Genomic DNA, 61,839 nt, shown 5'->3' on the forward strand with positions numbered 1-61,839 from the left:
AACAAAAATAGCTTGCACTCTGAGAATTCAGATACACTATTTGACCGATATGAAGTCTGAGGCAGGGCATAACAGAGAATCAGTTTATTCAAAACATCCTTGTTTCTTTGAAGGACTTCGAACACATTTGAATTCAAACCAAGGGGTGATGGATTATGTGTGAACATTACTCTGAATAGAATGAGAAGTTCTCCAAGCTGCCATGTTGGCAATGAATTTGTAGCAATAAAGATGTATTCTCAAGGTATATCTATCAGCTTAATATTTGTATTTGATTGGATCCAATGTGATGAAAATCTATTGGAAGCTCTCATGAAGGTGCGTATATCGCAATCCTTGTGAAGAAGTAGATGGGCTCACATTCAAATCTTAACAAACATGACAATGTTAGCTTCAACTGTCACAAAGAACTCTGGGACAGGGACACGACTCACGTTATGAGAACTAATCAGGTGCATTACTAATCCTTCCTTGTCTTTTTAAGACCCGATAATCTGTTATTTGTGTCTATATGCATTCATTCATTGTATCATCTGCAATATATGATATCAAATATATTTATGTTGCGATGGTGTCACACAAAGTTTATGAGGGAAAGGAAAAGAGGAAAATGAAAGTGCAGCTTAAAGAGAGAATAAAAGTGGTTTTGTACTGTGTGACACATCAAGCTTTATTTGTAAAGTAAAACAAACTCTCTTTTTCTCTTCCCTCTTTACTGACCCTTCTTGGCCCTCCTTTGGTTAAATCTTTGATTTAGCTAAAGGGAAATGATTAGGGAGCGTCTCTTCAAAATCCCTGACTGGGGCTTACGAAAAGGAGGACCTAAAATTTTGTTAACTAGTGAAGCCTGTGAAGATTAAAGGATACCTCAGCACAAACAACAAGGCAAATTGATGAGTGCTTAACCCAAATTAAACAGAAGGTTTTGCCTTGTATTCGTTTGAAAAGGCAGTTCAACCAACAAAGTTTGTCCCAAACAGGTTGTTTCCTTCCCGAAAGACACTGAGAGAGAGAGAGAGAGAGAGAGAGACACCAAGCACACTATGCTAGTCTGCGTTTGAACCAAAGTCTTACCAAATTATGAGTCTATGGCATAGAACATAATTAGTTAGACTAGCACTATTCTGAAATTAAGTTCCTTTTGAAATCTTTACTAGTTGTGCCGATAGTGGAAAGAATGGTATTCAGAGGCAGTGTGTGAGATCATCTTCTTGTTGATGTATACCTCTCAGATAAATTCATGTTTTATACCAATAGATATTCGAAAAATGTTGTCTCTGGCGGCACATGTAAAGTAAACTATGTCTCCGTTCTTTTTCTGGCTCACGAATTGCGTTGGAGACTAAAGTCAAGTTGTAGATGATTATTGATTTCCTTTTGGATTATACTCGTGTCCTTTATCTTAAATTGAAATCTTCCTTTCTATCTCTTGCCTCTTATCCTTTCTCATTGGCTCTGCTTTTCCTTTAAATAGAGATTTGAAAGCTTGAAATTTACTAGTTGATAATGAAAAAGATCAAGAATTGTTCCGTCAAAAGATGAACTTTTGGCGCTTAAAGGAGAAAAATAGGATCAAACTGCTGCAACTTAAACCTGTTCCTGAGGACAGGAGAACTCAGAAAAAGCAGAAAACATGTAGCTGTATACAGTAGATGCAGATTTGGCTGTCACAAACTATAAGCTAATGTTCGTAAAACTTGAAACATCTTCCTAATGCTTTCATGCCCCGTTTTAGAGATCGAACCATTATAGCTCTTGAAACACGCTCATCTGTCAAATGAAAGTATCTTGCTTAACGGAACGATTAACCCCTTGTTTTATGGTTAACAGACTGGCGGGGAGTGTTCCCGGCCAGTTGAAGGTTTATGATAGGAACAGTAAGCAGCTGAAGTGTGCAAGTAATGGAGAGTTAGAGGGAGATGACGAACGAAATCTCTACGCATGATCAGGTAATTGAACTTGAGCATAGCCCCACCATAATCATTCTGATTGATGATATGATGCTTTTCTTTTCTTCTTGAGACTGAGAGCCCAAAAGGACCCATCTTTTCTTCACCCTTCTGTTTTTATTTATTATTTATTTCTTTATATCTTTTTAATTTTCTTTTTTAGTAAAAACTAAAGCATATAGATGGGGAGTAGAAAGGCACACATGGCGCCAGGTAATTGATTGTGAGGACGCTCTGATGGGAATCATGAAAGAGACTTATGAAAAGAAGATGATGAACATCCATACAATTAAAGACGCACATATATATGTAATTATTTATATATACACATTTATATATTTATATATATATATTGTATATACAAAGAATGTAAGTGACCACTGTCCATCTCACTAATCATCATAACCTATCAATCTCTTTTGGGACTTGGGCCTCACTCTCAAGCTCCCACTCTTATCTCGAAATACCCTTTCCAAACCTCTTTCAAAATAAATAAAAAGTTGCTCATCGCACCTCTGTTGGGAGATGGAAACTATTCACACGTGATGTCTAAATTAGAGATAATTAGTGCCTATTTACCGTGGAACAGTAAGCCGATCGTATTTTGAAGTCGTGTCTAGCTTTTACAGCTTTCTCATCTGTATGTATAACGTGTCATCGATATGTATGGAGTTGCATATGAATATATATACGTCGATTCTTCTTCTGGTTTTTTTTTTTTGAATTACACACTGAATGTTACATGTCCGTGTTGATATTAATGCTAGCTCTTATTAATAAATTTATGTATATCTCACAGGATCTGATACAATCATGGGCTATGATGAAAAATCTGAGGAAGCTAGGACCCTGTTCTAGCTCAATGTGGAGCAAAATTGTCCCACCGATTTAATGGCTTTATTTGAAGTTATTTAATTGATAATTCACCTTTTTTTTCTTTTTTCTTTTTTTCTGTTCAGATAGATCATTTGGGATGCTGTGTAATTGCTACTATACGGGTTCGATAACATCGGATATATCATGTGACAGTGTTGATCAAGTTATATATGTATATATAAGAAGAGCATGAGATGACTTTGTTTAGTCTTTGATACGTTTTTGTTGGCCTCGTTCTTCGACTTCAACTTTGATAGAAGTCTGTCTAGAACTTGGCACGTTAAGCAGATGGTGATCGTGACTTGCTTGCAAATATATAACATGAATCAAGACTCTTGTCTAGATCGTCCTAAAATTTCCCTTACATGCCATCTTATTATTATATAATTATATAATTAATGAAACTTTAGTATATCAAACCACATACTATTCGTTCACATATGATCAAGATAATATTCCAATTTTTATTTGATGTCAATTCCCGGCAACAAAAGAGAAAAAAAAAAAAACGCAAGAAAATGGCAGTGAGAGGAAGATGACCAAAGACCCATGCTCATACTAAATTAAATCATGTCTATAAATTATTTATTTTATAATAAAGGGAGGACAAAGGAACACAAATATGACAAAAGCTAAGGCAAAATGGGATGGTGGCAAAAGAAAAAAATCTCTTTTTTTTTTGGACTAAATGAATAAGTCGAATTTTTTTTTTTGAAACATTTATAAGATGAATAATAATATGAATAAAATTGAAGGGAGTTGAACTTTTGGTGGCGTTTCTGGTCGTCTTGGCTCTCAATTGATGGCTGCTTTTGGGACAGACAACACCGACCTCCTCCCATTTTACAAAGCCTTCTTTTTTCTTTTGAAAAAAAAATTGTTTTCAGTAAGTCCACAATTGCCTACAAATTCCTCACAGCTTTCGTATTCCATTCTTTTTTCCCATGGAAATCTTGATTGACTCTTTATTTATGCAATTGAGAATGTGTTAAAAGTGTTGATTCCGATATTCAGCGGCTAGGATACGTACATAAGAAGTGTGAAATTATATAATCAGGATCGATACTTGGGGTTTAAAATGTTATATACGTGTGAAGGACTTTGACATTATACATAATTGCTGCTCGTAGTTTAAAATGTTATATACATTACGACCCGTGTGAAAACGTTGTCATCACCATTTTTCCGAACAATGGGGAATGACGGGATATGTTTTGCTTATAGTTTGATCCGTTAACTGTGTCATGTTTCCTGTGGCTGTCTTGTTCCTTGGTCGAACATATTATACAAAAACACTTTTGATTTTTTTTTCTTCTGGCGGGAGATTTTGTTATTTAAGAAAGGACCGGTGAGGTGGCCACTTGACGAAGACTTGATGGTGTTCCTAGTGGTATTTATTTGTTTGGACTATATAGAGTACATAATTATCATTTATTATCTGTATTGCTATTGTTGTTGTTATTATCATAAATATTTTTCTACGTGCATCATTCATAATTTAATTAAGATCGGATTTGCAATTTAATGGATTTTCATCTTCATTTTAAGTTGAAAGTGGACCTTTCGAAATGATTTTCAAAGCTAGTAAGTTCAAATTAACAATTTGGGGTTCATTCAAGAAAAAAAATGATATTTCCTAATCCAAATATTCTACTATGCCCTCTGATTATTGCATTGCCCGGTTCGTAAGATGTTGGAAAAGACTGAATCCGTAGCGCTCTTCCTCATATATGAGTATGTTTTATGAGTTAAATATGCATATATTTTTTCGGTTACAGGGGAGGCCTATGTACCTAGTACATTGAAATAGAAATTCTAAATATCTAATAAAGGGGCATAGATAGTCCTACTGGATATCAAACATGGGACTCTTGGTCACCAAGCCAGATGTGCATCACTATGTTATATCATCTTTTGATAAATATGCATATTTAGATGAGCAGACACCGAATTTAAATGAGCAGACACAAAACCCGATCCTATGAATTGTGCATCCAATGAATAAATTTTCGTAAGAAAGGAAAAAAAAAAGTATTTACCTAAAATGACCCATGGTTTGCCCGTTTTGTCAAATCTATTATATATATTTTTTTTGTCAAATCTATCTCATGGTTTATTTTTTGTATCAGATCTATCCCGGCGTTATATTTTCCGTCGACATCTAATGACCGTGCTGATGTGGCGCCTACGTGGCAAGTGTGGCCCACTATCTCTCCACGTGCCACGTCAGTACGGCCGTTAGATGTCGACGGAAAAGATAACGCCGGGATAGATTTGATGCAAAAAGTAAACCATGGGATAGATTTGACAAACAAAAAAAGCATAGGATAAATTTGACAAAACGGATAAATCATGAGTCATTTTAGATAAAAACTCAAAAAAAAAAGAACAGGAAATTTCAAAAGATTGTAACACTGCTTAATTCTATAATTCTCAAATAGTGATGGATAGATTTGAAATTCAATTACTTTCGGGTAGGAAAATTCGTGGCATGGCCAAAAGGTACAAAATTTTGGTGTTAAACTCTTTAGGAAAGAGGGAACCAGCAAATGAGCAAAAAAGACAACGACAAAGATCTTACGATGTATAACAAAAGTGCTCCTTTTTTTTTTTTTTTTCAATTTCTTGCCTTTCACTTCTTTTTCAAAATTTGTTTTCTTTGTAAGTATTCAAACCAAAGTCTTTGATGTTTATTCATAAGAAGTCTTTGATATTTTAATGGCAATTAATAAGAGAAAATTCAAGTTTCCATTGCCTTTGATATGATATGTCTTCTCTCCAATTTTGGCATATTATCAAATTAATGTCCTTAAAGAATTTATAAGCCAAATACGTAACGTGGAAATAAATAGTCACATGATGCCATGATTTGTTAGAATGCGAGAAGAAAAAATCGACGTGAGTTGGTTCAAGCGGTTCGGATGTTGTTCCGCTTAAGCAAGATCTCGAGTTCGACTCTTTGTAAATGCAGAAAATTCACGATGGGAGAGTTTTGCCCCTTGACGGGCCAACATGACTCCACTGGATTAGTCGAGACCCAATTAACTTTTCGGATACCAAAACTCACACCGAAAAAGGTGCAAGAAGAAAAGCTCGGTGGTATTCAAGTTTTATCTCAAATGTCAAGCTCTTGCATGCAGCAAACTTATTTAGACCGATCCGATAGCAAGATTCGAGGAAATCCATCTATTACGATGAGTATTGCACCCAAGGCATACCATGTGTTCCACTTCCACTAATTGCACCTACATAAGAGATGTGTATATGTAAATTACTAATTCACATCGACAACAAAAGATGCGGGGAAGACCTAAGTAATACTCGTTCGTCCCCTAACATAGGCATAGGCTAATCATATGGGAAAATCTCATTGACAAAATGGACCCACATGTTTCATCCAATTGCAGAAGAACGTTTCCAACACGCGCCTTGCATGCGAGTGGGGGCAGGAGTTATCCCCTCAGCAGAAGATAGTGAAGTTGGCGCTGATGTATATAGCATGAGAAATAACTGGACAATGGACATTTACATCAAACTGGGAAGGTTGGGTCATGAAGATCATCATGTCCCCATTAAAAAACAGCCCAAAATTCAAATTTTCATCACAAGACTCGGACCCCATCGCCTGGGCAGTTCCCGCCCGGGCTCTAGTACACGGATGGATGATCATCATCAAGCAAACATCCGAACGTCTCCGATTGTTATTGACAATTTGATCATGAATTCAACAACAGAATAATGAAACAACCCGACTGTTAATTTATGCATAAATACTTAAAAGTAAATCATGAAGTGAATCGTAGTTTTTTTTTTTCGGTTTTAATTTTATGGGCAACAATGGTGGCATTAGTCTCAAGCACCATCCATGAATTTCCATTTATGTGTCCATTAATGGGCACTCTCGTGGGTTTCAGAGCAATTTTTTTTTTCAAACTCCCCTTCATGCCCGCGCCTTAAGGCAAGAAATCCATTGGCCTAAACTCAAAATCATTATGACATCCAAAGAAATTTATTAAATGTATTCAAAAAATTCATACACACACACACACACACACACATATATATATATATAATACGCATTATTAAAAAAGAAAAATACAAAGCATATATTTCATCGTTGTCTGTCTCTGTTTCTCTCTGTCACTCTGCGCTTAAGCTCAGTCGGGCAAGAACAGAGAGTTTGATTCTTTCTACTTGTAGAGAATCATTCATGGTTTAAATATGCAATTGCTCGAATCCCAATGAGTTGAATAGCAAAGAGAAAAGGTATTGTATTTCTCCTCTCTTTCGATATATTTATATTACACACGCTCCTCATTAGAAAAGCAATTTCTTTTTCACCAATCTTCCCTTTCCGTCAAAAAAATAAAAAGGTCCAATTTTTATGGCAAAATTCTGTTTTTTTGATGATGCAGTGAAACGGCGCGACCATTCAAAAGAGTTAGAATCCAAGGCGAATTGGTTATTTCCTCTCCCATTAGGGCCTCCGATCCGTTAAGAGTCTCGAGGTTATATGACACGCCCAACAGTGGCTCTGTGTGTGGAAAGTTAAAGAAAGAGAGGGAAGAGGAAGGATTTTTTTTTTTTCTTGGTGGGGTTGTGACTTGTGGGTGTGTGTCTGCGAGCGAGCATGCGAGTTGGGTTTTGGTTATTATAAAGGGAAGGAGCGTCAGAGAGAGAGTGTGAGACAGAGACAGACAGACAGACAAGAGGGTGTCTGTAAAAAAAAAAAAAGGGAGAATAAGTAGCAGACGACTATAAACAAATATGCAGAGGAAGGCTAATAGCGGCGGCGAGGATTCGAAGAAGAAGGAGAGGCATATCGTCACATGGTCTCAAGAGGTTTGTGTTAACGTCTCGTCTTCTCTCTCATCTTTGATTGATTTTCGTTCGCAGCTGGTGTTCTGTGTTTTTTCGGGTTTGATGTGAAGAAATGGAATGTTGTTGCAGGAAGATGATATACTTAGAGAGCAGATAAGCATTCATGGAACGGACAAGTATGGTTTTCTTCTTATATATTCTGCAGATGAAGCTGTTCTTCTTCCTCTTCTTTAACTTGCTGTCATCATTGTATGTGTTGGAATGGATGATTGATTGAGACTGCGTGGTTGGATTATGATAAATCTTTTGCACGTGCAGTTGGACGATTATTGCATCGAGGTTCAAGGATAAGACGACGAGGCAGTGCAGGAGAAGGTCAGTTCGGTTATTCCGTATCTAGCTAGGGATGCAGTGTCCTTGTTACTTTTGTTCAATTACATTTCCTGAGAAAATGAAGCAAGGTTTTTGTGTAGATGGTATACATACTTGAATTCCGACTTCAAGAAGGGCGGATGGTCCCCGGAGGAAGACTTGCTTTTGTGCGAGGTAAGTCAGACTTGCAGCAGCTGTCCATTTTATTCCGAATTCATGTTTTAGTTATGTGAATGATAAATTTTAATATCAGTTGGTTGGAAATTCCGCAATAAGACTATGACCTGAGATTGTATGCTGAATGTTGTACAATTGCCGGAATTTACTTTCTTAAGCATATATTTGTCGAACTGTTAATAATGTTAAATGCAATGGTAATTTTGACGATGTTTGCAGGCTCAGAGGATATACGGTAACAGATGGACAGAAATTGCAAAAGTCGTTTCAGGCAGGTATAACATATGCACGAACCGTTCTCTTCTTTTTATCCAGCCGAGAAAGGGAAAACTGTTTTCTCATTTCCTGTATTCGGATAGTATTTGATTGATATAATCGGTAACTGCCCTGCATCTGCAGGACCGACAATGCTGTCAAGAATCGTTTTACGACGCTATGCAAGAAGAGAGCAAAGTTAGAAGCCTTAGCTAAAGAAAACAGCTCCTCTTACATTAACCTGAACAACAAAAGGGTGATCACACACGATCCCCTGTACACAACTCCCACAAATGCAAAGAGGATCAGGTATGCAGAAGTTCTAAAGAATCACAGTTACACTTCATCTATTAGACATGTACACCTTTTCTCTTTAATATTTTTTCCTAATTATCGGGGATTCGTATATTTAGGAGGGCCCACATCCTTGATGCACCGGAAAGTTGTAATTTCGTCGAAAGATTGCAGGGGCAGCCAGGAACCACGAGTGATAGGCAACTGAGGACTCCATTTGCTGTATTGGTTCAAAATATTCGCAATAACCTCTCAATAAGCCACCATCATATCAGCCACAAGGGGGACATAGCCGATTCGGGTGAGTAAGATTGTCTAAAAGACAATCTATACTCTTCAGTAAACTATACAGCACAAACAAACAATGGAGAAAACGTATCAAACTGAAAGGTCTGATAAATTCTTTTCTTCTACTCGATTAGCAGCTTTAAGTAACAAGGGAACATTCATGAAGAAAGATGATCCTAAAGTTGCTGCTCTGATGCAACAAGCAGAATTGCTCAGCTCCTTAGCTGTGCAGGTTAATTTAGAGAGCACAGACCAGAGTTTCGAAAATGCTTGGAAGGTGACTTCATTTGCCTGGACTTTAGGGGAAATTCTAACATGGATCATGTCAGAAGATTCTTCCTGATCAAGTCAGACTCAGATTTTCAATTTCTTGACACTAAAATCCGTTGTGGATTCTCAGGTGCTCCAAGATTTCTTGAACCAAAGGAAAGAGGGCAATATCTTGAGTAACAAAATCCCTGAAACAGATTTCCAGCGAGATTTCAAAGAGCTGTTGGAGGACTTGGTAAAGAGTAGCAACGAGGGAAGTCAAGGGTCATGGAGGTACTCTATAGTCTATACATTGTTAGATAGACCAAAGCCTATGTAACTCGCCTTACTCACGAATTGAACATATCTGATATATTCCCCCACTATTTAGACAACCTGATTTACGAGAGGAGTCACCGACCAGTTCCGAGTATAGCACAGGATCAACTATTCTGGCCCATACAGTTAATGACAAAAACCAGCAAACTTTATTACCTGCTGAAGAGGGTATTCCAGAGGGTGAGGAAGGGATCTTCTCAACTGCAATTACAGCTCCAGGTTATGATACTCAACTTTTGTGAACAAAGCAAAGCATATTCCTTTGATTACATTGAGCTAACGCGGCATTATTTCTGACAGGAACAGAGAGTTTCCAACCCTGTGATGCACAAGTAGAAAGAGACGGCATTGTTTCTGCCTCATCTTTTACGGAGTTTGGCTCCCCTCTTCAAGTAACTCCACTCTTCAGATCCTTGGGAGCAGGAATTCCCAGCCCCAAGTTCTCAGAAAGTGTAAGTTATTTCCCTGGATACCAGCTTAATTGCTAAATAAACACATGGATAGTCCTCGTTCATATATATACACGAATCTTGGCAGTATATGCTAACATGCTCACTATAATGATTTTGGGGTGACGAAAAACAGAGTTTAAATACATAGTTTTAATCAGGGATGAATCCTGTTAGCAATAGAGATATCGCCAGGGTTCAATATAGGTGTGTGGCTGTTGATTTGAAGAAATTGGGAAAAGGAGATTATAATTGGAAACTACAGAAATCACAAGGTTATTGAACCTGCATAAAATTAAGCTTGTAACTCATAATAAAAGGATGTTCATAATAATATAGAACATTATCATGGTATTGCCCGAGCATCATAAACACCAGCTTTAGGCAAAATACCAGGATTAGTTTCTGTAATTATGCGATTATTAGTACAGTAGAGGAGTTCAATATAGCATTTTTAGAAACCCAACCACCTAACAAACAAGTAGATAACTCAAAGACTTCAGTTGTATCAAAAAAACATCACTGCTATGCCTTGTAATTAAGCCTCTCTGTCTGACAAATAAAGGCAAAAATGAGGACAGAAAATGGCCAGCACGGAGTATATTTCTTGATCAAAACCAAACATGTTTGACAGTAGTTTTTCCTTTCACAACCTTATAGATAAGAAAGCGAAATGCAAACTATCAGAAACCATGGGAACATGTTCATGGGAAAAACACGATTCATTTGCATTATAAGGTAGAGCTAGCAAAATGCGATTGAGAAATCTCTTCTGTTTTTAGTTTTTTATGCTATATTAATTTTCACTTCTGTGCTCATGCTAAATGGAGTACATTCCTTCTCCTTCCCTGTTTCAGGAACGGAACTTCCTAATGAAGACACTCGGAATGGACTATTCCCCCTCCCCTGCACTTAGCACCAATCCTTCCCATCCCCCACCTCCTTGCAAAAGAGCCCTCCTTCAGAGTCTGTGATCCGAAACTCCTCATCCAATTCCAGAAAAATGGTTTCATACCTTGGGTGATCTTTCCTGCAGTACTAAAAACATACCCTAGTTCTCAGCTTCTTTGGCTTGATCTCGGCTTCTCTTTTATACTATATCACAGCCATTCCCAGCCCATAATTTTTTTCTTGAGGCGGCTTATTGAGTCTGCATTCACTAAATGAACTCCAAAGATCTAGAATGTTATGGGGGCATTCTAGCATCCTCCTAACAATGTTCGGTTGTGCTTTCATCAGGCACTCTCAGGCTATAGACTCAAGTGTGCTTTTTGTCATCACATATTTTTCAAATTTTGTCCTCGTGTCATCATGAGTTTCGAGTAATCTTTACTAGAGTCCAGATTTTGGTTTGATTTAATTCATCATCTGTACAGAACATGCTACATAATCCGCAGCTTTCCAGAGTGTAATTACATATTGGCACCTCGCCTACAGCTACAGCTACAGCTACCCACATTCATCATCAAACACACCACACACAGAGAGAGAGAGAGAGAGAGTAGAGAGATTTTATTTATGGGTTTGTATAGGGTACAGTTTTTTTTTATTTCCTCTTTTTTTTTTTTGCCCCTTTTTCCTTTGGGTTGGTTTTGTCTCTCTGTTGCCCCACATTGCAGATGTAATGCAACATTGCCCATGATTGAATAGAGGAATTGGGATGTGATTTTGGTGTGCATTTGTCATTGTCTCTCTTCCTCACCTACAACATTGCAGGGTGTCCTTGTTCAAGGGCAAAATTCACAATCTAAACATACAGAAGAAGAAGATATCCGGAAAATAAACACAGAATTGCACAGAAGTAGCAGTCAATGTAATGTAGAACTGAAATTTCTGATTACCCTTCAAAGTCTTTCCTCCCAATTCCGGCAAAAATTGGAGAAAGAACCCACCTTTCTTGCAATGGAGACACAGAGAGAAGTGATCGGCAAATGGAAAATGGCCCACTTTGACACTCACCGGAGATAAAAGATTGAACCTTGTTTCTGGGTTTCGCCTCCCTCCGCTGTCCTTCTCTGTTCTAAGTTCCACTCTGAGAGTCTGAGCTGAGGGACAGTTGTGGGGGAAGACAGGATTTGAAGACTATCTGCTGTAATATATACAAAGCGAAGCCCAGCCAACAGTTGAAAGTACCGACATAATCATGACAAAGAGGAAAACAGAACAGAAAGAGGCTGCGATTGGGATGAAGAGGGAAACTCCATACAAAATAAAGCGTAATCAATCATTACCCTGTTCTTTTCCACTTTGCTCAAAAGTGCCCACATAATATGATCGAATTCGAATCCACCGGTCCTTCATCTTGTAGCCATCGGATCAACGGTCAAGGTCGGGTCTCATATTAATCGAACGGCTCCTATGTGCTAAGGACCCGTCCAGTTGTATGGTCCCTAAGCTGTTGGCTATTCATTTTCTTCCTTAGTGCGTTCACTTCATTTTTGATATGGCGAGGTCCCTTCAATTTCAGAAACGTCCCACCTAGGACAACGTCATATGCCATTTCTTGAGGACCCAGTCATCGCCCACCGTGGACCTTCGTGGTTATGATCGAGGGCTCATCTACCATTGGAGAAGTCTCGACCGGGGACACAAAACCTTGATCGAGGAAACTTCGATTTGGAGTAGGTATACCAAGAAGGTTGCTACCACCGGCCACATTTCCTAAATCGAGCTCACTCTGTCCTTGACGTGTGCCAAACACTTATATAGAATTTCTTATTAAGGAAACGTTACTAGAATATCAAAAAGTTATATAAATGACTTACTTGGATCTTTTTTTTTTTTTTTTTTTGATAGCTTGGAAGGTTGAAGCCTAGGAATACAACGTAATGACGAGAAAAACTAAGTCATACAAATACAAATTCGAGCATGAAGACCCCAATACAATCACCCATAAGAAGTGGTGCTTAACCCCCAGGGATGAAGAATAAAACTGCGACCCTAGAGGAAGAGCCGTGGCCCACCGTGCCATCCAATTTGCACATCCATTGCCCTCACGACGTGTGTGGACCTCCTCAACGACCCACTCCCTTGCAAGGAGAGTTCTAATATTACGGACCAAGGAAGCTGTGAGGGGGCTCCCCGCGCCATCCCCTCTGACCTATAGAGGTCAACAAAAAGGAAAATAACTAAAATCTGTAAACTATACGCACTAAAGACCTTCCTTTAAGACGCCGTTGTAATTCCAATAATGTTTCACTTTGATTGATCATTACTGGAGTAATCCGGATACCACATATAATAACAAACTAAGATAACCTTGTACAAATCTGACCACCAATGACCTATAACCCGGGCTCTAGTGCTGTAAGAAGAAATAAAGACGAACGAAACGAATGAAGGACCGGTGCGGCCGAATAGATAGACCCCGACCGGGGGAACATATTCCATCGATCAGAATTGCCAGTACATATGCAATTGACCGTTAAAGGGAGTAATGAATGCCGTTGATTGACCCCCATTAAGAAAAAGGCAGAAGAAGAAGTCTCTTTTCGTTACTTATTAAGATTTAAGAATTTTGCCAGTCAACCGTCCATCCAATCGTAAAGGCAAATATGTTCCATTCGGGTGCAATTGCAAAGTCTAGTGGGGATCGACATGTGTGGCCTAAAGAGATTTTATTCTATTCTAGCACTTTGTATTGGACCCACCAAATTTAAATATGGATCTCCACCATATCTTTAATTCAACCATGACACCAAATATATATATATATATATTTAAAAAATTTAGCTCATACCTTTCTTTATAGATTTCATCTTGGGTATACAAATGATTCGGTCTTGGTCGTTCTTATATTAACACCAACAACATATTTAAGAGAAACATTTTTCATTAGAGAAAAAAAATAAATTATAAAAATAGAGTTTCACGTTCATAATGGAGGCTCACAAACTCAGTAAAGAATAAGCTTACTTGGGTATTGAGCATTTACTTATAAAAACGTAAGATTATGTCTTGAGCAGTGACACATCCAGGACCTTTGATACAAATAGACGATATAAGATCTCCTCGGTGGCAATTGGGGCTTAATTTATTATTCCACTTGTATAATTTAATTTTGTTTAATATATGTCTTGGAGGTTTCTTGCCATTCATGACCTTCCACACTGCCTACCTACCTGTCTCTTATCCACACCGAGGTGCGAATTCTACCTCTTCCCATTCCCTTCATTCACTTCTGCATGTAATCCCCGTTGACTACGGCGGCATTAAAGATTCATCCCCAAATTCAACTTAAAAAAAAAAAAACACTTAATTAACTAGTCAACCCGTAGACAAATTCTCCTCAGTACAAATTAAATGATCACCAAATTTGGTCATTTTTAGGTTCGAGATAAGTTAACTAAACATCTCCCCTAAGCAAGTCAACAACACGAGCACTAATACGCCTCGACAAGATACCTCAATGCCGCCGTAATTTTTAAGAGACGGTTCGATCCATATACATAATAATCGCAATGTAACGCGGCTGACGATCTTCAATGTCGGGGAAACTGAGCCATTGGCCTTATAAATGAGAGCTTCATCAGATTCCCCTTTCTCCATTAAATGAACTAGACGAAAGGCCCCGACTATGCACGGGCTAGATTTAATGGGCATACTTATAAATTGGTGACTGATTTTGAATTGAATGTATAAATAACATAAAATATTGTCCATAATTTGTCCACAGGGATTAATTTTATTTTTTGAATTTGTAACCGTATATTTGATTAAATTTTATTTCTAATTAATTGTATCTTTGTTCAGTTTTTTTTTTTTATTTATCTCATGGAACCGATCACTTCACGGGGAACAGTGAGTTTCCCATAGTTTTAGGGTAAAATAATTTTTGTATTGTTCAATCTAAAGGCATAAGAAAACAGAAAAGGTGAATTTTTCTTTTTTTAACAATGTGCATGTTATATATGACTTTTAACTTAGAGAAGAATACCCCTGTAACCATCAACCTATTCATTAGCAACCGTTTTTACCCTGACATATTTTTACCACCAATTAGCCCCAAATGTTAGCATTCCGTCTACCATTTATACCATTCCGTTAACATCCGTGGCGGAAAATTCATGGACGGCGTTACATTTTCCGTCACTTTTCCATTACGGAATGGTATAAATGGTAAACAGAATGCCAACGTTTGTGGCTAATTGGCGGCAAAAATATGTTAGGAGTAAAAACGATTGCTAATGAATAAGCGAATGGCGATAGTGATAGTATACTCCTTTTAACTTCTATAACTAATGAAATCTTTGAAATTCTAAGTGACTTGGCTCGATAATAGCTTGGCACTTGTCGTAGTCTGATTGGTGGGAATTTTAAAAGTCATTTAACCACGGACCACTCACATCCTACATGACATCATAAGAAGAGTTAATTCGGTTTTTATAATTATATATAGATGGAGCAGAGGGGGCAGCAAAACAAGCAGGAATTTTCCCGTGACGCGGAATCAATTCGCTCCAACCCAATTCAATTCGACGGTTGTATGTATATATGTATATATATATTATTTATATATCGCCCCCCCGTCGTCTTCAGGATCACGTCAGTTGTCTTGTGAACCCAACAACAACGGACTATAATATATAGAGAGAGAGAGAGAGACGAGAGAGAGAAGTCCCTCACGCGTTCGTTTGCGTCCACACTTTGGGAGAGGGAAAGAGCGCAGGCTCGCGGCCTCTTTTCTCTCTTTACCTGGGTTTCCTCCATTTTTCGTTTCTGCTTCTGGAAGAAGTTTCTTCTAGCTCAAGTTCACTCCTCCATGGGCTGTCTTTGATTCTTGCTGGGTCGGAAAAAGGGGGAGAGGTCTGTTTCTGGGAGGTTCGGAAAACCCGAATGGGCAACTGCTTAGATTCTACTGCAAGAGTTGATGCTCATGCCATCTCTGGTGAGCAGCTCTGCTCAAGCAATGAATTTTTTTTTCCCCATTTATGTTTGATCGGTAGCTGCTGAAGTGTGACGGGAAGTTGTGTACGCAACGTCTCTGGAACTGAGGTTGTCGATTTTCATGGCAGTTTTGGAAACTTGTTTAGATTGCTGAAGGATGAAGCTCGAACATATCAGTGCTCTGTTTTTTGTTTAAAGTTCGAATTTTTAAGGTGTTCAGATTTAGATTCTTATCTGATGTTTCGTTGAATTCCGAACTTTCTCAACTTCTTCCAGCATCGGGAGTCTCGAAAAACTCCAGCAGAACGATTGGCTTCTCAGCTCCGTCGGGTCTCACCACACCCTCCCGCAGCAGTTTGAGCCTCCCGACTCCGAGGTCAGAAGGTGAAATCTTGTCTTCCCCGAATTTGAAGCCCTTTTCCTTCAACGAGCTAAAGAGCGCGACGCGGAACTTCCGACCTGACAGCCTTGTGGGGGAGGGGGGGTTTGGTTACGTCTTCAAAGGTTGGATCGATGAGAACACGCTCATGGCCTCAAAGCCTGGGTCAGGGATGGTCGTGGCGGTGAAGAAGCTTAAGCAGGAGAGCTTTCAGGGCCACAAGGAGTGGCTGGTAAATGCCTCTCAACTTTTAAGAACCTGAGTTTTATGTAGATTAAATTTCTGGCCGGAATTTTTGCTAACAGGAGTGTGCTTTCAGACGGAACTTGATTACTTGGGTCAGCTTCATCACCCAAATCTTGTCAAGTTGATTGGGTACTGCTTGGACGGTGAGAACCGTCTTTTGGTTTACGAGTTTATGGCCAAAGGAAGCTTGGAGAATCACCTCTTCAGAAGTGAGCAACATCATATTCTAACTATCAAAAAATAGTTACATCATATTCATATGATATTTTTGCCGAATAAAGAGGGCACAGTCGAAACATAGAAGTAAAGGATATATTAAGGTCGTCCTGGAATTATGTATATCAAATTCCGATTTAAATGGAAAAGAGACCATTCTCCATAATTGCCTCTTTTAGTATGTTTTCTTCTGAGAAACGAGTGCAATGGTATGAATGGAAACTAAAAGTCCATGCTTTCCGTACCAAAAATGTGTAGGACCTTCAATAGCTCTTTCTGTATTTCAGGAGGGCCACAGCCACTTTCGTGGGCAACAAGGGTGAAGATAGCTGTAGGTGCTGCCCGAGGGCTCTGTTTTCTTCATGATGCCAAATCGCAAGTCATATATCGTGATTTCAAGGCTTCGAACATTCTCCTGGATGCGGTACGTAGAGCACCTGCAGAACTAAACAATGCTCCTTGGGTCCATCTGCATTGAATGTTTCCATATTAATAAATGTATGAACAATGGCTTTCCATATTGTAAAATCCAGGATTTTAACCCAAAACTCTCCGATTTCGGTTTGGCCAAGGCGGGTCCCACCGGCGACAGGACCCATGTTTCTACTCAAGTCATTGGCACTCATGGGTATGCAGCACCTGAGTATGTTGCCACAGGTCGGTGCAATCTTTGACTTTTCGTTTTCCCTCTCCCTTGCTAAAAACAACCCACAATTTTTAGCAGTTTTTTTCGCTTGTAAGATGCATTAATGTTCCTTCGATCCTCAATCTCTCAAAGCGCAAAGATGAGTTATCGTGCTTTCGAATTGATAGAAACGTTTTCTGTAGCAATCGGACAATGTTGTTCAAGAAAGGAAAGTGAAAAGCTGTCCTTGTATTCCACCACCAAACAGTGACACAGGCCAGAATTTGGAACGAATCAAAGAAAAACCAAACATTTTAAGGAAGCATCATTAAATCGCGTGATTTGTCTAAAATGAAGGCTTTATCACTACACAGGAAGGTTAACAGCAAAAAGCGACGTGTACAGCTTTGGGGTCGTGCTAATCGAGCTCCTCTCAGGGCGTCGAGCGGTTGACAAAACGAAAGTCGGTGTTGAGCAGAATCTCGTGGAATGGGCCAAACCATACTTGGGAGACAGACGGAAATTGTTCCGAATTATGGACACGAAATTAGAGGGCCAGTATTCCCAGAAAGGAGCTTATACAGCCGCATCCCTTGCTCTACAGTGCCTTAGCGCAGAGGCCAAGGCAAGGCCCCGCATGTCTGAGGTCTTGGCTGCTCTCGAGCAGCTGGAGGCCCCGAAAAATGCCCCAAAATTATCACCAATAGAGCATCAGATGAGTCCGACATCTGCCTCAAAGTTCCATTCTCCTGTGAATCTGAAACCAAGTTCATCGCCATTTCTGTCTCCTCGACAGGGCGTGCGAACTCGTTAAATATATCCCATTTACAGGTTGTTATTTTATTGGCTTCATATGTTGTTGTTCATGATGAAGTATTGCCCGTTCAGCACATGTAGCAATTTTGGCTCCTGAAAACTCTCATCTTATTGTACGTGACATGACCATTTGAATCTCAACAGGAAATCATCGGAGAAGCTTTTGAGAGGGGTAAAAGGAACATTGTATGAGCTCTTTGTGTTTATGCTTCCTTTTGCTTAAGATTACTGTCTGCAATACAAATTTCTTCTCTCGGTGCAATTTACCTGCATTTAATCACTACATGCGCTTGGCCGGACCTGTATCAATGATTGAATTGGTCAATTTCTGTTCCACCTTCTAAAGCAGCAACTTTCAGATTGTCACTGTACTGGAAAAAAGCGAGGATATTCTTTGGTAGGTGCAAATTTTGATTGGTCTCGAATTCAGATGCCTAAGTTTTACAGTAGCTGCTCTAGATCAGTTACGACTTCGGCCATTGTGGGTCTGTTCTTGGGGTTCATGTGAAGGCACCGAAGAGTAATTTTGGTGAAGTTGTGGGCTTTTTCCAGAGGAAATTTCATTCCGAGTCTTCTGTCCATAATGTGATGCAGTTCCAGCTTGCTGCTGAGATATGGGCGGGCCCACTGAGCAAGGTTCACGCCGTTTCCATCCGAGTACTTCGTTATTGCACTGGAGCCTGAGAAAATCTCTAGCAGCACAATTCCAAAGCTGTAAGTATCAGTCTGCAGCGTCAAATGTCCTGTAAAGTAGAATACTATATATGTATATGAATGATTCTTGGATCCGCTTGATGAATAAATACAGAACACAAAGTGCAGTTGAATGAGTACCGGTTCCGATGTACTCCGGGGCAAAGTAGCCTTTGGTACCTAAAACTCTTGTGGATACATAAGACCGATCATCCTGGGGCCCCAATCTCGCGAGCCCAAAATCTGATAGCTTTGCGGTAAAGTCCTGCAATTATTCCACCTATTCTCGCTCAGCTTCGGATTTAATTTCTTTAATGCAGTCACTATGGCAAAGTATAAGGTCTTCAGAAAAGCGGGTTTGAGCTCCGGGAACTTTGTTTAAGTTCGAGGGAAGTGAAAATAAGAATGAAACTATGAAGCCATCATAAATCCCAGAAGATGCCAAGAAAATGCCACTGCAGAGCAGACTTACACCATCCAGCAAAATATTGGAGGCCTTGATGTCCCGATGAATAACGGGCTCTGCATGCTCATGAAGGTATTCCAAACCCCGAGCTGCTCCGAGGGCTATTCTAATCCTTCTGCTCCAGCTTAGCTCCTGGTTATTTTCTATCCAGGATTCCGACTAATCACTTTAACAAATACAGATGTTTGCTGAGAAACCAATACATGTTTTAGTTCGAGAATTTGGTCTTTCTTACCTCCAAAGAGGAGCTCCTCCAAGCTCCCCCGGAGCATATACTCATAGACCAAGATCCTCTGCTGATCCTCACAGCAGTAACCGATGAGTTTCACTATGTTCGGGTGGTTGAACTCGCTCAAGAATCGCAGCTCGTTCTGCATCCACAAACATGTTGGCTTCATCCGCCTTGAAATAACCAAAGAAAGAGAATCCTAAGAACCACAGCAGCGGATCTTGCTGGGTGCACAGACCCAACAACTGTGATTGGCTCGGTGCTGGAAATAACTCTTACCAGCCATTCCTTGTGACCTTGAGCTCCTGTCCTCCGCAGCCTCTTCACAGCAACTATGGATCCATTGTTTTCTTTTGTAGCGGTCATCGTGCAGGGATTGATCCAACCCTTGTAAACATCTCCAAAACCGCCTTCCCCGACCAAGTTCTTGCTGCTGAACTTGTGGGTGGCTTCCTTCAAGACACTATAGCAGAAGCAATGGAGCCTGTAAGCATGGAACATCTCTTCCTTCTTACTGGTAAGTACCGAGTCCCACGGACCAGGCTGGCAACGATTCACCCGCTCTCTTCCCTTCAGTTCTGTATCATGAACTGATCCAAATCAACATTCTATTATGTGGGAATGATCGAGATTAATCCTGATTCTAAGACATACCATTTGATGTCTTTAAGCAAACAGATGACAGGTTTCCGTTTCTCTCTCGAAGCGGCAAACAGTTCATGTGTTCTGCGCTGTAGCTTTCTGCAACAAGAGATATGATGAAGTTTCTGATCTCCAAGAAATTAAGGGAAGAATTTTTTTTGATTCAATAGAAACATATTTCTGGTGCATGGGCCAAAATACCTTCATGATGAATTTGTCTAGACCTTAAAAAGGCTGATGAAGTCCTCTCCTGCAGTGATCTTTGCCTTCTTTCATTACATGAATCTTGCTGTCCACATGCTTCTCAATACAACACGAGGCCCAAAATAAATCTCGGTTCAAACACTCACTTGATCATAGAAATTCACAGTAACAAGAAACAGGGAATCCTTTCTCGAAAATCAAAGGCGAACCTGAAGGGAGAGGCTGAGTTGGTGGGGCAGCAGCGTTCGTGATTTCCTGGTTCAGTTGTTCAACCTTCAACTTCCTGAGACAGTTTCCCATATTACTGATCAAGTACTATGATCTGAAGAAAACCGATAAGAAGAAGTCCTGGCAGGACTGTTTCTTGTAAATACCCATGATATAGCACACATGGAGAGACCTGGGAAGGGATGATTTGGTGAACTTGACTATGCAGAAGAGCTTAGTATAGAGTGGGACAAAAAGCTGATTATGATGTTCGATTACAACAAGAATCTCAGGGTACTCTTATTCCTGATTTGTTCAGTGATAATCTAATAAGAGATATGTAAGTTTGGAATTATCCCAGATTTTAGATTTTTGTGTTTGTTGGTGTTCCATTTTGCATCAAAACTAAGAACAGTTGTAAGCAAGAAACTGACGAGATGAGAAAAAACGTTGTTGATTGAAATTCCTTTCGCCTTTACCAGTTCATGCACTTAAGATTTAAATTATATCATTGGATCACCACCAAAGTAATGGCCTAGTGCTTACAAGTTTACTCTCATGTGGTCTGGTAATCTCAAGGTCTCGAGTTCAAATTCCCTCTATGCATATGTGTCAAAATATTTGTTAGAAATGTGCTCTTTGCTTCGCTTGGGCTTAGGGGACACTAGCTTTTGTTAACTATACTAGGCCTTTGGTGGTGCTACACTGACAATGTCAATTCAGTTCGTCTAATATATTTGCTTGTTTAACACAATCTATAATGGTGCAATAATTATGACTAGTAAAAAAAAAAACCATCATGATTTAGCCGTACCGTGAGGATAGTTCCCAATTTATATATTTTAGTGGAAGTGCACTAAGAGAAGGGTAATAACATGTCTTAAGAACAAGAAACTCACTTTGTTTTCAAAATGATCGGTTGATCACTAATTCCATGAGTTAACAAGTGCCATAAGGGCACCCGTTACAGGCAAAAAACAGATATGGAAATGATTTAGGGACAGCTTTACCTTTTTCAGTCAGCTTTGGAAAGTGTTAAATTAAGCAGTAATTAACTAGGTTTCGTTAGCAAAAGTTGAAGTCTCGAATTCTGAGGTGCAGCAGTGTCCCATTCAATGGCTTTCCGCGAACTTCATCTTATATATAGTATGGCTAACTTTGCATTAATGTTATCACATGACATATACATGAGAAAATACATCATGACTGAAGCAATGGAGGAATTGAGAGGTCGAGAGGAGAAGGAAGATCATTCTGGGAAAAAAAACAAGGTAAATTCATGGAAAGAGAGAAATTTTTATAAGGAAAACGACTACTGAACGATGAACTAATGATATTGTGATGATCATGAGTAGAAGATCCTATGCAAGACATGGTCCATCCTAATAATTAGAGCAAGAGATGCGGATGATGGTATTGATGTAAACGAAGCTCAAACACAATTGCATTAGCAGAGAAATTAATTTGATAGATAGACATATCGATCAGAATATTCCGGAGAAGATTTTGCGTGCATCCAAGAGTTTACCATGTGTGCTTAGTAGGCCTTACATCTGAGAAACATACGAGGTTTCTTCATTCTGCTACTTCAGGAAGACAGATCACCCGGAGTAGTTATGCCTTTTTATCCAATATCACACCTTGCATGTTTGCTTGCATCACAATTTGGCAAAGTGAGATTACATTAGTCGATAATATATGTTATATTATATATGCCTTGCCATATTGTTGGGAGTGCAACCTCTACGGAAGATAATCATGTAACGATGATCTCCCAATCAAAATAGTTCATGAAGCTAGAAACTTTGAGGGTCAAGAGACATCAGGAGTTCCCCCAAACACTTCAGTAGGAAATTTTCTCTCCCAATGAAGTGTTAAAGGGGAACTCTAGAAGACTCGTGACGTACACTGCAAATCCATACTCCTCTCAGTATATACTATGATCGACCAGGAAGAAATTATCGATACAACATGTGCTTAATATCCTGCAACTTATTGGGAAACACCGGGAATTCCCCGAAGCAGTCCAGCAGGAACTTTTCCATGCTGTGAACAGCAATGGAGATCCTACTGAAGTGCTCAGGATAATTCTGGGGGAGACCTGATGGTGGAACTAGACAACTAATTTGATCTTTCCGTGTTTGGTTTGATGGAAGGATGTGAAGAGTGGCCTGTCGATTTATAAGGGTTCGATGCATTTGAACTTGCTTGTGATTGAGGGCCTCGTGGAGAGGGCAGACTGCACCTAGTCGCAACTGTTGGCTCAATCCCAACTGAAGAAGAAGAATATTTTCTTTTTCAGGCACATACACTCACTCCTTTCCTTTTCAACTTTTGCAAATTTTGGCCAGTTGAAGAAATTTCAGGTCACTGGAATCTGGTTGATGCATGACCGATTCATTTTGTGATGGAAATTCTGTTGCCACTCTGTCACCAATACGTTTTAATATTTCTGTTTTATTCACCTCAAATCCATCCCTAATTGTGACTGAATATTCGTCACCAAATATCTGTCATTATTATTCTATTTTCCTGTAAAATGAATATTACAAGTTACAACAGTCTTCTGGATATTGTTGTAATTTTCTTTTTCTTAATTTCTGTTCCTTCTTAATTTCGCGAACTAGGCTAATTTTTTTAACCATGGAATCATGTATGGCGGAGTCGGTGTCAAAGATCGGGGGCCAATTACCTAATCTCACGATTAAAGTAATCTATCATTATTATTGCTAGGAGAAATGTTCACACAAGTATTTTCTTGGAAAGTAGGTCAGTAGGGCCTGGTCTGGCTTTATGTGCCTGCATAAATCCATCTCCCGGAAATGATTTACAAAACCATAAACTGTATGGGTATGTTTTGGGAAACTATAGCTGACTTTCACAACTGATCAGAAATGATGATTTCGACGTATACTTGAGTGTATATTGTGGTCCGGAAATGAGAAAATAACCTTCACAGAAAAATAGTGTATGGGAGCAAACAATCCATAGTCGGAGAGTTAAATATGACATATAAATCTTCCGTGGACATTTCTGCAGTATGAAAGGAAAATCTCCCTGGAATGATGAAAATAGAAAGGTTGATCGCTGGATTAGTAGTATCTGAGGACAGATTTTTGAAAGAAGATAATCCATGCCGCTGGATCTTTCTCTGTCTATCTATCTATCTCTTGTGGCCCTTTTGGTTTACATCACTGTGTGATTCTCCTCCATTCACCTGACCCAGAACTTGAACCAGATTCATTGGAGTCTTCTTCATAGCAAATTGTACGACACCCCTTTGTCTCCCTCTCTCACCATATATCCTCCATGAAAGGCTGCTTCCATGATTCAGAATACGTATCACGTAATATTCAACCAGAAAAAGATAAAAGAATCTATTAAAATGATAATGTTTATGTTCGAATATGCACTATAAATAGTGATATTTCGCCTCTGCAAATCATGTCTCCATGGGAGCAACAAGAGAAAATTTAGAGAGTCAGCTGCTCCCGGGAGTTCCCCTGAGCACTTCATTGGGGTTCTTTAGTTAGTTAAGGATTCGCCATGTTTTCAAGAAAATAATCGATCCTCACATGCCCTATTGAAGTGTTTGGGGGAACTCTTGGAGGCACTTGGCAAGGTAGATAAGCTCGTATATACAAGAGGAAGCTGATTGCACATTCTAGTTCAATATGAGTCGCATAAGCTCGTTTGGTATGTTCACTCCTTTTAAATATTGGCCACGCTTACTTAGATTACATCTAGTCTTATGATGACTAGCTAATGTCAGTCTTATCTTTCCTTTTCAAGAAAGTAAGAAGATTATAGCTAAAACTAACGCTGGGTTATAGCAGAAGTCAGGCATAACCACGGAGCTCCTCTAAGTTTGACACCAAACCAAGATTAGAGTTTGTGTGCCTTGAGGTTACTCTCCCCGCCGATCCAAGTACATATTGAGCATAAAGATAGAAGAAAAACATGATGCCAATCATGATTCAGGTGGAACTGCAATTATCTTATATGGGTATCCTAGCAATGTTAATCTAAAAGAAGACACCTTTGTTCTTAAGTCGTTGCCAACCTTTCAAATAAGATAATAATATGCCCATCAGCAGCAACCGAGAATCCAAGATTGCCCAGTCAAACAAGCAAATGAATGCTTTTTGGAACAAAGACAGCTTAGGAAGTTACTCAGCAGAAGAGAGGGAAAAATAAATGGTGGAGATGCAACGAAGGTATTGAACAACCATAAGTGATGTTTCAATCTCTAAGTTCACGCCGAAAGGGCTCTACAGTAATGAATTGCATGAAACAAGTCACATGTTTTTACATGAAGGCTCCCTCATGAGATCCATAAGATTTCACCTCATCTCTGTCAATTGAAACTACTGTCACCCGATCAAAGAGCCAAAATTTTGGCTGCCCGGCACCGGTAACTACTCTCCTGTCTCTTTTCCTGGGTAAACAACCAAAGCTTCTTTCGGGTCTCTTTCATTGACCCACATATAAATCATGAAGCTGCTTTAGACCATAATAGTTTGTTTGCGGACATAGAAGAATTGCTTTACAAATGCGACCAATGGCATACTCCCTGACCCAGAACTACCTTGCAGCTATCACCATCATCGTCGTCACGCTATCTTTACCCCACAATTCAGTTGCAGATGTAGGAATCATTTCTCTTCAATCGATTTTAATTCGTCTAGTTTCTTTATAAGAGACATCAGGTTTATGCTGCTCTGCAGTTGGCACAATGCGTCGGGCACTACTAGCTAAACTAACTAGTCCGTTATACTGAAACTCTTTTCTCAAAATAGAATGTTCGTAGAACTGTTATTCATTCAGTGCAATTTTATTAAATTCTTTTGCAGTGGCGAAACCATGGAGCTGACATATCCAACACGAGGAGTGCCGAGGATTGGCAGATCAACCGAAACACTGTCTCGGGTCTGAGTTTAAGATGGAAGTTCTTTGCTGGAAAAGACATATCTGCTACCCCTGCTGTAGCCGATGGGGCCGTCTACTTCCCTTCATGGAACGGTTTCTTGTACGCCGTGAATGCATTCACTGGCGATTTGTTCTGGCGTCAGAACCTCAGTGAGATTACTGGGCTTCAAGGCACTGGATTAACAGTGAACGTGACAGTCTCAAGATCGACCCCGACAGTTGCGGGTAACCTCCTCATTGTCCCGATTTATGGACCTGCAGTTGTGATTGCTGTGACTCGATGGATTGGGAGACTGGTTTGGTTAACTATGATTGATCCTCGTCCAATAACGGTGATAACTACCTCTGGAACCGCTTTTAGGGGGTGAGTTTACACTTCACATATAGATCCGCATATTATGTTAATGTCATCTGAAATTGATAATGATGATTGTCCAATATAAGTGTTAATTCTCCTAAACTCTCACTCTTGTAGTATTTCTCTCTATCACTCACAAACATGTCTGCATCACAAAGAATCTGCAGAATTTGTAGTTAGAAAAACTGAACAGAGGGAGAGGAGAACGAGGGATGAAAACTGAGAGAGAAAGAAGAAAACTTCATTAATTTTCACCACTATACATCATTGACTCTTTCCTACATATATAGACACAAAGCAATCTATAACTGCCACTTAACACAGACTAATAACTGCCACATTAACACCTGTCTCGCATTCCTAAAAGCTAGGAACTTAAACTAAACATAAAAGGACACATAACACATAACAAAACAAGAGATAACTGTCATCTTGTCTGATCCAAACCACATCAGTACAGCAACTCTGATACAATCTCCAACAATAAGCAATGTGTGTGTGTGTGTATATATATATATATATAGCAATCCACAATTAATTGAATACATCAGAAATGTTATTTTGCTCACTATACATATCTTGTAAATCACAATGTATAGTGCATTCTATGTCGGAGTATCATCACTGGAGGAGACGCTACCACCTAGTGAATGCTGCAATTTTCGGGGAAGTTTGGTGAGGTTGGACATCAGCTCGGGCGCAATTCAATGGCAGACCTATACGGTCCCTGAAAATGGAGGCAAACTGGGCGGCTATTCTGGAGGCGCCATATGGGGTAGCAGCCCTGCCATAGACCCAAGACGACAGCTGGTCTACGTAGCCACGGGAAACCTCTACACGGCCCCTCCTAATGTCACAGAATGCCAAGAGAGGCAGAACAACGAGACGACAACACCAGCTAGTCCCGATCAATGCATTGGGCCTGATGTCAACTTCAATTCCATCATTGCATTCGATATACGTTCAGGGAGGATCAGGTGGGCTAGGCAGCTTGGCGGATACGATGTTTGGTACTTCGCCTGCTTAGTCCCAAACAACCCAGATTGCCCTCCTGGGCCAAACTTGGACGCTGACTTTGGCGAGGCTCCTATGCTGCTCAGCATATCATATAATGGGAGAAGACGGGATGTTGCAGTGGCTGTGCAAAAGAGCGGGTATGCTTGGGCTCTGGACAGGGATAATGGTGATATCGTTTGGTTCAGAGTAAGTAAATGTCATCCCTAGCTAACCTAACCGGTGTTCTTAGGAACTACATTGGACAAAATATGTACCTACACACTCAATTCCGATTGGATTATTTTCTTATATTCTTCCATGATGCGCAGTTGGCCGGACCAGGAGGTGAGGAAGGAGGAGGGCAGTGGGGTGCGGCCACGGACGGAAGGAGGGTGTATACCAACATAGTCAACAGCAACAGGGTGAGCTTCAAGCTAGCCCCCTCGAACCAGACCAGCACTGCAGGTGCCTGGGTGGCCCTGGACACTAACTCCGGGGAAATCCTATGGACCACAGCAAATCCTGGCAACGATACCACCCAAGCACCGGTCTCAGTGGCCAATGATGTGGTCTTTGTGGGGTCAGTGGCTCCGAACGGCCCCATATATGCGATGGACGCGAGGACTGGGAAAATATTGTGGTCATATAATACGGGGGCTACCGTGTATGGAGGCATATCGGTGAGCTACGGGTGCATATATGTTGGGAATGGATACACCGTGAGCTTAGGTGCAGCATTTCACCCAACTTGGACCCCGGGAACCTCCGTCTTTGCCTTTTGCTTGGGTTGAGATTGATTTATGTCTCGGTTACCCAACTATAATTTGATCTTATATGTGAACGGAACCTGTGGAGGGATATATAAAAATCTAAGAACAACTATTCACCCTAAAACAAAATCTAAGAACAACTTAATTAAATTTCAAGAATCCGTTGAACTTGGGATAGTTTCTGATCACCTTCAGTGACCTGTAGCTCAAGATATATGCCAAAATCAGTCACATATGTGGCCGCTAATGGTCCATTTCGAACGGTTTCTTTGATTTATAATTTCAAACCTTTCAGTATACTATTCTGTAATTTTTCTGTAAATAGTCCCCTAAACCAAACAAAATCCTAACAATTATCTTCTTCTTTTTTTTCAATGGATGAAATTTTAATATTTCTTTATCGATCGAAGCATACACAAATGAAATAAATATTAATGGTAACAAATATAATATAAAAAATTGTAAATACATGAAATAAATATTAATGGTAAACAAATATAAGATAAAAGAAACTAATTGTAAATACATACTTTTGCACGCGGCCTTTGTTTATATGCTTTTCTCTCTTAATTTGAAGTGAATGTGATTTTATGGTTACTTTAGGCATGCCTAACCTTATTATCTCAGACGACTTTGATGTCCCCCCTTACAAGTAACACAGGGCATATAAGAAGAAATAATTAACTTTTATTTTAGATTAATTACATTACATGCATGTATATTTCTTGCGTGCAAAGGAGGAACAACTAAGCCAAAAAATAAATATGGTCCACAGTTTGAGGCTGTCCCTACGAGAGGGAAGGCTCTTAAAATAGCTAGACATTTGATGAAATTTTGAGGCCTTCTTCGGATAAAATGATAAGTTGAGGAATGAAATTGGACTAATAGTTAAAGATTGAGGACCAAATGAAGATTTATGACTTCCATTTGTAGAATCTGTTCGGAAAAAGAAGGGGAAGAATGAAATGAGAGAATTTGGCTTACCCAAAAATAATAAATAAATAAAGAGAGAGAGAGAGAATTTGGTTATGACCTTGACCACGCACCTTTCTTCTCCTTTACGCCTTGAGAATACATATTCTCCTTATGATGTCAAAATAGATCTGCAGTACGGTTAATTTGTGACAAATCTTATCGAGATAGAACTTTCTACAGGCGATTACTTCATAGTAGCAAAGAGTATTTGGAGAATTTACAATAGCAAAGATGGTTGGAGAGAATAATTCAAGTGTTCACTGCAAAAGTTAACGTCCTATGGATCTCCTCTGGATTTCAATCTCATTTCTTACAACCGCCTCAACATTTCAATGGAAAACTCTAATAGGTTCTGTTATGGACTTTGATCGTTTTCAAAGCAGTCCAATAACTCTTCCCTCTTCTCATGTTTGCCTCGAACACTCCATTGCTCTACATTGTATCACGTTCATGTTCTATCCTAGAAGAATATAACACCAAGAGAATCTAATACTATTATTTGAGCAAGAGTTACCTCCGGATTTGTAGGATGGTTGAAAAGTCGAAAATAACATTTTATTGTTACCTTAAATATCATACAATTCAAATAAAATAGAACAATTGGAGGATAATATTACCCATTTCGTATTGTTCTCCTCTCTCTTCTTCCTCTCACGTGTCATTCTCTCCTTAGTTTGCTCTATCCTCTTGCAAACTCTCAATTCCACAATCGGTAACCCTTTTTTTTTTTCCAAATTTTGTCTCCAATACTTACTTTTTCATTTTGAGGTACACCTTCCGCATGTAACGCGGGTATCCTCTAATGTTATATATGTGAGACAATAAATCCCAAGCTAGAAGTTCAGGGTCCAATATCAAACTTCCCTTGACTTGAGGGCTCCCTCTTGAGACACGTGTTCTTACTCCTTGGACTTTCACCCCAGAGATTGGTCCTTAGACCCCTTACTGCACAAGAGCTGACTTTGGGCTGCTTTGTAAGTGTCAGCTAATCACTATGGTCCATCTTCTCTTGATCTACCTATATATGGAATATGTAACTGCTATCTTTTCTATCAAAACAATGCGTTTCATATTTTGATGATCAATGGAGGCCCATCGGATCCGGAAGCACCGAGTTGTCGTCGGTGTCCTAGTCGTCTTACTATCTTTACCGGACAACTCAGTTGCAGAAGTAGGTTTCTCGTTCCTCCTCATTATGACCTCAAAATTTTCATGTATGTTCATATATATAGCGATTAAAAAGAACAGAAAAGTTGGATATTTAGTAGAAATGTTTTGTTTAATTTTTTAGTCTGCATATTCATGGACAGGATCCCACGGAATTCCCTCTAAAATTTCTGAGTCCGGTAGAAGCAGTCTACTTAATAATGTTTTTTTGCTGAATACGCTTTTGGCAGTGGCTAAACCACGGAGCTGACATAACCAACTCGAGAAGTGTCATGGACCAGAAAATTAGCCCGCGAACGGTCTCAAACCTTAGGTTGAGATGGAAGTTCTTCACTGGAAGGGACACATCAGCCACTCCTGCAGTTGCGGATGGTGTGGTCTACGTCCCCTCATGGAATGGCTTCTTGTATGCCGTGAATGCATTTACCGGCAAGCTGCTCTGGAAGCAGAACCTTAGTGAGCTAACCGGGCTCCAGGGCACTGGAGTAACTGTCAACGTCACTGTCTCGAGAGCAACCCCGACAATCGTGGGTGACCTCCTCATCGTCACAATATATGGGCCCGCCGTTGTGATCGCCGTGACTCGGTCACGCGGGAGGCTTGTCTGGATGACAGAAATCGATGCACGTCCTAGAGCAGTGGTCACCATGTCTGGAACCGCTTATATGGGGTGGGTCCTCCATTGGTCTATTTTGGTTTTACTGCCATGATCATTTATTCTACTTTCATGGATGTTACTGCTCTCATCAGAAGTCATCCGAGTTTGTGTTCATGTATCATTTAATCATTGCCATCCGTTATAGCGTACAGGGCATTCTATGTTGGAATATCGTCATTAGAGGAGACCTTACCTGCTGCTGAATGTTGCACTTTCCGTGGAAGCCTGGTGAAGCTAGACATTAGGTCGGGTAAAGTTCAATGGCAGACCTATACAGTCCCTGAAAATGGAGGCAAACTGGGTGGCTATTCCGGAGGTGCCATATGGGGTAGCAGCCCTGCCATAGACAAGAGGCGGCAGCTGGTCTATGTGGCCACGGGAAACCTCTACACGGCCCCTCCTAATGTCACAGAGTGCCAAGAGCGGCAGAACAATGAGACGACAACACCAACTAGTCCCGATCAATGCATTGGGCCTGATGTCAACTTCAATTCCATCATTGCATTCAATATACATTCGGGGAGGATCAGGTGGGCTAGGCAGCTTGGCGGATACGATGTTTGGTACTTCGCCTGCTTGGTCCCAAACAACCCAGACTGCCCTCCTGGGCCAAACTTGGACGCTGACTTTGGCGAGGCTCCTATGCTGCTCAGCATATCATATAATGGGAGAAGACGGGATGTCGCAGTGGCCGTGCAAAAGAGCGGGTATGCTTGGGCTCTGGACAGGGATAATGGTGATATCGTTTGGTTCAGAGTAAGTAAATGTCATCCCTAGCTAACCTAACCGGTGTTCTTAGGAACTACATTGGACAAAATATGTACCTACACACACAATTCTGATTGGATTATTTTCTTATATTCTCCCATGATGCGCAGTTGGCCGGACCAGGAGGTGAGGAGGGAGGAGGGCAGTGGGGTGCGGCCACGGACGTAAGGAGGGTGTATACCAACATAGTCAACAGCAACAGGTTGAGCTTCAGGCTAGCCCCCTCGAACCAGACCACCACCGCGGGGGCGTGGGTGGCCCTGGATGCTAACTCCGGGGAGATCCTATGGTCCACAGCAAATCCGAGCAACGACACCACCCAAGCACCAGTCTCAATGGCCAATGGAGTAGTCTTTGTGGGGTCGGTGGCCCCGAACGGCCCCATATATGCGATGGATGCGAGGACTGGGAAAATATTGTGGTCGTATGATACAGGGGCTACCGTCTATGGGGGGATATCTGCAAGCTATGGGTGCATATACCTTGGGAACGGATACACCGTGGGCTTAGCGTCATTGCACCCGACTTGGACCCCAGGAACCTACATCTTTGCCTTCTGCTTGAGTTAAGATTAATCTGATGTCCTGGTTATTCAACTCTAATTTCAAGCTCATGTAAAATGAAATATCTATCGATTAAATAATAATATAATAAAAACTCAATTTTCAAGAATATTCATAGTTTCTTACCACCATATATGACGAACTATATATAGCTCAATATCGAATATGATCACATATTATGTGGCTGCTACTCGTCTATTGAAATCATATATATGTGTTTCACTGTCAAAATTTTCACTACAATATTTTGCAATTTTTCTTTAAATATGGGTCCTGTAAAAAAAAAACTTTTTTGTAGGAAAAAAAATATGTATATATTTCAATTGATGTAAAATTTAATTTTTTTTACATGTTGAAGTGTCCAACGCATCAAGCAGATATTAATGGTAACAACTAAACAAGAGGTAATAGAAACTATGTATTTGTCCATGCCGTCTAGGTACACGATTTTCTCTCTTACTTTCGAGTAGTAGAGATTTTATTACTACCTTAGGCCTGCCTAACTGTATTATCTCATATGAACTCGATGAAAATTAGGTGTTTTAACTCATGTGTTGCATGACATTATAAGTCACCCAAAACTAATTGAACTTGGATGTTAAGTTTAGGGAAGCTAATGCACTTATGCAAAGGGAAAAATTTGGAGGTAATTAGAGGCAACGGAAGATTTTTTTGAAGGAAAATAAAAGATTTAATCACATAAGTTAAATGTACATGAATGAAGCATTTCAGAAACTGAAAGGTCATCGGGTAACAGGCTTCATCGCGACCACTGAGTGGTGGAGCTACATGGTAGCTTCATATTTGAATTTTGAACAGTTTAGGATCCTAAACTCTGCTACCCTATAAGAATATTGACAATCAATTGTTGATGCTTTATTGCCTCTGAAAGTTTGACTCTTGATCCCATTTAGCGCAAACGATTAGTCCTGGAAGTTCAACAGAAAATTCCCGTGGTCCCGCCGTAGACTAGTCTGATCTTTTTACAACAATCAATGGTAATACTAATTAACAGTTATATTTTCTACCATAACAATGCACTTCTCATTTGGATCCAAGGAGCCCCGGCAGATCCCAAAGCACCATGTTGTTATCGGTGTCCTAGTCGTCTTACTGTCTTTACTGAATTGGCTTTGCAGAAGTAGGCCTCTCGTTCCTAGAGTAGCGATAACCATGTCTGGAAACAGCTTATGTGGGTGAGTTTTCCATTAATTTGATTTTACTGTCTTACTAATTACTTCGAATTTGATGGATGTTAATGCTCACATCAGATGTTTGATCGAGTTTTAGTTCATGTATCAGTTCATCTTTGCAATTCCTTAGCATACAGGGCATTCTATGTCAGAGTATCATCATTGGAGGAGGTTCTTACCTGCCGAGCAGAGCTGTACTTTAAGGTTCATTGGCGGACCTATACACTTTCTGATAATGGAGGCAGACCAGCAGCTACTCCGGGCCGCCATATGGAGGAGCAGCGTTGCCTTAGACCAGAGGTGGCAGATGGTTTACGTGGCCATGGAAAACCTCTAAAAGCCCCTCGTAACGTCACAGAGTGCCAAGAGAGGAAGAACAATCAGATGACGATATCAACTAATTTCAATCAGTGCATTGGTCCTCATGTCAATTTCAATTCCATCATTGTATTCCATATAGGATCTTGAAGGATCAGGTGGGCTAAGCAGCTCGGTGGATATGACAATTGGTACTTTGCAGGCTTGGTCCTGAACAATCCAGTCTGCCTCCCTGGCCCAACCTAAAAGCCGACTTTGGCGAGGCTCCTATGATGCTTAGCATATTGTAAAACAGGAAAAGACAGGATATTGTAATGGCTGTGAAAAAAAGTGGGTTTGCTTGGGCTCTAGACAGGGGCAATGGAAATATTGTTTGGTGCAGAGTAAGTACGACATGCCTATGGAAACGGAAAGAATCCGAAATCTTCGCATTATATAGCCATTACATTTGCAATCTCCGCCCAGTTGATCACCTATGACTCGAGTACTTATGTTTCATTTTGAAGAGATATCTCTTTGCAATATATAAGGATAAACGCACTTTTCGATCCATTGAAAAACGTCCAAATTCATCAAAATGATCATTATGCAGTCCTGCTCTAAACATAGATGCCGACACAGTAGACATATGAGCATTTTTTTTTTTGAAACAATTGTAATCAACTGGGTCAAGCACGATTCTTTCAAACTCTTAAACCTAGAAACAACTACATACTGAGATAGATTTTTAGAGTTAGACAGATCAGCAAACGAAACAAAGGGTGTTTGAATCGTTTAACAAAACTTCAGTACGAAACGTTCATGTCTCCAACTCAGATTAGACAAGAAACTTATTTTTGTTAAAAGGTTTGTGTATAGCAGAACTTTTATATATAGGACTCCTTTGGGACAAAATATCATGAACTCAGAGTAAGATCTCTCCTCTCACGAATCTGCTTCGATCACCTTCCCTGCTAATCGAAATGAAGTTAGAAAATAAAGGGAAGGCTATAGTGCGTAATGAACATCTCATGAAAGGTTGAGGCCTTCATTGAATAAAAGAAAACTTTCAAGGGTCAAAGTGGAGAAATAGTTGGAGATTGAGGGCCAAATTAGGATTTCTCCTTCTGGGCCCTGTTGGGAAAGAGACAGCCCGAAGGAAGGTATCATATCTGAAGTCTCAGTATGTGCAAATATATTTTTATCTTTGTCAAGTCTTATTGTTTGAGCCAAAACTAATTATGAATAGTATTATGAAAAAAACAATTTTATAGGAAAAATGAAAGATCCACACATTTGAGGTTATATCTTTTTTGGATCCAGAAATTATCGATAGCTCAAGAATCCAAGACTGATTTAAGTATCGGAGGAGTGATTTTGAGGATGCACACGCATTCTTGGGATTTCGTTTCTCTTGCAGGTATCCATCTGATGAGAAGAGAAGGGAGCCCTGCTATAGTGTATATTGTATAGGAAGAAAGGTAAAAGAAGATTGTTAAAGCCCGTGTCAGCCAGAATTTTTTCCCATATGAATGTCCCTTTCCTCTATATATATATATATATATATATATAATAGTAGATATAGAATAGGATACATTGACAAGATTAATGTACAAATATCGTTATCTAAGTCAAAATCCTAAAAAGATATATATGTGGCATGTTCTCATTAGATTATTCATTAAAATTAGGACAGACTTTTTAGATTGATGATATACTTCTTTTTTTATGGTTTTTTAATTTGTTTCGTTTTCCTTAGATGTCAGTCATCCCATGTATTTAGGGTCAGCAGTACCAGTGGATCAAATATACATAACCACGATGATTGGCCTTATTCTAGTCATACAATGCTTCGACTTTGCCTGAATTTGACACCATCTTATTGTGCACCTTAAAGTTAGTGTTTCGATTCCATTTCACGTCATGTCCGAAACTTTAACAGGAAACATGGACTTTCCATCTTCCAGCAATATGGTATGTTCTCTCTTCCTTCACTTTGCTAGCCTTGGATTCTTCCCCGTAGCTCAAATTTGTAAATTTTCAGTTGTTTTCAAGAACTGCGAGAAGTAAAACTCTGAAAATTCTGATTTAAAGTATACCTCTCGTGTCCCATTTTGTACTAAAAGAATTTAGCATTGAACAAGTTAAGTGGCGCCTCTGGCAGGCAGTTTCAATAAATTCCTTGATCTGGGGCTGAGTTTGAAGTGAGACAAAATCCAAACTCGAGGTTCCATACACTGAAACACATTACAATTCAGGGTGCAAAATGAAATTTCTCCTGAAAGCACTCCCTTGAGATATGTGACGCTTATATTTGGAATTCATTATTCTCGACAGTTTGGTGCATTTTTTAGGATTGCTCTCTTAAGGTCAACCACGCAATTGTGATCTATCTTCTCTCCATCTAAGTATATATCTATATATATATATATATATATATATGAGTACAATTGAATTCTACATCATTAAATGATTCCTTATTAATAAAACAAAATTATTAAAATAATTTATTTAAAAGATTAATAGAGATGATTTGAAATAATTCATATATTTCATATATAGCATTTCTTATTTTAATATACGGATTTATTGTAATATAAAAATAACAATTGAATATATGAAAAAGGGATGTCATAAAACTTTATATTTATATTCAAATTTGTGTAAATATGTAATATACAATGATTAAATAAATACACGATACACAATAATTGAGTTCTATTACTTGAAATTATTTATCGAACCATTCAAAATTAGTCTAGCTTTATTAATTCGTCATCATATGAAACATAAAATTAGCATTGGAAATATTTTGCCATGTTAAGAAGTAAATATATTTTTCAAAAATCAAACTAATTATTATAAGAAATGATATATATGTGTGTATTAAAACGAACATATTCATATTCATAGAAATTAATTAATTATATATAGAGCAAATAAAAAATAATGATCCTATAGAAGAAAAATCTATGACACGGCGTTATGAACTTAAGCTCATAAATAAAATAAAAATAAAATTTAAAAATACGAATCTCCTAAACAAAGTTTTAAAAAGGACCAAACAATTTTAAATTCATATAAATACTGTTTTTCAAAAAAATTTGTTTCGTTTTTTCCTTGGAAGATAATTAACGTGTTTGTGTATTTAGATTCATAATAGACACAAGCACGTTGATGTTCTGAACTTCACACCATCTTATTATGCACCTTGAAGTTCCTGTTTCAGTTCCATTTCACATCATATCTTGAAAGTTTAACAGGAAAAATGGGGCTCCGATCTTTCAGCAATATGGTTTTCTCTTCTTTCAATTTGCTAGCTTTGGACTCTTCCCTGTGGCTCAAATTCATAAATTTTGAAATTCTTTTAAGAACTGTAATAAATAAACTCTGACAGTTCATAAAGTTACACGTCTCATATTCCGTTTGATCCTGAAGGAATTCAGAATCTAATGACTTCGGCAGTGCCGCAGTTTCTATAAAATCCTTGATCAAGTGAGATCCATGTTTGATGTAATCAGACAAAATCCAAACTTGAGGTTTCATATCAAAACACAGTGAACTTCAGGGTACAAATTGATCCCGACATCAAATCTCAGGGTGCAAAATGAAATTTCTCCTGAAAGCACTCTCTTGAGACGTGACGCTTATATGTGGAATTCGTCATTCTCGACAATTTTACTGCATTTTTTAGGATTGCTTTCTTAAGGTCAACTAATCATCTGTGATCTATATCTTCTCTTCATATACACGTAATACATATATATAGTATGAATTACTATGGTCTATCAAACAATGCGCTTTCATTTCGGATCGATGGAGCAACATTGGGTCCGGAAGAACCGTGTTTTTATTGGCGTCCTAATTGCCTTACTACTATCTTTGCTTGATGGCTCGGTTGCAGAAGTGAGCCCCATTCTTCGTTATGGTCTTCAGTTATTCTTCTATATGTTCATTTGTAGCAATTAACAAGAAACCATATTTTGCTGAGTGTGCTTTTTTGCAGTGGTTAAACCACGGGGCTGACATAAGCAACTCGAGAAGTGCCATGGACCCAAAGATTAGTCCACGGACTGTCTCGAATCTGAGGTTGAGATGGAAGTTCTTTACCGGAAGTGATGTATCTGCCACTCCAGCATTAGCCAATGGCGTGGTCTACTTCCCGTCCTGGAATGGCATCTTGTACGCCATAAATGCATTCACCGGCGATCTCTGCTGGAAGCAGAACCTCACCGAGCTGACTGGGCTCCAAGGCTCTGGAGTACCTTTCAACTTCACTTTCTCGAGATCAACCCCGACAATTGCAGGTAACCTCCTCATTGTCCCAATTTCTGGGCCTGCAGTTGTGATTGCGGTGACTCGATTGAGCGGGAGCCTCGTCTGGTTAACTAAGCTCGATTCACGTCCTTTGGCGCGCATAACCATGTCAGGAACAGTTTATATGGGGTGAGTTTTAAATCTGACTAACTTGATTTTACTGACATCAACGCTCCATGCGACTCGGACAGATGTTTTTGTTCTCATCAGGTTTCATTGGAGTTTTTGTTTTGTGTGTCGTTGTCCCTTATTGCGTACATGGCATTCTATGTTGGAGTCTCGTCATTGGAGGAGTCGTTACCGCCTGAGGAATGTTGCATTTTCCGGGGAAGCCTGGCAAGGTTAGAAATTAGGACGGGTGCAATTGAATGGCAGACATACACACTCCCAGATAATGGAGGCAAACTGGGTGGCTATGCCGGGGGCGCCATATGGGGGAGCAGCCCTGCCATAGATCCGACGCGGAAGCTGGTCTATGTGGCCACCGGGAACCTCTACACCGCCCCACCTAACGTCACAGAGTGCCAAGAGAGGCAGAACAATCAGACGACAAGACCAACTAATCCCGATCAGTGCATTGGGCCTGATGTCAACTTCAATTCCATCATTGCATTCGAACTAGGTTCAGGGAGGATCAGGTGGGCCAGCCAGCTCGGCGGGTACGATATTTGGTACTTCGCCTGCTTAGTCCCAAACAACCCAGACTGCCCACCTGGGCCGAACATTGATGCCGACTTTGGGGAGGCTCCTATGATGCTCAGCATATTGCATAACGGGACGAGACGGGATGTTGCAGTGGCGGTGCAAAAGAGCGGCTTTGCTTGGGCTGTGGACAGGGACAATGGAGACATCGTTTGGTCCAAAGTAAGTACGATATACCTGTGAAAAGAAACTGATATCCTGGGACGGTGAGGTCCTTCCATTTGCGATATGTCCATTGATCTCAATCAGACTCACACCTTATGTTTCGCTCTGCAGCTCGCCGGGCCAGGAGGAGTAGAGGGAGGAGGGCAGTGGGGGGCAGCCAATGACGGGAAGAGGATCTATACGAACATCGCCAACAGCGAGGGGAAGACTTTCAAGCTAGCCCCCTCGAACCAGACCACTACCGTGGGGGGATGGGTGGCCTTGGACGCCAACTCGGGGGAAATCCTATGGTCCATAGCAAATCCTAGCAATGATACCGCTCAAGCGCCAGTCTCAGTGGTCAATGGTGTGGTCTTTGCCGGTTCAGTGGCCCCAAATGGCCCCATATATGCAATTAATGCAAGCAACGGGAACATACTGTGGTCGTACGACACGGGGGCTACTGTGTATGGAGGGATATCGGCGAGCTACGGTTGCATATACCTTGGGAACGGATACTTAGTTTTCTCAGGATTGCACCCTACTTGGAACGCAGGGGCCTTCCTTTACGCATTCTGTTTGTGGTGAATCTTCCCTTCCAAGATTTTCAAATGTTTTTCCGGTTCTATCCTTCCTCTGTGTCTGTTAGTTCTCCACGTTGCAGAAAATGTCAAACTGATCTTCATCCTGTCATTCCCTATCAATTCATGCTGGTTGGTAGAGTGGATTCGCGATTGGAATCCAAGTCTCTGTTAAGAGTTGATTGGCTGATTTCAACTGTTTCTAATGTCGCACCAGTCGAAGTATACCAAATAACCACGCAGTCGACAGTCGAAGGCCACGGCCGACTTGACAACAGAAACATTTGATTCAAACCAGATGACTAATTACAAGCTTTAGAAATTCAAAAGACAGACAAACCTGATGACAGAAGCCGTCCCATATATAGAAACTCAAACATCAAACATTTAAGCCAAAACATGCGCTAAAAAGAAACACTACACACAGCAAATGGTACCTCATAATTCTATATTGATGTTTCCAACTCTGATGGGACTAGAAACTTCTCTTTGTTAAAAGGTCGCGTAGCCGAAAGTGTATTGTTTCTCTTTTATCTCCTTTTTTTTTTCCCCTTTGGTGTTTACTCGGGACGAAATATCATGAACTTGGAGAGAATCACCGCTTCCATTCTGCTTTGATCACCTTCTCTGCAGATAGAAATGAAGTTGAAAAATCATAATTAAGACGAGTACATAAGTCATTGATGCCTGAGAATAAACTGCAAGGTGTTGGCATGGATAAGGAACAATTTTATTCAGCTGAAACCCTATTAAAAGCCAATCTCAAACACATGCCAATGGCTCGTGCTGTCATGCCCATGAAAAAGAAAGAGCTTATTTGCATGAATCTTGTTAGTTTTGCTAGGTTTCCATTCATATATGTGCAACATTTGACAGACCCAACTTTGATGTGAGTAAAAATTTAATCTCAGACAGAGCCAAGCATTACTTCGTGAGAACAAATTGCACGAGCAAAGATATAGAACACTTACCGCCACCATCTCTAGAAGACGTCAGAGACTTGTCGTTTTTCATTGCTCCTTTACCAGATGCTTCCACCAATCTATGCACTCGCGGTGAGAACGAAGTTACCTTGCCATTGGTGGAAGATGGAAGAGAATGTCTCCTCGTGGCGCCATCATTTGTTCCTGCATTGTCTTGGATGAATCTTGGGGAGCCTTGTGCCCTCAGCCTAGCCTTTGCAGAATGAGTTGGAGCCATATAACTGGGCACTTTAGTTGCGCTCGGGGTCCCATTCTCTTGCTGCTCAATCTTCGCAGGGAGAGAGGCTCTTCTCTGGCTGCTCTTCTTATTCTCGTTGCTCACGCTGCCATCATTAGAATTCAACTCCTTCTCAGCATTACCATTGCTCTCCGAAATATTCAACTGGGGTAGAGATTTTTCATGCAATTCATCAACTGCATCCACCATATCAGCAGGTCTCAAAGTTCTCTTAGGTGTTGCACCGTCCATTCCTGTCTCATTAACAGCCTCAGCTAAATCACTAATTACTTGCTCCACTGCATCTGATGCAGTAGCTCCCGCGACCTTTCCTAAACTTTGCCTTGATTTCTTGCTATCAGCCTCTCCCTGGTCAGCAACACCCTTTGCAAGAGCATGAGTTTTTCTGGCAACGAGTTTGCTTTTCTGAGTCTCAGTTTGAGAATTCTCTTTAACTGAATCTCCCGCATTGTGTGATATTTTCCCTGTGTTTCGCTTGATTTTATCTGACTGCGAAGATGAGCGACTCGATCCAATGTCAGGATTCAAACTAGGTAGTTTGCGGACACTTCGTTTGGGCCTGCCTTGATCAATTTCTGCATTGTGGTGCTTTGCCTGCGACTTTGAATGAGAGTTTTTCTTTGGCTGAGAAATGGTTTCCCAAAAACGAGACCTAGTCCAGCGTTCGAGCCACTCCCACTCACAGTTCGGGTCACCAGGACTGTATTGATAATGAAGGGGCATAGCAGAAGGAGATGGAGCTAGAAGCTGATAACAAAGAAAAAATGCATAGACAATGACATACACATTATGAATCGTGTACGGACAAACAGCAAAGTTAAGTTTCTCATAACAGTTAACAGAGAACACATGCTATCTCACCTTCTGAATAAAAGCATTTTTCCAGAGTTTCTCACCATGCTTTCCGACAGGATTAGATGGTTTATATCCCTGGAAGAAACAATTGTGCCATAAGAAAAAGCTATGTCAAGCAAAATGCTAGAGGTCATAAAAGGAGCCCATTATATAGACATGTAATGAGAAACTTCTTACCCTTCTACTGCGAGCTAACATCTGAAGTCTTACAATGCCCCGAAGGCAGAATAAAGTAGCTATTGCTTGCCTCCGGACCAAATGACCGCGAATGACTGCTTGCAGCCTCACAATGCCCTTCAGCGTTCGAAAGGCACGTCGAGCCTGGAAACAGGATTACATTGGAGAATTCAAGTACAATACATATAAGTTGACCAAGAATAAAGTGCAGGACCGATCTACATGAATAAGAACTCAACTAAAAGCATGAATATCTAGTTACATATAGGAAGGTCAAGATTTACTTCTTTAGCATATGATTGCAGAACATAAAAGAAGAATGCCTCAAATAAGCTGCACAGCCAATTGGATCGTAGCAAACCCCACAAGTTAAAACTACAAAAACTTCACATTTTTCATGGCAGCGTAGCATTCCATGGTTTTGTGCAATTATTCATGGGCTGGAAGGCTTGAAGTGATATAATATTATCATAATTGCAGAATTTTCAGATCAAAGAATCTACTGAGTGGACTTAACAACCTTGAAATGCACACTAAGTTGTCCAAGGTAGAAAAATAGAAGAAAGAAACTTATTTGTAAAACAAGTAGCATAACTGTTTGTTGACATGTTTTACACAAAAAATAGCAAAAGTGGATTCTATGCGATACAGGATTCTACAAGTATGCTAATAACATGTACCATTCCTGTAACTATATGCTGCCGAAATTTTTCTTGAGCTTCACTGGGAGAATAAGCAGTCAGAAGTTTACCAGGTAACCTCTAAAAGCAGCTTGTGCCTTCGTGGCTGCCTCCTGCAGTCTGACTTTCTCAGAATCATCCAGTGAACTCAAGCATACCACTGTCTGTTCATCACTGCCATTTCTCGATGAAAGAGTATCAGCATTATCAGGTACTTTCCCCGCTACAGCATTTTCTAAATTTATTTCATTAGTGGCATTTGTTCCAGGAACTGGCAATGAACTCAAAGGAGGATTTGCTATTTCTGTCAGCAGACCCTTGGAAGGGGTCAAGTCTTCTCCTCTATTTGCAGAATTCTGTGAAGGGAAAACAAGAGACCAATTAATTAAGACCTATGATGAAATTTCAAGAGTATTTGGTACCAGTCTATTTGGCTTATTATACAGCACTTAATTATATACATTCAGATGCACACTATAGAAAACTCTGTATAAATTATGAGAGAAAGCAAGCCCTCGTATTTCACATCTAAATCTAGGACCTACAACAGTCTTTCTTTCTTCAAAGTAACATATTCACAAATGGCAGAAGTTATACAGGGCTAAAGGGCTCTCTGCTCATAATAAGACACTGTGTTTCCATGTACGTGTAAATATACATCAAGACAACTGAACTCTCAGAAGCAGACAATCTCGAGAAAGTGGGAGCATGATACAAGGTCACCATTCATGACGGTATAAATTATCTCTGAACAGAAAGAAGGTACTGAAAACTTGATGCATGAGAAAAAAGGAAAGATGGTGGGTTTCCAGAGTCACCCCATGACATCTCACCAGAACATCTTTTTCCTTCAGCACGTTAGACTTCGACGATCTCTTTCCAAGCAAAGTCTTGAACCATTTCCCCGGAGTTCTTCCCATTGCTCAAGAGAAGTAGAGAAAACCACACCTTACGTATATATCAATCTGCCAAAAAAGCAATTCGTCATTTCATTTCAGAGACAGGTCAACCTCAATGCCTACGAACAGCTACCAATCATAACCCAAAACCAAAAGTCCAATAGTAAACTCAATATCCAAATTCTAATTCATATTCCGTAACAGTCCATTACAACCCGACATTACTGGAAGGCTTTTCGACCAAATATGACTCTCTCTGCAACTGACGGTCGAAATACACAGTGAAACCGAAGGAAGGACGCGACACTCGCAAATGCTGTCGGACCGCAAGCTCAAATCGGTGAAGAAAACCAGAGATCTAATCTCCGACGAGCTCCCGCCAGCTCGGACGAAAAGTAACTCACTACGAAACAACCATAGAGCGAGGCAGCACCCGGATCGAAGCATTACCTGAGAATGCAGCAGCTCGGAGCCCTAATTCGCCATCACTGAGCAGAGAACAACAGCCAAAGACCAAAAGTTAGCAAACACAGAAGCATCCCATCAAAGTCCAGAAACAGAGGAATGCGCGACGGAGTAAAGGCAGGAGGAGGATCGAGAGTACCTTCATCCGAGCTCGGAAACGGCGACTGCTCCGGGCGATCCACCGACGGCCCTTCACCCTCTCTCTCTCTCACACACACGCTCTGCTCTACTGTGGAATCAGCTGAATGTTTTGATGAGGAGGAGGAGAGAGGAAAGTGACAGTGCAACTCGGGACTCGATTTTGTGTTGTTTTCGCAGACAGTGATGTGAAACGACCGCGTTTAGCCGTGAAAGGGAATCTTTCGTTCACGAAGAGGAAGGAGCAGCTTCGTGTCGGAATAATCCATTTTTCGTCTATAATTTAAAAAAAAAAAAAATATTTCGAGTAATTGAGCTGTCTATTTATTTGATCAGTTGTGGATTAATTAAGTAACTAGGGTAGTTAAAAAGTTGTCATTTGGAATTTAATTAATTTTTGGGTTTTGGATAATAATAATAGTGGTGTGTGTTGCATGCTGCTAGCCTAGCAAGAAGTGACCATCTCAACCACTGGTTTAACCGCAGAGATTAAAGAAGCCATCGTTAATTAATTACTCGTAAGTTGTTCGTGGTACAATCACGATTTAATTCTACTAAGGAAAATGTGGGATTGCTACGAATATTGGGGTTAAGTTATTTGAACCCGCCTAGTAGAATACCCTTTTAAGCGTGTTTGGTAGGAATAAGGTGAGATTTCGAGCTCAAGACCATGACCATTTGCAAAATTCTACGCGATTACTTAGGCGTTTACGTAAGAAACTACCCTCGCAAGTTAGATTAGTCTAACAGGCATTGAACTTTGTTGATACTCTCCCTTAAGAAGGTACTTATGAGAGATTTTTGAAATGATTACAAATTACTGCTCTAAAAGATTATTCCCTCGAAGAAAGAAGATATGTTTTACTTTTGAAATTCTATAGGTAGAACTTGATCATGTAAAAGAAGCAACGGGAATGCTACTTTGAAACTGCTCTATTTACCTACTTTAGGAGTAATGTGATCTAATCAAACACGTTAATCTCGTAGGTAGATATCTCACATTATCGGTAACTTACATAGATTCCCTCGTACTAAACGGATCTAAGAGTGTCACGGACGACTGCTTTAAAAAGGTTAATGTGTATATGTGGAAGCTACAGCATGCTAGGTATTATTCGTTGAGGTATTATGTATTATCGATTCGACGGTAGGAACCGGGACTACAACCCAGTACACGTAGAAACCTTTGGCCCATGGGCCAAAATGGTTAGGTCCAATTGCCTTGCGCCTTAGAGTCCTGCCCAAATCAGTTAATCCAACTGATTGCACTCTATGAAAACATGGAGCATCCAAGAATATCACCAGGCTTATGGTTATGGAGGCTCAAAGCTCTGTAAGGACGGCCCTTCTGTTGTCGATGTACCGGTATCACTCGACGCATTGAGCTTACGATATTTTCTCGAGGATGCCTATGCAATGCTTCTCGGAAACGTTTTTGACTAGGCAATTCATAAGATAGCAAGCTAATCATCTATGATCGGTCTAGCTATCTTTCTGAAGGATGGATTACCTTAGACAAGCTAATTTAATTAGGAAGTAAATCATGAGAAGGTAATTTTCGAGGATTCCTTTCACAATTTCACTATGAAATTATTATATTTTGGGGCGAAGCTGACAGTAAAGTAATTTCAAAAGCATCCATATATATATACCCTATGTAACATATCATGAGATAACTAAGGAGAAGAATGGGTTTGATAGAGATATATGATATGGATTTGCTGTAATCCACAACTCGCACTGATTTTGACTGGAGAGCTTATGACATCTTTTCAAATTCAAATAATTTCTTTTTCCTCGATAAATACTTTCCCTGAATTTCTTGCAGGGAAATTAATGTTAGAACGTCAAAATCTTAAGTTACGGATAATTTGCCACTTAAGCCATGTTTGAAATTGATTTCCGAGGCTTTTGGATTACCGATTATATACCAAATGGTATATCGAAAAAATTAATCCTCAGAAAATGTTCTTTAGAAATCTGGGTCGCGAACAATGATTTAATTGATGATAAAGAAAGAGAATTCTTGATTCAGTTTTTCACCTAAACGACAGAAAAAGGAATTGATCAAATTCTATTAAGTTTGACTCATAGTGATCATTTATCAAAGAATGACTTTGGTTATCAAATAATTGAACAACCGGGAGCAATTTACTTAATTACGATACTTAGTTGACATTCATAAAAAGTATCTTTAAGGGGTGATAGTCGAAAATACAACTGTTATCACCCCTTAAGGGATGTAATGAAATTTATTGGTTCTCTATTTTCGAATGGGAATTATATTGCTTTGGGCCTAATTATATCCCTACCATGTGTTTTCACTCCGGCCTAAACTATGGTTTAAAATTCCGTTGGGTTCAGACAGCAACTCGTGCCTCCTATGAAATTTTAAGTCGAATCTGGATGGCCTGTTTTTAACTCGTCAATAGAACAAAGTGCATACAAACTGACCAAATCACGACCTAAATCGTCGAAAATTTCTAGAGCAACGATAACTTGTTGAGGCATAAATATGAAACTTCTGATTCGACAAACCTCATCTGTTGCTTCCGAGATTAATCCTTGTCTTTATTTCTTGGCATGTGCAGAAATTTTTTTGTCTATAATCAATTTGATTAGTTCTAAACCCATTATTGCAGTGGGAAGGCCAAACGATAATCCCATGTCGATTCATAAATTGTTAAAATCTTAGAATAATTCTTTTTTAAAATCTTTTGTCGGCATATGTATATGGATCCAATGCAAGTCCAACTCAGGGACAAAAATAGTTACCATTCAACAAATTTATCAACATTCATTATTCAACAGCGCATTACTTTCTAGGCACATCATGTGCATCCTCTTACACTACAATTAAAACACAACATAATCTCTGACATATCCGAATATTAAAAAGATTTGTTTCATTCAGTGTTTAATAAATCTTTGCTCTTGTCTGATTTCGCAATTCGTATTTGATAAATTCATTGAGGGATGCTCCCTCTTAAGCTCGAATAATCTCGGTATGTATGTTCTTTTCTCCTAAAAATTGTGCCCGTTTGATGGACTAATCATGACCTGAGCGAGACTATAGGCTGAAAACGTGTGGCAGCTCCCGAATGACAAAGTCCGACGCTCGGGCTTCAGTCGGGTACGAAATGCATCGTTCGCGGTTTCATTCTCTCGCCACACACGGAAAAAAAGATGATCACGACGATATTACATTAAGATAAGAATATCCAATCGTTTGATTGGAATCGTGTGGGCGCCCACCATTCATATCACATCTAAGGGGAAGATTGCATTAGGTAGAACTAATCCACATCGACAAAGGATTCATAGATGCTTGTCGGTGACAAGATACTCCGCTTGGTGTTTGTTTTTACTACGTATCTTGATTTGCGTCGATCAAAAGTTGAGTTGATGATAGCTTATAGGTTTTGTTAATTATTCCGTGTTTAAACCATATCAATCGGCCGGTACAAAAACTGTATGTTCCTAGCTACGTATAGAAGATCAAATTCTAACTAACAATTAGCATTACAGTATGCAGTTTCAATTGGAAATCATTATCATGAGATATTGTGATAATCCACTACAAATGGCATCATTTTTTTTTTTTTTGCTCGGCCATTACAAATGGCATCATTACAAACTTTTGTGTTCAAAATTGCATCTGCATTATTACACTTCAACGGGCATGACGGATGATGGACGTGAGATGACTGCATTATTCATCAAAGGATTGTCCATCATTCGGGCCCGAGAAAATGAAAGCGACCGTCAACATGACTTGATTCAAATTTGAATTAATTGCGACTCATTAAACTTCCTAATACCGTTCATTAAAAAAGAAAGCGACCTTTTGCATTGCATGAAGTTATGACTAACAATCTTTTTCCTCAATTATGAGACTTGAGCCAGGGAATTAAGAGGGAGCCAGCTATGTCACGGAGCCCACGTGCCATATAAATATTTCTTGAAAATGGCAAGGTCTTGAATTTGAGGCCGTTGACTTCGACCTAACAATCACGAGGATCAAGAACCGATCGACGGTGCAGAAACTAGTGCCCACATTATAACGGGGGGTTGCGTAGCGTATGATCGAGAATGAATTGACTTTGCTTTATAGTTTGTTCCCTTTTGAATGGACTTACTTGGTTTCCTTGGATCTAAATTATGTGGGAAAATTCTCGATCACCAACCACTTCATTCCACTAGTTGCTGCTACGTCCCATTTGCTTCGATCTACTTTATCCTTAGATCACTTTACAACCATTACTCCATCGAAATTAATTTCCTTTTGCCATTATAAAACCCGATGCATTCTAAAATATAATGTGCATTCATATCTCATCAGTACTCTTTTATTTCGCTTATACACGTAAGGATTTGGCTCATCTAACAAAGCTGGATACAATCCCGGTCCTGCTCATTTTGTTGTCACCTCTAATTAAATTTCATCCTTTTTTTTTTTTTTTACTTCCCGGTAAAACCATAGGTGTATAATTTTAATTTAGTTGAGACCAATTTTATCCTTGCGTCAAGTTAACCCCATTCACGAGATTTTTATCAAAGCTCAACTATGATATTGGGACACGTAGGCGGTTGCTTTCATCTTTTCGTTATCAGGTTTTATAAGTTAGTCGTACGTCTTAAATGCTTAGGAATCTGTGAAACTCCATTATAGGACCTTCACAAACAACTGAGACCATAAGAGCAGATAATTAAAAGGAAGAAGAGAGAGGCAGAGAGAGAGAGAGAGAGAGAGAGAGAGAGAGAGGGGAGAGTGATCCCACCATACATGAAGTTCCTCTGCAAACTTCCCATGTCCATCATCATAGCATAGCATACTTCTCCTCTTGCCCTCTTCCCCTCTTCAGTGCCATGACAGACAGCATTCACTTGCTTCAGTCCATGACTCCCTCAACCTAGTATGGTTGCCCCGGGAATCTGCTAGGAAACCTCTGCTCTGGTCTCATTGTCCTGGAAGAAAGATTATGGGGAATCGCCGGGTTCGGGATCTCTGCTTCTCTGTGAACTTCGTACTAGTCTTCGGGATCCTAGTCCGACCTTCGGTTTCGCAACTTATCCCGACCGAAACCCGCGCGTTGTTCCAAGCCCAGAGACTGCTCGAGTACCCCGAAGCTCTTCAGGGGTGGAACAACTGGACCAACTTCTGCTACCTCCCGCCTTCTCCTTCTCTTACCATTGTCTGCTCCAACAACCATGTAACGGAACTCACCATTGTCGGGAACAAGACATCGCCTTCTCGTGCCCCGTATTCAGGTCTACGAGCAGGGAAATTCTACGCCTCCAATCAGACTCTGTCTCAAACCTTCTTGATCGAGTCTTTATTCACCGTGCTCACGAAGCTCTCCAATCTGCAGTCGCTGTCCCTGGTGTCCCTTGGGTTGTGGGGCCAGCTCCCCACGAAGATCAACCGGTTCCACTCGCTTGAGTCGCTCAACCTCAGCTCGAACTTCATTTATGGGGAGATCCCTCAGTCGATCACCACTTTCAAGAGCCTGAGCCGCCTTGCATTGGATGATAATCTATTCAACGGGAGCGTCCCGGATCTTAAATTGTTAGGAGTCCTTATGGAGCTTGACCTGAGTTCGAACTCGCTAGGACCAGAGTTCCCGTCTCTAGGAGACAGCCTGGTGAATGTCTCATTGAGGAACAATTCTTTCAAATCCGAGATTCCGCCCGTGCTGGGGAACTTCATTCAGCTTTGCCGGTTCGATGCCTCGTACAACAAGCTTGTTGGACCTTTCCCATCCTGGATTTTCTCCCTGCCTTCAGTTCAGTACATTAATCTAGCTGAGAACCAGCTAGGTGGAACGATAAGGATTAACCTGTCATGCAGTGGAAACCTCACTTATGTTGATATCTCTCACAATCTTCTCGTCGGGAAACTGCCTCCATGCATGAGCTCGAACATCACAAATAGGACAGTGATCACCTCATGGAATTGTTTGTCCAGTGGGGACAGAAAGTACCAGCATTCTGATTCCTACTGCCGGAAGGAGGCATTGGCAGTTCAGCCACAGACTGGCAGTTCCACTACGAAGAAAGAAGCCAGGATCAAATTAGGCCTCATCCTCGGAATCATTGGAGGCACAGTTGTAGCCACAGCTGCTCTCGGGTTGCTGATCTTGTGCATTATCAGAAGGGCTAAAGAGAGAAGATCATCAGGTGATGACAAGACTTTCAACCGCTCTTTTGCAGACGAGCTGTCATTCCGTTGGTCCCCCAAGTTGAGTGTTGATTCAAGTAAGGAATTCCTTCATTCAGTTGCCTGTCCACTCATTTGGCTTCTGTTTGTCCAGTTATTCCCGTTTCGGACGTTCATCATTCACTGAACCTAGATTTGATACGAAATGTTTACTACTGCTTATATTATCACAAGTTATGTCTGACTAACGGATTATTGTTCAGGGAGGGTGCCCCAGACAATGAGGATGATGTCGATAGGGCTGCCATCTTACCATGTTTACACATTGGAGGACATCGAGGAGGCGACTAACAACTTTGATCCATGCAACTTAATGACCGAAGCTTCTCAGGGGCAGGTAGCCCGGTCATCTTCTGTCTCTCGTCTCGAACTAAAACCGGAATTGTTTTGTTGATGTTAAATGAAACTGCTCACTCGCTGATTGTTTTTGCAGATGTATAAAGGTTGGCTCAGGGACGGCTCAGTAGTCCTGGTGAAGTGTCTCAAGATAAAGCAGAGACATCTGCCACAGAACCTGAACCAGCAAATGGAAATCTTATCGAAGCTCCGGCACCGTCACTTGGTCAGCATTCTAGGACACTGTATCGTCACTTACCAGGACCACCCAAACATCTCAAGCACGGTATTTATCCTTCTGGAGTATGTATCAAATGGTTCTCTCAAGGACTATCTCACAGGTAAAAAAAGAATTCCGTAAACGTAACCCGTTTAATTTGACGTCGCTTGGAGTAAATAGTGATTGTCCGGTTGAATCCTGCAGATTGGAGGAAGAAGGAGACGCTGAAGTGGCCACAGAGAATGACAATCATGATTGGGATCGCGAGGGGGGTGCAGTTCCTGCACGCAGGAGTCGCAACCGGGGTTTTTGGGAATGACTTGAAGATAGAAAACATTCTCCTCGATGATAGTCTCACGGCGAAAATCAGCGGATACAAGATCCCTCTACCATTTAAGGCCAGAGTCTGATTTGAGTTATCTTTAATGAGCAAGAGATAAGGAGTCCAAATTTCTTTTCTGAAACCTGATATGATCGTCTTAAATTTTCAGACGGGTTCGGAGAATTCAATCAACGACCAGGATAGCTCCGACCCTCCTGGCAATGAGAAAGATGCAGAAAAGGAGGATGTCTATCAGCTGGGCAAGATCCTGCTGCAAATCATTCTTGGCAAATTGGTGAAATCCCCCAGTGAACTGGGAGACCAGAGACAAATGGTACATAAATTACAGACAGTGAGAACTACACTTAGCATGCATACATGAACATCGGAATAGAATCGAGATTGATTTGTGATTGCCTTTTCTGGTTTACTATTTGCAGTTGGAATGGAGTCTAACAGAACACCCGACACAGCTAAGAACTGCGACGGACCCTTCGATTAGAGGCACGTACGCTTTCCAATCGCTTAAAACTGCCGTGGAAGTTGCCGTGAACTGCCTTGAGAAAGAACCAAGGAAGCGGCCTTCAATAGAGGATGTTCTATGGAATCTGCAGTACTCAATTCAGGTCCAGGAGGGATGGACCAGCAGTGAGAATCTAAGTACAAGAACATAGACACATCGATTTCACTGCTTCCTTCTGTACTATAAATTTATCCTAAACTGTGACAGTCCCAGATTATTTAGTACCCGGTTAGCTGCTCCGCAACATAAAAAATTTAAAGTGATCAATATTCCTTAAAGAGAAGGCGAACCGACTACATACATCAAACACTTTGGGGCATGTTTTCGTTGGAGAAAATTTCGTATAATGGAGAATGGAAACAGAAAAATGAATCACAACATGCTCAGATACCATGCTAGAACAGTACAGTTCCGTCAAAGAGCAAACTTCTCCTATCCTGAAAGGATCAGACAGAGCAAGGAAAAGACTACATGGTACATAATTTGTTGCGCCGACAAGCCTCGGGTTGAAAAGAAAGCAGCGATCAAATCACTACTGACTCAGCATCTCCTTCACTGAGAACCCCAAGTAGTTGTCGAAATAGTATGGCGGCTCGAAGATGAAGCAAGAGATGAAGTCTCTGAGGGTGATCACTCCTGTAACTTCATCTTCCCTGGACACCACGTAGATCCTGTGGACCGACTTAGAGGCGAGAGTTTCGATCACACTCCCCATAGTTGCATCCTGCTGGCAAGTCAGTGGTGGGACGATCTTTCCTGTCTCTTGGTTTTCCTCGATGACTGTACTCATGAAGTGCATCACTGTGAGCCGTCTGAAAGAATGATACAAACAGAGTCAGGATTGTATGTCTCAGAGAAATCCGAGCTCTATTTTAGCCTGAACCTATAGGCAGATGATTAAGTACAGAGCTAATGCAATCAAAATGTGAGAGTTCTGCTTTTGGTTTCCGAAAACTGGGGAAGAGAGAAATGTGTGATAGATTGCACTTCACAAGACATTTCATGATCCAACATTTATTGCAATTCTGCGAAGGAGAAAAATGGAGAACTGGGTAATTCTTAGGCAGGACAATGAGAAGGTACCGGAAATTGCGGAAAAGCTCGGGTTTGAGCAGGAGATATCTAATGTCTCTAATGCTTATGTTCCCAACTATCTTTTTCTTTGGCCCTGAAACCACTGGAAGACCACCGATTTGGTTGTCTTTCATGCGCTTGAAGGCTTCCAAGATCAATTCATTGCTGCGGACACTGATAACCTGACAAAAAAGTTAACCAAAAACATTTAATCCTTTCAATATGTGAGAGCCACTTACTTGCGAAATGATCACGCAGCGCATAATGGGGCGGAAGTACTACCTCATTGGATGACATAAAAGGGAGTCCCAAATCGTTGATCGGTCGAGAGGCAATAGAATCGAACCAATCCCTCCCTTTGCAGCCTTCGAGACCATGAACTACCGCGGATTGGGTGATGAAGTTCTTTATGTCGGGCTTACCAGGTTCAATAACCGGGACGTTTCTCAGCCTGTACTTTGAGAGTAGCAGCAGCACGCTCAGCATCGAGCTTTCTTCTGCTACTGGCACAAATGGTGCCCACCGGTAAGACTTAATTATCGACTTCACCTGGATACCCGCACCAAGAGAAGTTCAACAACTGCTCAATGGATCAAACAGAAGACATCCGACTTAAAAGCTTTAGCTTGTTAGATGATGGAATACGATGCTTACTGTGGTCGACTTGAACGGTTCCTCTTGCAGGATAACTTTGTAGAAATCTTCTCCCAAATTGTCCGCTGCCGTGGGCGCATCTTGTCCTGCCCCCTTCTCGGCTGCAATGCCACCTACTACAGCAGCCCCCACAGCCGCAGCAGTCAACCCAGCCACTGCTGCAGGGCCGGTCACTCCCAGCGCCAGTGCCCCGAGGGCTCCCACTGTCCCGGCACCTAAGCCTGCTGCCGTTGCTGAGCTGGCAGACAGGGCAAGGGCTGCGACCTCAGCGCTCTCGAGCACCCAGAGGATGACCGCTGAGTAGTCTATGATTCCGAGATATCTGTCCCTCCAGTCCGTGCTAGTTTTCGCCTCGGGGTTCCTTACCGGTGCGGACAGGATGTTGTTCTCCGATAGGACCCTAACGGCATCAGCCACTGATGCGTCTCCTTGGATTTCGATCACTGCAGACGGAACACATATGTAAGCCAAGTTTTAAGCCAATGTTCAATATATGTTTACATGTAACACCCGATGGAAGATCTGGTAACACGACACCGACCCAAAAAGCAGCATGAGAGAAACAATCCTAGCTAGCATGAACTCGAAGCACAATGGTGACATTCCCAAGATCCACCGTCAGACTGGACGAGTTATCCCTTCCCGGCAGAGTGAAACGTTGGCTATATATACATTACCTTTTCCACCGGGCACTTGGGGGAAGGATGATACTGGAATCCTCATAAAAGCGGCGGTTAGAGTCTCCTGGAGGGAAGGCGGCAGCTTCTTCCGGGACTGGATTTTTTCGAAGTAGGCGTCGCAGTCGGGAAGCTTACCGCTCCCTTTCGCCGCTTCTTGAGCCTGTGCCTGTGGCTGCGACATATCCAACAGAAAGGACGTACAATTTGAGCTGTTCGGCACTTCTTCCTAATTTCAATCTGATCAACTGGAAAGAAAAAGAGCAGAGGATAGATTGAAGAACGTTTTCTGGGTTCGTTTGGTTCTCTGTTCAAAGTTAGTTAAGGCCGCTCTCCTATGATCGATCGAAAGATGCCTTTTTCTCTGGCCACGTGTCTGGACCCAAAAACGTGTCGGGGACATGGGAGACCTAAGTGGAAGTTAATAATTGGTCGCGGTCGGCAAGTTTGGGCCAAACTGATCGATCCCTCTAAGGCCCAAATGAGAGCAATGGGCTTGCATTTCTCTTTCCCTCCCCCGTAATATACATACATACATATATATATATATATATATATATATATATATATTTCCTTCGAGCCACGGTCTAATGGTTAAGAGTAAGCTTGAGATCGTAATTTGCATATGCCGTTATATATAATTAATCAGCATGTTACTGCGTTGTTTAAGAAGATTTTCCTTTATATGTTATGTTTCACGAATCACATGGGTATACACAAATTCTTCCGTCATCGAAGAGAATGTCTTGTGTGTAATGGTGATACCACGTAAGATTATGTCACAAAACACATAAAAAATATTATTTTTGACAATAATTAATTATTTTTTGTCAACAATTTTTTGTTTACATACTAAAAACCAAAATGACAAATCCTTATTGATTTGTGTCACTGTCACACGAAACCACCGTTACACATAAGACTTTCTCGTTATCGAGGAGAAGAGCTTGGGTGCAACGGTGGCATCACGTACGATTGTGCTACAAGACACGTAAAAAATGTTATTTTTAGCAACAATGAAATAATTTTTTTCAAACAAACAAACGAATTGTTATTGTAATCCATTAAAGCTTGTTAGATCCAATCGGCAATTCGATTTCTGGTGGAATGATGATTTTCCAGCTAATTGATTTGTTCAATATACAAAGCAAGATTTATATGTAGTTGCACTTATTATTGTGTAAAAGGGATGTAAATAGCTAGAGAGAACTTCTTCCATATGGCATTCGGATAAACAAATTGTGTGGTTTACAAGAATCTTCGTCGAGTTATAAACATGGAAGTAAGATGAAACTACAAAATCCCATAATTCTTCGCCTCTACGTCCATCATCAGACATTGTAATTAGCTAGAACTTAATCCGATCCTTGTAATTCTCCGTAGGGGACCCCGAATTGGCACCTGTTGATGTAGACAATGATAATGAAGGTTGGAACAAATTGATCAAGCCCCCTTGCTGTTGCAAGTTCATGTTCGCCTGTTTGCTGACGAAGTTCGAGGCACAAAGCACTCTACTCTGGCCGGGGATTTGAGTGGAACTAGCCGAAGAAGAGTCTCCTGCCTTCAGGACGTACTTGAGCTCAGAATTTTCTCCCCTACCTCGATAACCACCTGAAGTCCCGTTATTGCCAATGCAGGAACTAAGTGCCGCCGCCAATGCTGAATGGAAAGAAGGATTCGTGGCGATTGCCTTCGTCGCAGCCGCCAGTGTCTCTGGCATCAGAGATTTTTCGGAGGAATTTGTGACACTACTCATTTGCAAGTAGGGTTTGTACGAATGTTCTTGACTTGCTTGCCTCCCAAGATCCGAAGCACACTTGCGGAATTGGATTGATCTTTGATTAGTCGGAGTTGCCCCATAGTTCAAAAAATTACTAGTGTCCCAAGGTGATAACAGTTGGGAGCTGGCCAATGCAGTTGATGATGAAGAAAAGCTGAGACAAGGTGCAGATATTGAAGAGTATTTCGGCACGGGAGGTGTGAGTATGCTTGAAGAGAATCGATCATAGTTGGAGGGGTTGATCGCCGAGGTGAGGTCAAGTGTAATGGTGGGGTGAGAATTGCAAGTCGAGATTGAAGAGTAGGGGAAATGCAGTTGGCCATTTGATCTTGAATCTTGGCTGAGGGAGAAATTTAACCCGTGCAAGCTAGCGGAAGTTGTACACGTGGAGTTATTATGGGTGGTAGCAGGTGGAGCTTTGGGGTCTTGTTGGGAGCTTGATGATCGAGACTGCAGCATAGAAACAGCAGCCGAAGTGGTTGAAGCCATGGCGGTGGCTGATATCGGGAGCGAATGGTTGTGATTACCTTCGTAGGTCGTAATCAGGATAGACATGTCCTCTGCACATCTTTGTACCTAAGAGTAAGCAAAGAGAACCATGATAAACGGCATGTATATTTAAATTGTTAATGGGATGTGTTTGTATGAAATTTTTATAAATTGGTTTGACTTTACTTAACTTAACTTAACTTTTTCCTTAATTAAAAAACACAATCATTATTTTTTTTTCTTTTTCTTTAAATTCTCTCTCATACTTTATTTTTTATTATTACAATTAATTTTTTAATATTAAATTCTTTCAACTATTCAACACATTTTCTCAGTTTCAACATTTTTATTCAATTAAACAACACGATCATCTTCTTTTTTAAATTCTCTCACATACTTTTCGTAACTACTTTGGTATTTATCTCCTCAAATACAAACTAAATCAAATTAAATCAAACTTAATTTTGTTACCAAACTCTATATAAGTACCTGTTTTCTTACGGGACAAGATGGTGAGATTGTGCATCGATAATATGCCCGTGGACATGGATTTCCTTTAGCAATCTTTTGCCCGTATTTTCGCCATTGGCATCCATCATTCATCTATATAAAACCAATATGAGAAATTTATATGGCTAATGGTAAGAAAAATTTGTATCGGCACCACATGATGATAAGCTTATTGATAGATGATACTTACCGTGGGAGTGTCGCATCGTGCTCGAACCGAAACCCTAGCTTTCTTCCCTTGGGATGACTGAGAAGATTCATCATCGGTACTTTTCATGGTCTTCAAGATTTTACTTGGAGGCCATATCTCCGTGATGTCATCTTCCCTCAGCTCCTCGAAGCCTTCCCCGGACGTCCGGTTCTTCACAGGTTCAGTTGGGCTTTGTTCAGCATATCTACAGTCTAATCCAAGCTTGAGTTCTTCCCGCAACATCTCATTATCCTTTTCAGCTTCATTCAAGTCGATTTTCCTCTGATCCTCAGTCTTGTTTACACCACTCAAAGTTCGACCAAGGGTGAGAGAGACAAACTCATCAGGCTCCTGCTTGTTTTCTTGATCATTTGCCAAGACAGGAGTGGGAGTCGGAATTGCACGCTTCTTGTGAGTCTCGTCTTGTTGAAGAACATCGTGAAAATGCTTCTGAAGAGATTGGTAATCCTTTGCTAATTGGGATAATAACGACTTTAATCGCTCGTTCTCTTCTCTAACCTCTCCCATTTCAACTTGAGCTGATTTAAGCTGATCCTCCTTTAGAGAAACACATATAAAAGTATGTTAGGTTGAGTTGTACTACATATACTATTGTAATGAACATGTACATGTATATTTACTAACAAGAGGAAAATACCTAAGCCAAAATTACAAGAGCAGGAAATATTGGTTAACCTGTTAGGCTAGCTCCAAAGGAAAGTAAATGTAGAAGCCACATCGAGTAATAACAATTACAATTGTAACGAGCCTTCCTATAATAACAAGAGGAAAATACCCAAGCTGAAATTACAATAGCAGGAGATATTGGTTGACCCGCCAAACTAGTTACAAAGGAAAGTAAATGTAGAAGTCACATCGAGTAATAACAATTACAATTGTAACGAGCCTTCCTATGGTATTTTCCTCGTGTATCTACTTTTGCAGTGGACCGATGTATTCGTTTGGATATCAATGAAGGATTTCATTATTGCTTGAGCGCAAAATAAATAAATAAATAAATAAAAGAGAGAGAGAGAAGGTTGGGCATGCAAAAAACTTTCTACTTCTAAATCAACAATATTCAGTTCATCTGTCTTGTAAAAGATGTACAAGCTGCAATAATTACCTGACTCTCGTGGTCGTTCGAAGATGAAGCTTTTGAATTTCGGTCCAGAGTTCTCACTATGGTGATCCGCGGAGTCTCCTGAAGGGATACATATGACAATTCAAGGATCGCTGCTATAGCCTATAGGGCGTTTCTTGGAATGGACTATATATATATATCACGTATATAGAATCCATGATATGCTTTTGGAATGACGTAAACCTGCCATAATTATCCCCTTTCTTTCTGTTATAAGGAGGCCCCATGAGCTTAGTACATTGAAATAAAAATCATAAATATCTAATAAAGAGACACGGGTAATCTTATTGAGTATCGAACTTGGAACCTCATGGTTAACAGGCGAGAGGTGCGTCACTACACCATACCTTCTCTTTATATTATCCCAAATTTCTTGATTTTCAAAACTGTAAGCTCTATTGTATATAAACATGCATGCATGATCAAAAGAGATGGCGTAGCAGCTCTCATCTTGTGATCAAGAGATCCCAAGTTCAATACTAATGGGACTATCCATGTCCCTTCATTAGATATTTAGATTTCTATTTTAATGTATTATACTTATGCGTCTCCCTTATAAGCGGGAATAAAAAGATGCCTGGATGTAAAGTTTGATATAGGTCAAAGTAAACTTCATAGTTACCTCTTCAGGCATGGTGGTTCTATCAGGAGGTGGGCTACGTTCAGTCTCGTCGGCTTGGTCAATTCGGCTCCCATGTCCTTCCTGATTGTGATATACGCATAGAGGCTGTGACATGATCAGATCATTCCAGGAAATCAATGAAGTTCTCAAATTATACTTCCGAGGTCTTCTATAAAGACGTTTCTCAAACCCAAAGATCCGAATCGGTTCAAATGCAATCACCATGATCCAAAAGCTTGTTACTCACGATTACTGTCACTGTCAATGTTTCTACCTCCTTGAATCGATTTCTCGCCAGCAAAGATTTTCAGTAAAAAGAGCTTGATTGTATAGATACAACAACCAGATCTATCTTTCAATCCCAACCGTATTCCTTAAGCAAATAATCAGCTAACAGCATACAATCAAGAATGTCATAAAATAAGACAAATAGCTTTGCGTTACCTCGCGATTGGCATCCGAATTAGAAGCACTCTCTTCATCACCATTGGATTTCATCTTCTTCTGATTGAGAGGGTTATTGATGAAACAAGATGACCAGTTGTTTGTATAAATTTCCCGTAGCAGAAACTCTGGACTTTCCTTATATATATGTGCAGGAGGCACCAAAATCTGACTTTCTTTTTAATCATATTTTGTATTACTATTTTTAAAAATATCAGAACTCCTCCAATGTGGATTAGTCCGGATGGCTCGACATACGTTCCGGTTAAACAAAATCTCGACTTTGAGTCTTATGAATTAAAAACAAAAAAAAAGTACTATTACATGAGTTTTATCAATTAGTGGACCGACCTGGTCCAAACTTAGATTAGTCGGATTGATTGAGCTTCCAAATGCCGGGTGGTGCACAGAAAAAATGGGAGGGGAAAAAAAAAAAGAGAAGCTCCGGCCAGTAGTTCTGATCTTTTTCTGCATGTTATGTTATCCATCCGAGAAATGTCAACATATGCCGTACAATGAAAGCAAAACTACTACAAGTATATAGTATTATATGCATCTATACATACACACGAATAATAATTTAGAATTCAGTAACTTAGATAGAAAAATGAGATTGAGGGAGAAAGGAGAGGAAGCGTTCAAACTTCAACGTTAATAATTTTCATTTGTGACAGAGCAGAGAAGACGACTTTTTGAAAGCTGTGTGTGTCTTTGTCAATCGTCACTTATCCACCGAATCTCAGTCAAAGTTGATCCATGCGGGTACAGACATTACCTCAATTAAGTGGACTTTTGTGGGTCCTTAATTAAATTAATTCATTATTTACATATTATAGGCTATAATTTCAATAAATAGTAATTTTGATCGAAATTATATATATTAATCGTATTTTCATAGGCCTTAATTTCTGTATTTATTGGCATGGACAAAATTGTTCAATGATGTATCTATACTTTTCGATGAAGCATTCCTTTCTATACCAAAACTTTAATTTCTTCCTCATCGAAACAAGAATGTTACCCATTACACATAGTAGTTGTATACCAAAAAAAAAAAAAGATTATACGCAATCATTGCATATATTTCGTTAAATTGAATTATACCAAAATATGTGGACCTACATTATTGAGTTAATTACACCAGGGTACAAAATGTTTTATAAATGTATCACGTTAGTACAAAAAGTTTAAAACGTAACAATTGAATACACGAAGGTTGAAAATATTTCAATCAGATACATTCTGTCCATTTATTGTTGACGTGTCACCCCCGGCTGGCGTGGCTTCGTACATGTCCGCACGCATCCAACATGACATAAAATTTAATTTGAAAAATTTATATAAAAAGAAAAAAATTAAATAGAAATACACTGAAAATTAAAAAATGAAAGTGTTCGAGAGATCTCCCTGGACAATGGAAGGAGATCTCTCGATAGATTTGGGGGTGCCTCCATCGGCGATCCCACCCGATCCAAGTCACCAGTGACCTCACCCATCGGCCGCTCGTTCGGGGAGTTGAGTCGCCGGAGGAGACGCCTCCACCCCCTTCTTCCCCTTCCTCGTTCTGTTAAGAAAAAAAGGGCAAAAGAAAAAAGGGAGTTTCTTGCTCAAGCACGCACAAATCTCGATCTGAAGGAGTTCCATCCAAAGGGTAAGTTGAGAGAGAAAAAGAAAGCTAAGAGAATGATATAAAGAAAAAAAAATCATTTGGAAACGGAGAGTTTTGAGACATTTTGGTCGAGCTCACCTTTATCATGCTTTTATATATATAATAATCACATTTAAATTAATTCAGTGTTAAAATGACAAACATATCAGGAAATTATTTTAGAACTTTTTTATTTGATGAATTTTGCATATGCATGACGCAGATTCATACTACTAATGTAAATTAATCAAGAATGGTGATTATGTGCAATTGAATGAATATATATATATATATGTATATGCATATATCTGGCCAATATATATATATATATATTATAATTATACTAAATTTATTTAGTTAGAGTTACTGTCCGTTGAGCTAAGCAACCTGGGATCGAGCCTTTTGCTTATGATGCAAATAGGCACCTTGTCCGAAATTTTGATTAGATATGTAAATCTTGAGATGAAAAGCTATAGTAAAAGAAGGAGTCTCCCCTTTTCATCATCATCTTGCTGCTAGGATTTAAAACTCCTCAAAATATGACTTAATTAATGACTAATTAATTTATAAGTAGATCCTAATTTATAGGATCAACTTGATAACAAGAAAGCCTAAATTGGACGGGAGCATTCGTTGGCACGAATCTTGTCGTGTTCTTTAATTTTCTCGACACCCTATCCCATGGTTCCGCAGCCAAATGAACTTCCTTACTAATTAACAAATTTTCCTATTAATTAGCTAATTATCATTATTAAATAACCACCATAAAGTTGAGACTTTCATATTTTGCCGCTAATTGGTAATGAGAATTCGTTGATGGACATGCTATCTAGCCACGCAAGATGAGGAAGTTCCAATAAGATCGCACCAAAGATGAATGAGCATTAATTTTCTGGCGATATATAAACCTATGCATACATATTTATTGCCGACACATGATAATTCGGTGAAAACCAAAGTTAAATGAGCACATTTTAGGTTAGAATGTATACTACAACTTCGAATTAGTATTATTTTTGGTTTATTTTTATTTAGTTTTAGGTTTAGTTGGTTTTTCTTAGGTTTATCAAATTTTTTAATCTTTTCTAATCGGTTCTCGAGTTATCTATAGATTTCATGCTATTGATGTCGTGCTTAACTTTTCAAAGTCGAGTTAAGAGCAAGAAAGGGACTCCAAGGATCGTGATTGAGGTTTAGGAATTGTTGAATGCGCCGGGAAAGTGCCTCAGCAAGATGATGCTGCCGCAAGATGCCCACTGTGTCGCAGCATTTCCCATCTGATATGCATTGTTTGGTTCGACAGAAGTGTGCTGCAACATCGCTTCGACTGTGCCGGCATCATAGCATGTTCGTGCCTATTTGAGACGTAACATCGGATCAAGCGGCTCGATAAAAACTCATATATAGACCTAAATATAACATCATATAATGTAGCTGAGACATTGTAGAAAGTGC

General features: G+C 40.1%; 10 protein-coding genes and 1 long non-coding RNA gene across 21 annotated transcripts; 6 read left to right on the forward strand and 5 right to left on the reverse strand.

Moving 5' to 3' along the window:
• Nucleotides 1-6,939: 6,939 nt before the first annotated feature.
• LOC116210593 (transcription factor MYB124-like) lies at nucleotides 6,940-11,747 on the forward strand. Of its 3 annotated transcripts, none has more exons than XM_031544512.1 (13): nucleotides 6,940-7,091; nucleotides 7,241-7,667; nucleotides 7,776-7,822; nucleotides 7,965-8,021; nucleotides 8,120-8,192; nucleotides 8,415-8,470; nucleotides 8,595-8,759; nucleotides 8,864-9,045; nucleotides 9,167-9,309; nucleotides 9,433-9,575; nucleotides 9,673-9,839; nucleotides 9,927-10,072; nucleotides 10,927-11,747. In XM_031544512.1, the coding sequence occupies exons 2-13, from the start codon at nucleotides 7,593-7,595 to the stop codon at nucleotides 11,041-11,043; spliced, it is 1,371 nt and encodes a 456-aa protein (XP_031400372.1). In that variant the 5' UTR covers nucleotides 6,940-7,091; nucleotides 7,241-7,592; the 3' UTR covers nucleotides 11,044-11,747. The 3 variants fall into 3 exon arrangements, with proteins under 3 accessions (XP_031400372.1, XP_031400370.1, XP_031400371.1); XM_031544510.1 differs by having other exon boundaries at nucleotides 6,941-7,091; nucleotides 9,921-10,072; XM_031544511.1 differs by having other exon boundaries at nucleotides 6,941-7,091; nucleotides 9,170-9,309; nucleotides 9,921-10,072.
• Nucleotides 8,952-12,527, reverse strand: LOC116210596. Its single transcript, XR_004157528.1, has 3 exons — nucleotides 11,911-12,527; nucleotides 9,777-10,085; nucleotides 8,952-9,088 (listed from the first exon to the last, which is right to left on the reverse strand). It is a non-coding gene; the product is annotated as an uncharacterized LOC116210596 (long non-coding RNA).
• Nucleotides 12,528-15,629: 3,102 nt separating this feature from the next.
• LOC116210594 (probable serine/threonine-protein kinase PBL3) lies at nucleotides 15,630-21,057 on the forward strand. 8 transcript variants are annotated; one of them, XR_004157526.1, is made up of 8 exons: nucleotides 15,630-15,956; nucleotides 16,232-16,566; nucleotides 16,654-16,789; nucleotides 17,084-17,220; nucleotides 17,330-17,453; nucleotides 17,796-18,252; nucleotides 18,382-18,423; nucleotides 18,832-21,057. XR_004157526.1 is itself a non-coding variant. In XM_031544513.1 (7 exons), the coding sequence occupies exons 1-6, from the start codon at nucleotides 15,905-15,907 to the stop codon at nucleotides 18,233-18,235; spliced, it is 1,224 nt and encodes a 407-aa protein (XP_031400373.1). In that variant the 5' UTR covers nucleotides 15,630-15,904; the 3' UTR covers nucleotides 18,236-18,252; nucleotides 18,832-21,057. The 8 variants fall into 8 exon arrangements, 1 of the variants encoding a protein (XP_031400373.1); XR_004157525.1 differs by having other exon boundaries at nucleotides 18,382-18,634; nucleotides 18,832-21,033; XR_004157527.1 differs by lacking the exon at nucleotides 18,382-18,423 and having other exon boundaries at nucleotides 18,832-18,951; nucleotides 19,251-21,033.
• Nucleotides 18,679-20,771, reverse strand: LOC116212252 (receptor-like cytoplasmic kinase 176). The gene is made up of 6 exons (XM_031546818.1): nucleotides 20,681-20,771; nucleotides 19,905-20,203; nucleotides 19,632-19,767; nucleotides 19,403-19,539; nucleotides 19,072-19,195; nucleotides 18,679-18,980 (listed from the first exon to the last, which is right to left on the reverse strand). Exons 1-6 carry the CDS (start codon nucleotides 20,769-20,771, stop codon nucleotides 18,679-18,681), a joined length of 1,089 nt encoding a protein of 362 aa, XP_031402678.1.
• A 4,017-nt stretch (nucleotides 21,058-25,074) lies between the features above and the next one.
• Nucleotides 25,075-28,004, forward strand: LOC116210438 (polyvinylalcohol dehydrogenase-like). The gene is made up of 4 exons (XM_031544305.1): nucleotides 25,075-25,326; nucleotides 25,532-25,971; nucleotides 26,565-27,168; nucleotides 27,291-28,004. The coding sequence occupies exons 1-4, from the start codon at nucleotides 25,231-25,233 to the stop codon at nucleotides 27,750-27,752; spliced, it is 1,602 nt and encodes a 533-aa protein (XP_031400165.1). The 5' UTR covers nucleotides 25,075-25,230; the 3' UTR covers nucleotides 27,753-28,004.
• Nucleotides 28,005-29,790: 1,786 nt separating this feature from the next.
• On the forward strand, nucleotides 29,791-31,868 carry LOC116212253 (polyvinylalcohol dehydrogenase-like). Its single transcript, XM_031546819.1, has 4 exons — nucleotides 29,791-29,877; nucleotides 30,104-30,543; nucleotides 30,684-31,287; nucleotides 31,410-31,868. The coding sequence occupies exons 1-4, from the start codon at nucleotides 29,791-29,793 to the stop codon at nucleotides 31,866-31,868; spliced, it is 1,590 nt and encodes a 529-aa protein (XP_031402679.1).
• A 5,241-nt stretch (nucleotides 31,869-37,109) lies between these two features.
• On the forward strand, nucleotides 37,110-39,104 carry LOC116211390 (polyvinylalcohol dehydrogenase-like). The gene is made up of 4 exons (XM_031545751.1): nucleotides 37,110-37,258; nucleotides 37,359-37,800; nucleotides 37,932-38,533; nucleotides 38,648-39,104. The coding sequence occupies exons 1-4, from the start codon at nucleotides 37,133-37,135 to the stop codon at nucleotides 39,101-39,103; spliced, it is 1,626 nt and encodes a 541-aa protein (XP_031401611.1). The 5' UTR covers nucleotides 37,110-37,132; the 3' UTR covers nucleotide 39,104.
• A 260-nt stretch (nucleotides 39,105-39,364) lies between these two features.
• On the reverse strand, nucleotides 39,365-43,690 carry LOC116211389 (protein IQ-DOMAIN 31-like). Its single transcript, XM_031545750.1, has 8 exons — nucleotides 43,533-43,690; nucleotides 43,379-43,416; nucleotides 42,863-42,994; nucleotides 42,101-42,385; nucleotides 41,350-41,493; nucleotides 41,179-41,247; nucleotides 40,068-41,064; nucleotides 39,365-39,723 (listed from the first exon to the last, which is right to left on the reverse strand). The coding sequence occupies exons 3-8, from the start codon at nucleotides 42,947-42,949 to the stop codon at nucleotides 39,692-39,694; spliced, it is 1,614 nt and encodes a 537-aa protein (XP_031401610.1). The 5' UTR covers nucleotides 42,950-42,994; nucleotides 43,379-43,416; nucleotides 43,533-43,690; the 3' UTR covers nucleotides 39,365-39,691.
• Nucleotides 43,691-48,213: 4,523 nt separating this feature from the next.
• Nucleotides 48,214-51,435, forward strand: LOC116211175 (probable LRR receptor-like serine/threonine-protein kinase At1g14390). The gene is made up of 6 exons (XM_031545423.1): nucleotides 48,214-49,789; nucleotides 49,955-50,088; nucleotides 50,185-50,428; nucleotides 50,512-50,705; nucleotides 50,799-50,963; nucleotides 51,070-51,435. The coding sequence occupies exons 1-6, from the start codon at nucleotides 48,514-48,516 to the stop codon at nucleotides 51,301-51,303; spliced, it is 2,247 nt and encodes a 748-aa protein (XP_031401283.1). The 5' UTR covers nucleotides 48,214-48,513; the 3' UTR covers nucleotides 51,304-51,435.
• A 79-nt stretch (nucleotides 51,436-51,514) lies between these two features.
• On the reverse strand, nucleotides 51,515-53,939 carry LOC116211176 (SNF1-related protein kinase regulatory subunit gamma-1-like). Its single transcript, XM_031545425.1, has 5 exons — nucleotides 53,558-53,939; nucleotides 52,881-53,323; nucleotides 52,509-52,775; nucleotides 52,236-52,408; nucleotides 51,515-51,964 (listed from the first exon to the last, which is right to left on the reverse strand). Exons 1-5 carry the CDS (start codon nucleotides 53,739-53,741, stop codon nucleotides 51,685-51,687), a joined length of 1,347 nt encoding a protein of 448 aa, XP_031401285.1. The 5' UTR covers nucleotides 53,742-53,939; the 3' UTR covers nucleotides 51,515-51,684.
• Nucleotides 53,940-54,757: 818 nt separating this feature from the next.
• On the reverse strand, nucleotides 54,758-58,842 carry LOC116210415 (WRKY transcription factor 72B-like). 2 transcript variants are annotated; one of them, XM_031544280.1, is made up of 6 exons: nucleotides 58,737-58,842; nucleotides 58,293-58,397; nucleotides 57,653-57,730; nucleotides 56,527-57,084; nucleotides 56,316-56,429; nucleotides 54,758-55,913 (listed from the first exon to the last, which is right to left on the reverse strand). In XM_031544280.1, exons 1-6 carry the CDS (start codon nucleotides 58,788-58,790, stop codon nucleotides 54,906-54,908), a joined length of 1,917 nt encoding a protein of 638 aa, XP_031400140.1. In that variant the 5' UTR covers nucleotides 58,791-58,842; the 3' UTR covers nucleotides 54,758-54,905. The 2 variants fall into 2 exon arrangements, with proteins under 2 accessions (XP_031400140.1, XP_031400142.1); XM_031544282.1 differs by having other exon boundaries at nucleotides 58,293-58,373; nucleotides 58,737-58,813.
• Nucleotides 58,843-61,839: the final 2,997 nt, after the last annotated feature.

The sequence above is a fragment of the Punica granatum genome, chromosome 6 (genome assembly GCF_007655135.1).
Source record: "Punica granatum isolate Tunisia-2019 chromosome 6, ASM765513v2, whole genome shotgun sequence".
Lineage (NCBI taxonomy): Eukaryota > Viridiplantae > Streptophyta > Magnoliopsida > Myrtales > Lythraceae > Punica > Punica granatum.

Excerpts from the sequence above, each read along its gene's own strand:
- LOC116210593 (XM_031544510.1), top strand. The coding sequence starts at position 7,593 with ATGCAGAGGAAGGCTAATAGCGGCGGCGAGGATTCGAAGAAGAAGGAG. Across the intron at positions 9,046-9,166 it reads GGGGGACATAGCCGATTCGG|CAGCTTTAAGTAACAAGGGA; the intron begins GTGAGTAAGATT and ends CTACTCGATTAG. Across the intron at positions 10,073-10,926 it reads GCCCCAAGTTCTCAGAAAGT|GAACGGAACTTCCTAATGAA; the intron begins GTAAGTTATTTC and ends TCCCTGTTTCAG.
- LOC116210594 (XM_031544513.1), top strand. The coding sequence starts at position 15,905 with ATGGGCAACTGCTTAGATTCTACTGCAAGAGTTGATGCTCATGCCATC. Across the intron at positions 17,221-17,329 it reads CGAACATTCTCCTGGATGCG|GATTTTAACCCAAAACTCTC; the intron begins GTACGTAGAGCA and ends TGTAAAATCCAG. Across the intron at positions 17,454-17,795 it reads ACCTGAGTATGTTGCCACAG|GAAGGTTAACAGCAAAAAGC; the intron begins GTCGGTGCAATC and ends ATCACTACACAG.
- LOC116212252 (XM_031546818.1), bottom strand. The coding sequence starts at position 20,771 with ATGGGAAACTGTCTCAGGAAGTTGAAGGTTGAACAACTGAACCAGGAA. Across the intron at positions 20,204-20,680 it reads AACTCAGCCTCTCCCTTCAG|AACTGAAGGGAAGAGAGCGG; the intron begins GTTCGCCTTTGA and ends TTCATGATACAG. Across the intron at positions 19,768-19,904 it reads AAGGTCACAAGGAATGGCTG|AACGAGCTGCGATTCTTGAG; the intron begins GTAAGAGTTATT and ends TTGTGGATGCAG.
- LOC116210438 (XM_031544305.1), top strand. The coding sequence starts at position 25,231 with ATGCGACCAATGGCATACTCCCTGACCCAGAACTACCTTGCAGCTATC. Across the intron at positions 25,972-26,564 it reads TCTGGAACCGCTTTTAGGGG|TGCATTCTATGTCGGAGTAT; the intron begins GTGAGTTTACAC and ends CACAATGTATAG. Across the intron at positions 27,169-27,290 it reads GTGATATCGTTTGGTTCAGA|TTGGCCGGACCAGGAGGTGA; the intron begins GTAAGTAAATGT and ends CATGATGCGCAG.
- LOC116212253 (XM_031546819.1), top strand. The coding sequence starts at position 29,791 with ATGGAGGCCCATCGGATCCGGAAGCACCGAGTTGTCGTCGGTGTCCTA. Across the intron at positions 29,878-30,103 it reads CGGACAACTCAGTTGCAGAA|TGGCTAAACCACGGAGCTGA; the intron begins GTAGGTTTCTCG and ends CGCTTTTGGCAG. Across the intron at positions 30,544-30,683 it reads TCTGGAACCGCTTATATGGG|GGCATTCTATGTTGGAATAT; the intron begins GTGGGTCCTCCA and ends TATAGCGTACAG.
- LOC116211390 (XM_031545751.1), top strand. The coding sequence starts at position 37,133 with ATGGTCTATCAAACAATGCGCTTTCATTTCGGATCGATGGAGCAACAT. Across the intron at positions 37,801-37,931 it reads AGGAACAGTTTATATGGGGT|CATTCTATGTTGGAGTCTCG; the intron begins GAGTTTTAAATC and ends TTGCGTACATGG. Across the intron at positions 38,534-38,647 it reads GAGACATCGTTTGGTCCAAA|CTCGCCGGGCCAGGAGGAGT; the intron begins GTAAGTACGATA and ends TTCGCTCTGCAG.
- LOC116211389 (XM_031545750.1), bottom strand. The coding sequence starts at position 42,949 with ATGGGAAGAACTCCGGGGAAATGGTTCAAGACTTTGCTTGGAAAGAGA. Across the intron at positions 41,494-42,100 it reads CTGCTTTTAGAGGTTACCTG|GCTCGACGTGCCTTTCGAAC; the intron begins GTAAACTTCTGA and ends TCCTGTTTCCAG. Across the intron at positions 39,724-40,067 it reads GTCTTCTAGAGATGGTGGCG|AGAAGGTGATCAAAGCAGAA; the intron begins GTAAGTGTTCTA and ends TTCTATCTGCAG.
- LOC116211175 (XM_031545423.1), top strand. The coding sequence starts at position 48,514 with ATGGGGAATCGCCGGGTTCGGGATCTCTGCTTCTCTGTGAACTTCGTA. Across the intron at positions 50,429-50,511 it reads TCTCAAGGACTATCTCACAG|ATTGGAGGAAGAAGGAGACG; the intron begins GTAAAAAAAGAA and ends TGAATCCTGCAG. Across the intron at positions 50,964-51,069 it reads TGGGAGACCAGAGACAAATG|TTGGAATGGAGTCTAACAGA; the intron begins GTACATAAATTA and ends TACTATTTGCAG.
- LOC116211176 (XM_031545425.1), bottom strand. The coding sequence starts at position 53,741 with ATGTCGCAGCCACAGGCACAGGCTCAAGAAGCGGCGAAAGGGAGCGGT. Across the intron at positions 52,776-52,880 it reads AACCGTTCAAGTCGACCACA|GTGAAGTCGATAATTAAGTC; the intron begins GTAAGCATCGTA and ends GCGGGTATCCAG. Across the intron at positions 52,409-52,508 it reads CTTTTATGTCATCCAATGAG|GTTATCAGTGTCCGCAGCAA; the intron begins GTAGTACTTCCG and ends CTTTTTTGTCAG.
- LOC116210415 (XM_031544280.1), bottom strand. The coding sequence starts at position 58,790 with ATGAAATCCAATGGTGATGAAGAGAGTGCTTCTAATTCGGATGCCAAT. Across the intron at positions 57,731-58,292 it reads GAACCACCATGCCTGAAGAG|GAGACTCCGCGGATCACCAT; the intron begins GTAACTATGAAG and ends GTATCCCTTCAG. Across the intron at positions 56,430-56,526 it reads CACGATGCGACACTCCCACG|ATGAATGATGGATGCCAATG; the intron begins GTAAGTATCATC and ends GGTTTTATATAG.